This window comes from Ascaphus truei, chromosome 8 (genome assembly GCF_040206685.1).
Source record: "Ascaphus truei isolate aAscTru1 chromosome 8, aAscTru1.hap1, whole genome shotgun sequence".
Lineage (NCBI taxonomy): Eukaryota > Metazoa > Chordata > Amphibia > Anura > Ascaphidae > Ascaphus > Ascaphus truei.
The window spans coordinates 885569-947245 of NC_134490.1; the positions used below are offsets into that span (position 1 = coordinate 885569).

The following is a 61677-nucleotide window of genomic DNA, read 5'->3' on the forward strand; positions in this document are numbered from 1 at the left end:
TAGGAGGACATGTGCAGAGGTACACAATGGACACTGTTGTAAGGTGAAATCATAACAAGGCTTTATTGTGCCTGTCGCTTAAAACACAGCAAATCAATCCACATCAGAGAAATAGTGAGCCAAACAAAACCTGCTCCACTTTGGCATATATGTATCCTTCTATTTCAGCCCCTTTTAACTGGGTGGCCACCCAGGCTATTCATCAGCCCAAGTCATATAGATATATATATATATAGACAACAGTCAATGGAAAATAAAGTCTTCTCTGTTTCCAGGGTTGCTGCCTTTTCTCCGGATTATCAGCATCCAGGTTTAGAAGTCTTATTTGTCAGCTCCAGAGATCTGTGTTCTCTTGGTCAGTCTCTCCTGGGAGACTCAAGAACCTCTGCTCTGTCTCCAAAGTTCAGCTCAGGTGTGAGCAAAGGAGTCTCACTTCCTGTCCCACAAGACAGGCTTTTCTAAGCCATCTAAATCAGGCAGGTGGTGTTAGTTAATTGCCTACCAGCAGTTAACCACCACACTGCTGGATTAGAGGCACATTTGTGAACAGGGATAAATCCCCTGTTACAGTCGTGTTTCATTTAAATGGATAAGATGTCTCACGGCTGGAGTGGTGTATCCCACATGCCATGATCCGGACCAGTTGAATGCGAACCAGGGGTACGCATGATCCCCACAAATACAAAAAGTCCCTTAGAACGTTAGACCGGGACTATAGTGTCTCTGAAGTAGATAGGGAATCAATTCTGGCAGTTTCCCATATTATTCCTTGAGAGCCATTAGTCCGTTCCAGCGGTGACATTATTGCTGTCTTGATGTCGGGTACACATTATGGAGTGTATTACTATTACAAGTCATTCCTTTGTGAACATTGCACAAAATATCCACAAATTTTGATAGCTAATTGTAACATGAAAATCTAATTGTTCTTAATAATGTTATAATTGGGGGTATGTTAGGGAAGTTTGTTTTCTTACTACCCCCTGCAGTAGTCGTTGGCATTGCAACCAGTTTGGTTGACCGTTTTGATCATCCCACAGAGTTCTCTTGGTGTCCATGGGATCAGAAGCATTGGTATACCCCCGTGACTGCCCAAGGGAAGGTGGGCACAGAACCAGCAGTTGGAGACATTTAGCACATCAGCATATGTGTGTTGCCTGTTGATAACTGCTCTTATACTGCTTCCATGGATGTGTTGCCTGGAGATAACTGCTCTTATACTGCTTCCATGGATGTTTTGCCTCTTCTTGACCTGTTAAGAGGATTGGTGGGGCCTTTAGCCACATTTCCCATACACGGGTCATCTCTGGAGACAGTATATGTGATAGCTATGCCCATCCGAGTGTCGGCTGTAAAGGTGGCAAATACGAGCATCCATCGTTCCAAGTCTCAGGGGCGTTGTCTTGGTCGGGGTGGGTGGTCCATGATGGGTTTCAGTCTTTTACTTGTCTTTCCTTGATCGAAGATTGTATCGCGGTTGCACCTGAGGTTCCTCAACTCTTCCTTCGGGGAGGTTCTGGGTGTCTTTATCCGTGACTCCAGGAGGCGACGCCCTCTCAGGTGTTGCAGCTGGTGTAGAAGTACTCTGCAGTGATGTACCGAGTACCCGGAAATTACCCAGTACCCTGCTTACCCGGCGCTTTTCTAGCTACTCGGACATTACCCGTAACCAACAACAGAGAAGTGGAACCGGGAAGGAGCCGGCTGTCCAATAGAAATGCTCCCGCTCCGCTCACATGGTTCCCCGGCTCCCACTGGTATCAGCTGTGCGCTGTATTCCTGCTGCTCCCGCCGGCTGAACATGGACTTCTGCTGCTGTCACCGCCACCAGAACCTCTGCTGCTGTTCCCAGATGTCGCCGCGGTCTTCCTCACCCTGCAGGTAAGTGCCGTCCGTGTAACCGGCTACCCGTTACCCATTTTTTTTTAAAAATAGGACCCGGTACAACACTAGTACTCTGCATTGTCGGGTGAAGATCTCTTACAGTGGGAAGCGTGTATCCAGGTGTCTCAGCCCCAACATTTAACTGCGGTGCTGGTCATGAGTAGGACTTGATATGGACCTCTCCAGCGTGATATCAATGTGTCCTTTCTTTTGTGGACCTACACATGGACCCAACCACCGGGTTGCAGATCATGGCAAGCTTCCTGTGCCGGGTGCGGCAAGGCTGCGAGAACCTGTGAATGAAATGTTTTGTATGTACAAATATGACCCCAGAAGGGTCAAAAAAAAGGTCCTACTAATTGCACTCGGTGAGGAGATGTGGAAAGGGACCATATGAATGCGTGAGATGTCAGTGTTTCTTCCACTATTAGTGGATACAGTCTGGGTAAACTACTGACTCAAAACAACCTCCAAAGGAGAGTCACAATGGACCATAAAATGAAAACAATAACATTTTAATCGCATCAAGAGTTATAACAATAATGGTGAACTATATACAGTGATGTGATATTAAAATCCTCCATGGGGTGGCACCCCAGAGCTGAGTATTGGATCAGGTGTGCCTGTAACAGTATCTAGGATAATCCTGTTAAATCAGATTATCAGAATAATGTTTTGGACATGTAGTCACATGGAAAAGGTGTGGGGTGGGATAACTCTGCTCTGATACAGATAGGATGTATGATTGTAACAAGACACCACTGATTGTGTTCATGTGATGTGTAAGGTATAATCACAGGAGTAATACCACATAGAAAATGAGCACATCAAATCACATAACTAGATCACAGTATAGCCAGTCTATAGAAGGGTCTATCCGCTATGAACCAGGGCAGCACATGAAGCAGGCGTAGGATAAAGGGGAATACCCCACTCTGATATAGGTGGGATATATAGGTGTAATAGGACGCGTATAATAAGGGAGAGGGAAAATACACTCTAGCAACTGTCAATGAGGAATTGGGTGTGGGGCTAATTACGTATATCAACAAAACCTTCTCAGCAAATAAGGGTAGGAAAGAAAGCCCCTAGTGTACCACTCCTAATGCTAACGATGTGATAATTACAATCAAACTTTAATAGTGGCAATAACCATAAAATAATGTTGGACAAATTAAACAAATAACCACACCGGATGTTATACAGTAGACACTCCTACCGAGATGCCGGTGTAAAGGGCGGCTGTGAGGTATTGGCAAGTTAGGAGAAAAGAAGAAGCACACAAAATATGGTGGAATCCAAAGATTACCAAGTGTATTGATGCATCAGAGCTAAAAGTGGTAACGTTTCAGGACACAAAGTCCCTTCCTCAGACCATCTGAGGAAGGGACTTTGTGTCCTGAAACATTACCACTTTTAGCTCTGATGCATCAATACATTTGGTAATCTTTGGATTCCACCATATTTTGCGTGCTTCTTTTCTCCTACCTTGCCAGTATTTTGGATCCAGCTTTGGGATGCCAGGATCAATGGAAGGTGAGCACCAAAAGCAAACACCTTGAGATTTTTTTCCCTAAACAGTGGTGTGCCATCTATAATCTCTTTTGTATGGCCGTGAGGTATTGGTAGGTGAAACAATGTATGATCTCCCCTAAAGTCCAAATACAATGAGTAGACTAAATACCGTAGCAACGTCTGTAGCTGTTTATCAGCTAGCGAATAGCGCTGATAAACTGATGGTGGAGTGTCTATTAGGTAAGGTATGTGCATGTATATATGTATATATACATGGTATATATATATATAAACTCCTTGTGTAGCAGGAGTGATATTGATAAATACAATACCGAAACCTACCATGTGTGAACCCCTAATTAGGCAGAGTTTGTGCCAAATTGACAGTGAGTTTATACAGAGTACAATTGTGTATGTCTCATGCACTGTGCATACTGTACATGTAATAAGCATAAGTAGCAATATTTGTTAGCATTGTAACGTGTTGCTTCACAGTGCAGCTCATGCATGTTGTGCATCATAGTGAGGAAACAAGTATTTGCAGCAACATTTGTTAATATTGCTACTTAGTGCCACTCCCCATAGTGCTGCATGTGCCCTGCTGCATATTGATGGGCAGTAATCGCTGGTTCCAGCTGAGCCCGAGGGTGAGGATAGTATTCACCCTCTGGTAGCCATGTTGTGACAAATACAGAATTGATAAAGGTCACAAGGCTTCTCGCTCAGGGCTGACAGCTAGCAACTAACCTCCCTGTTAGGGATATCTCTTATAGAGCTCATATATAACTTCCCTTGCAATGCTCAGGAGGAGCATGCATAATACTACTTGCTAGATACTCAGTTACTTCCGGGGTCACATGGTATACTAGAACGTAACGGCGTAACGTAACAGCGTAGCGCCCGACGGCCGTTTCGCGTCTGACGCTTTCTCAAGGTGGCAACGCCCCTCAAGGAAAGTGGAGTATATATACCCTGGCGTTGTCATGGTGACGCAAGCGATATGACAGCTGCGCTAGCCGACTGTCTCCTGGTTAGGCGAGAGCTTTGCAGCCGTCACTTAAATAAAGTCAGAGAGCCCCTGGTAATGGCTGGTATGTGCTGAGGATCTGAAAGGTACAAACATCTCTATGGTCATAGGTGTAACGGGTATTCCCCCCCCCCAATCGCAGATTACCCTGTGTGGGTGCAGGAACATACAAGGTTACTCAGGTGTGGTGCGTTACCTGTTGGCTCACAGGAGGGCTGAGCTTCCGCCACGGGGAACCTGGGGCAATTATACTAGGGTACTCACTTACAACGGTGCAGCGCCTCCACCTGCGATGGCTCCCACCAGAGGCGGAGTGGTTCCTCGCAGGACAATCACAACAATCAATACTCATACACAGATATATAATAACTAATACTATTTACTTAGGTTAGAACAGAATATAACACGCCATGACAGGTATCACATAACCGGTGTCCCTCTCACGAGGAGACACTAACTGCGACGTCCAGCAGGACGCTTCCCCAACACCAGGTGATCCCACCCAGTGTCCAAAAAACCCCACCCAATGTCCCGCACTCTTGCAGACAGAGTCAATGGGTGACTGCGCAGTCACTATTAAACTAAGGGCCCGTTGGTGCACTTGTGTAGTAGATAGTACCTGCCGAGCACTCCCGTGCTCGGATCTCCAACTGGCTTCACAAAGGATCCGTCGTGTGAAGGTTCCGTCTGATCCTACACCGGACTCCTTTGTACGCAGACCGCCAGAGCGGTCTCACTCTGGAATAGTCTCTGTGGACCCCAACGTGGGTCCGAACCGCTTCACAGGAACCGCAGCATCCGCTGAGTCCCTAACTAACACTTGGCACTAACGTGACAGGAACCCTAACCTAGGGCCTGTCCCTGTAGTACCACAACTGGGGGTGAGAACCTATCTGGGACCTAAGGGGTTAATAGCCTGCTCCGCTCCCCTAACTGTCCCCGGTCCTACTCTACCCCTGCAACTAGCCTTCGCAGCCCTAACTAACTACGTCTAGTCATCCCAGCACTTGCAGTAGCACGCTGCAACCTACTGGGTGTGTACAGCCAACGTGCTGCACAATACTGTGTCTGCCTGTCAGACCTCACGCACTGACAGCCGTGACCCTGACAAGACAGCACACTAACGCACTAAGGGCAGCGTCCCTATCTTAGGCCTCCCTCAGCACTTACCCACTCTACCTAGTGGGGGGTTGGGGCCTACCTGGGGTGTGGGTACCTATGGGAGTGCAGGAGCTGCTCTCACTCCCCGCACCCTTCCTTCCCTCACAACTCCCTAGCTCCAACTGACACCTATCAGCGCCTACAGCAACGCACTGCGAATAAACACTCAGCCCACTTGTCCCTATCTTCCCTTCTGTTCCCCAGTTCCAACTAAGGTAAGTGACAGGGTCCCTATCCTGAGGGCTGTCCCTGGCAACACTCACTCTACTGGGGGACTCAGGGCTATCTTGGGCCTTGGGGGCTGCTGGCCTAGTACAGGGAGTCCCTGACTCCTGTACCCTACCTCCTTCCCTGGGCTGCTCCGGTCTCTGACTCACTAGTGTCCTCCAGCCCGCCAAATGTATCCATTTCCCCAGGAGCTCCCTAAGCCCTATTGGCTCCCTGGTGTCACAAGGGGCATACAGAGGCTCATGGGATATGTAGTCCCAGCTCAGAGCCTTCCCTGGTAGGCTAGGGGTTCGCGGGCTTTCTCTCTCCTGCCCTGCGCGTGCGCAAGCTTTCCCGGGCTCTGGGGCTCTCCCTACACTGTCCTGATCTCTCCCTGCTCTCGCGCGAGCTATCTGGGGGCCTTTCGCGCTAACGCTACAACTGCGCATGCGCGAGACGGTCCTCAATGGCGGCGCCCTGCTCTGCGGCCGCCGGGACCATAGAGACGCGATCGCGGCCTTAGCAACGGCCCGATCGCGTCCCCGGCAACCGGCCGCAGGCAGGAGAAGCCGCGCTGCTCCCTGCTCCATCCCTATACTCGCGCAGCCACTGCGCATGCGCGAGCGAGGGGGTAATGGTGGCGCCCTCTCCGCCCGGCTCCGAGAGCGCCGGGATCTCCGTGACGCGCGTGCGGCCCTGGCAACCAGCCGCACGCGTCCCCAGCAACTCCCGAGCCGGGACCTGACCGCCCTCACCCCTGCACTCGCCGGACGGAGCCGCCATTGGACGCGGCGGCTCCCGCGATCGGCAGCGAGGTGAGGGGGGCACTGACAGGCTGGGGAGACCTGGCTACATAGGCAAAACATGTTATATAATGCCTGTAATGCTTGGATGAGGGCTGAATAAATAAATACACAGGTAACCCGACAGTGATAGGTGAGCCCCGTGGGGTACGGGGTAAACCTCACTCTCAAAACACATCAAGAGAGGTGCAAATACCAAGAGCAATAGTATGGTGTTACCCAAATGATAATCATAGTACACCTTGGTTCTATACCAGCATATGGTATATACACAGTAAAACCAAGCTATGCATGTAGCTGGATACAGCTGGTATAGACGGTGAGATACCTAGAGGGACAGTGAGCAGTCAGCAGGTAAGAAAATGAACCTCCAATAATTCATGGAAGAAGAAACAAAAACGTCCTGGGAGTTTATAACCTAAGTCATGATAACTGTAAAGCTACTAAGAGCTCATGTAGTATCCTATTCAAATTAACCACCTGCCTGAAGAGACGGCGGACTGGGGATGGTAACTAGAGCCTGGAAGGTAGAGGTGGGTAGTGGTCATGGTGAACAAGCGATATATATGGTGCTGCAATATACCGGGTAGGCACCTTTCTCGATTAGATAAACGGTGAGAAAACAAAGCCCTCATTAATGCCTTGTGGGACAGGGTTCCTAGTGTATAAATCCATATGGATTCGCTCCTAAGGAGGTCATTGTTCCTGATCCTCTCTGGAATATGATCTATTCCTTTGAATCTTAATCCCGAGAGATCACCGTTGTGGTGCAGGTTAACGTGTTTGGCCAGTGGAGTATCTCTGTTATTTTTTATATCTCCGATGTGTTCTAGAACTTCTTCTTCTCCTAATTTGACGGGACGTTTTGCCTATATATATATACACTTTCTATTGCAGGCACAAACTATTTGGTAAATCACGCCTGTTTTTCTACAGCTGGTAAATTTTTTCATCTTTCTGTGAGTCGTGAGTCATCCCAATTTCCAAATGTGTTTGTTACCTGCATGTGCCGGCAGGCCCTACATCCCTGGCATTGGAAGTTCCCATTCTGTCTTCTCTCCAACCATGCAGGTTTCTCATCACGTTCGGAATGACTGCGCACCAAGAGATCTTTTAGATTGGCAGCTCTTCGGCTGATTATTGATGGTTTGGAGTGTAAGACTTGGCTTACGTCATGATCTTCCAGAAGAACATGCCAGTGTCTCCGGAGCCCAGTATGGATAGGCCACCACTGGTCATTAAAGGTGCCTGTTGGTCTGATGAATTTACCAGTTTGTGGAGGTCTTTTTCTGTTTAGGAGAGAAGACCGGGCGGTGTATTGTGCTCTGTGATATGCCTTCTTAATGCATCGTTATCTCTCTCTCTCACAGGGGGATATTTAAAGAATGGGGGGTTCCTTTGAGGCTGACAGCCCGAAATCTGGGTTCTGTCAGCAGACCATTGTGGTTAAACAGGATTTGCAGAAGCAGATTCGCAGAAAATCACCCACGTGATAATTAAATTGAGGGAGGATGCACAGATCTCCTGGAGGGCGGCGATTTGGGGATATATCTCAACAATGAATCATGTAATCGTGTCATGCTTCCCTTTTATTGTTTTGATCATCATTGTTATATTTTTATTTAAATCTGTGTGTTTATTTCTTAGAAACAGGTATCGCCGGTTTCACGGATACAGTATCAAGCACAACTCTTTGATAAAGCGCCTGCAGCGGGAAGCGCGTAAGAGGACCGTCTTTGTGAGACTATGATGCTGCTAGTGATTCCTTCCTGAGAATAAACTCAGCAGTTAGACCTCACCGCTCACCTAGTCAGATATAATGTATATTAGATAATAAAGACCGGTGCATACAGGGAAAGCATGCAGCATAAATACAACCACAAAAGGGTGATAGTCACCCCAGGGTGATAAAAGGGTGATAGTCACCCCAGGGTGATAAAAGGGTGATAGTCACCTCAAAGTTCCCTGTTTGCTGCACCCAGTCAAACCTTGTGTAGTAACATATGACTAGATAGTCCAATAATTATACATAATAGATGGTGAATAGGTACAGATTACCTGTAGTAACCGCTCCCAACATGATGGGACAGCAGGTACTAATAAAAGCCAGCAGATTTGCCAAAAATAATAACGCTTTATTTCAATAATGACAATGTCTACAGAGCCTACAGAAATGGAGAATAAGTAAATCCTTCGTTGAGACCAAGGGGGTTAAGTGTCTTCAGTGTGTAACTCCAGTTACACGCCCTCTGGAGTAACCTCCTGTCCCAATCATCTTTCTTCGGACCCCATGGTATATGCTCAATACCAATGAATTTAAGTGTATCACTATCTCCGTTATGTTCGGATCAATGGGGTGAGATTTCATATGCCTAACTATATTGTATTATATATGAATTGCACCAATCGCTGAGTACATGAGAAGGAGTCACGCATCCAGGTTCCCACCATTGATACCGTTTGGTGACCTGACTATACTAGTTCATTACAGATTTTGTCGATCTCGGATTAGCGAAGTATTCATGATATTGTGACTGTTGATCATACAACTACTATCATAGATATACTTATTACATTTAGCACCCAACCACTTTTTCACTGGGGTTTTTTACCTTTACGCACTGTATATATAGTTCACTGTTATTCCGTCATTGTCATTATTGAAATAAAGCGTTATTATTTTTGGCCAATCTGCTGGCTTTTATTAGTACCTGTTGTCCCATCATGTTGGGAGCGGTTACTACAGGTAATCTGTACCTATTCACCTCCTATTACATATAATTATTGGATTATCTACTCATATGTTACTACACAAGGTTTGACTGGGTGCAGCAAGCAGGGAACTTTGGGGTGACTATCACCCTTTTATCACCCGGGGGTGACTATCACCCTTTTGTGGTTGTATTTGTCCTGAGAATAAACTCACCTGTTTATCAGCACATCCGTCTGGATCCCCATTTTTGTGCGCTTGGAGCGGTGCGTTTCTGCGCGCTTGGAGCGGTGCGTTTCTGCGTGCTTGGAACGGTGCGTTTCTGCGCGCTTGGAGGGGTGCGTTTCTGCGCGCTTGGAGCGGTGCGTTTCTGCGCGCTCGGAGCGGTGCGTTTCTGCGCGCTCGGAGCGGTGCGTTTCTGCGCGCCCGGAGCGGTGCGTTTCTGCGCGCTCGGAGCGGTGCGTTTCTGCGCGCTCGGAGCGGTGCGTTTCTGCGCGCCTGGAGCGGTGCGTTTCTGCACGCTTGGAGCGGTGCGTTTCTGCGCGCTTGGAGCGGTGCGTTTCTGCGCGCTTGGAGCGGTGCGTTTCTGCACGCTTGGAGCGGTGCGTTTCTGCGCGCCCGGAGAGGTGCGTTTCTGGGCGCTTGGAGCGGTGCGTTTCAGCGCGCTTGGAGCGGTGCGTTTCAGCGCGCTTGGAGCGGTGCGTTTCAGCGCGCTTGGAGCGGTGCGTTTCAGCGTGCTTGGAGCGGTGCGTTTCTGCGTGCTTGGAGCGGTGCGTTTCTGCGCGCCCGGAGAGGTGCGTTTCTGTGCGCTTGGAGCGGTGCGTTTCTGTGCGCTTGGAGCGGTGCGTTTCTGCGCGCTCGGAGCGGTGCGTTTCTGCGCGCTCGGAGCGGTGCGTTTCTGCGCGCTCGGAGCGGTGCGTTTCTGCGCGCTCGGAGCGGTGCGTTTCTGCGCGCTCGGAGCGGTGCGTTTCTGCGCGCTCGGAGCGGTGCGTTTCTGCGCGCTTGGAGCGGTGCGTTTCTGCGCGTCCGGAGCGGTGCGTTTCTGCGCGCTTGGAGCGGTGCGTTTCTGCGCGCTTGGAGTGGTGCGTTTCTGCTCTTGGAGCGGTGCGTTTCTGCGCGCTTGGAGCGGTGCGTTTCTGCGCGCTTGGAGCGGTGCGTTTCTGCGCGTCCGGAGCGGTGCGTTTCTGCGCGCTTGGAGCGGTGCGTTTCTGCGCGCTTGGAGTGGTGCGTTTCTGCTCTTGGAGCGGTGCGTTTCTGCTCTTGGAGCGGTGCGTTTCTGCGCGCTTGGAGCGGTGCGTTTCTGCGCGCTTGGAGCGGTGCGTTTCTGCGCGCTTGGAGCGGTGCGTTTCTGCGCGCTTGGAGCGGTGCGTTTCTGCGCGCTTGGAGCGGTGCGTTTCTGCGCGCTTGGAGCGGTGCGTTTCTGCGCGTCCGGAGCGGTGCGTTTCTGCGCGCTTGGAGCGGTGCGTTTCTGCGCGCTTGGAGTGGTGCGTTTCTGCTCTTGGAGCGGTGCGTTTCTGCGCGCTTGGAGCGGTGCGTTTCTGCGCGCTTGGAGCGGTGCGTTTCTGCGCGCTTGGAGCGGTGCGTTTCTGCGCGCTTGGAGCGGTGCGTTTCTGCGCGCTTGTAGCGGTGCGTTTCTGCGCGCTTGGAGCGGTGCGTTTCTGCGCGCTTGGAGCGGTGCGTTTCTGCGCGCTTGGAGCGGTGCGTTTCTGCGCGCTTGGAGTGGTGCGTTTCTGCTCTTGGAGCGGTGCGTTTCTGCGCGCTTGGAGCGGTGCGTTTCTGCGCGCTTGGAGCGGTGCGTTTCTGCGCGCTTGGAGCGGTGCGTTTCTGCGCGCTTGGAGCGGTGCGTTTCTGCGCGTCCGGAGCGGTGCGTTTCTGCGCGCTTGGAGCGGTGCGTTTCTGCGCGCTTGGAGTGGTGCGTTTCTGCTCTTGGAGCGGTGCGTTTCTGCGCGCTTGGAGCGGTGCGTTTCTGCTCTTGGAGCGGTGCGTTTCTGCGCGCTTGGAGCGGTGCGTTTCTGCGCGCTTGGAGCGGTGCGTTTCTGCGCGCTTGGAGCGGTGCGTTTCTGCGCGCTTGGAGCGGTGCGTTTCTGCGCGCTTGGAGCGGTGCGTTTCTGCGCGCTTGGAGCGGTGCGTTTCTGCGCGCTTGGAGCGGTGCGTTTCTGCGCGCTTGGAGCGGTGCGTTTCTGCGCGCTTGGAGCGGTGCGTTTCTGCGCGCTTGGAGCGGTGCGTTTCTGCGCGCTTGGAGCGGTGCGTTTCTGCGCGCTTGGAGCGGTGCGTTTCTGCGCGCTTGGAGCGGTGCGTTTCTGCGCGCTTGGAGCGGTGCGTTTCTGCGCGCTTGGAGCGGTGCGTTTTTGCGCGCTTGGAGCGGTGCGTTTCTGCGCGCTTGGAGCGGTGCGTTTCTGCGCGCTTGGAGCGGTGCGTTTCTGCGCGCTTGGAGCGGTGCGTTTTTGCGCGCCCACGGAGCAGTGAGTTCTCAGCGGCAGTGCTATACAAGCATACACTGTTCTATCTCAATGTGTCTGGTCTAGCAGCGGATATCAGCCATTGTGACTGCGGAGGGGGCAGTGCTTCAGGCTGTCCTGAACTCATACTGGACTGTGTCCCGACCTATGACCCATCTCCCTCCCTCTCTACCCCCAGTACCGTGCTTATCACATAACCCCCATTCTCCCCCGGATTTATTACTGGTCTGAGTTCATTCATTTATTGGACTTTAGGTCACCAGAATAACACTGATTTGTGCTCATTGTGCGCCTGTCCCACATCCCCTCTCACTCCCCATCATTCAGCACATTGATATTTTTATTACATCAATTCTGCTTCAGCTGAGCAGCACTAATTCGGGACTTTTCGATTTACTCAAGCACAACGCAGCACGATGTATAGTAGGACGGGTGATGACCCATCTATTAAGACTTCTTCCTCCAACAGAGAGGTAGAGATAATGTTTCCGGGCAATGTAGGACCCACCGATGGGCCACACCAAGACGTGAGTGTCAGCTTAAAGCACTTTGGCCAAAGAATTGACCTAAATGACCGTTGCTTATGAGAAGATACACAGATACGTGTGTAACTATATAAGGGGTCGCGTTGGCTGTAGCACGGGGGGGAATTCTGTCTGTTGTTGTATTTATTTCGCTGTGGGAATTGTTGTATTTATTTCGCTGTGGGAATTGTTGTATTTATTTCGCTGTGGGAATTGTTGTATTTATTTCGCTGTGGGAATTGTTGTATTTATTTCGCTGTGGGAATTGTTGTATTTATTTCGCTGTGGGAATTGTTGTATTTATTTCGCTGTGGGAATTGTTGTATTTATTTCGCTGTGGGAATGGGTATAACTATTGTTGTTGTTTTTCTTTCATTTCTCCGTCCGTGGAGCGGGCCAAATAAGAAAGTGATTGTGTGAGAGAGTTACGGGCCCCGCGCTCTCCCCCGGCAATCACTTTCATTGTGGTGGGGAAGAGCGCAGGGCGTCTGTAACCGCGGGGCTCGGTGCAGTGGCCCCGCCTACATCGCCACCACACCGACCCTGCGAAGGAAGACTCTCAGACATGATATAACTGCTAGAAAGAAGAGGAATCCCCGTATTCCCGTTATCCCACAGGAACGCAGGAGAGAGAGAATATATGAGAAACTGGAGGAATGCGCAGAATGAGGTGACAATGACATAGAGATAAGGTTTATTTACAAGTATATATGTCGGTGCTTTAGGAGAGATTCTTTGTATAGCACAAGGTGCTGCACGAAGGTGACACTGCACTATTTATCCTAATTGTATCCGTGCTATTAAACTAAATATATTTGGGAAATGTCTTCTTGTCCGACGTCTTCTTCTCTTCCTTCACATATAAATTCAGGGACAGTACAAGGAGCTTTCAAAAGAACTATTCATCGCACGGGTAGTACAAAGGACTCGGGGGCATCCCTTAAGGTTGGAGGAAAGGAGATTTCACCAGCAACAAAGGAAAGGGTTCTTTACCGTAAGGGCAGTTACAGTGTGGGATTCATTACCCATGGAGACTGTGATGGCAGATACAATAGATTTGTTCAGAAAAAGGTTGGACATCTTTTTAGATGGGAAAGGTATACAGGGATATACCAAATAAGTATACATGGGAAGGATGTTGATCCAGGGTTTAATCCGATTGCCAATTCTTGGAGTCAGGAAGGAATTTATTTTCCCCTTATGAGATATCACTAGATGATATGTCACTGGGGTTTTTTATTTGCCTTCCTCTGGATCAATAAGTAAGTATAGATATAGGATAAAGTATCTGCTGCCTAAATGAAACATAGGTTGAACTTGATGGACGTACGTCTTTTTTCAACCTCATCTACTATGTAACTATACAATGTAACTATTTAACTCAGTGACACACCTGGTTTGGATGGGCCTGGAACAGGCCAGAACTTGCGAACTATGAAATCAGTTCTGAAACATGTAGACTTGCACGTGTAGGGGTGGCACAGCACATGTGAGATCTGCTATCGTGTTGCTGGCTCCTTCGGAATCCATCATTTGTATGGCACCTACTGGTGCAGGGTCCGGTGTGTGTTGGTACCAGAACCAGAACAGATTGTCTTCATATCCAGGAAATCAGGATTCCAATGGCAGGAGCCAACAGGTCTGGGCCGATCCTAAAACGTAGCAGGAGAGACTGTCTGTGATACACAGGACTGGGTCAGGGAAGGTGATATAGAGGAATGGCAGGTAAACAGGCAGAACAAAGTACTGAAGGGTGAGGCAGGAATGGGTCAGAAACACAATGAGGTCAGGGCAGGGTGCAGGCAGGAATGGGTCAGAACATTCAGTGCTCAGGGCAGGCTGCAGTCGGGAATGGGTCAGAACATTCAGGGCAGGGTGCAGGCAGGAATGGGTCAGAACATTCAGGGCAGGGTGCAGGCAGGAATGAGTCAGAACATTCAGTGCTCAGGGCAGGCTGCAGTCAGGAATGGGTCAGAAAATTCAATGGTCAGGGCAGGCTGCAGTCAGGAATGGGTCAGAACATTCAATGGTCAGGGCAGGCTGCAGTCAAGAATGGGTCAGGAACATGCCCAATCTGGACACAGAGAGACATCTGAAGGACAGGAACATACTGGAACTTTCTGGAAGAACCACGATGATCCAGACAATGATACCAGCCGGGACCCGGCAGCAGGCGACAGACAGGGACTCCAGGAATCTGGGTCAGGGCAGAAAGAATAAATGCCAGGATCCAGGCTATGTAAAGGAACATCAGGCATGCCAGGAAATCGGGACTGGTCAGTAAATCAGGACTGGTCAGTAAATCAGGACCTGAGAGATGTGAACTGTGAGCGTCCGCACTCAGACACAGCACCGCTGGCTGTTTGCTAAACCGCGTACCTGCTTCTCTGTACCTCTGAGCTGTACAGGGTTAACTCACCTGTCTGCTGCTGCTGCACCTGTTCGCTGTCAGACTCTCGGACACACCCCTGAGCTTTCTTTAAAAGCGGCTTTTTCTGCTCCCTTGTTACCAGATCATCTCGCTCACCTGTCCTGCTCCAGCCTCGCTGCCTGTGTGTCTCTGTCCGCAGCCTGCCCTGACCTCTGATGGTGCACCTGCACCCCTGTCCGCAGCCTGCCCTGACCTCTGCTGGTGTGGCTGCACTCCTGTCCGCAGCCTGCCCTGACCTCTGCTGGTGCACCTGCACTCCTGTCCGCAGCCTGCCCTGACCTCTGCTGGTGCACCTGCACCCCTGTCCGCAGCCTGCCCTGACCTCTGCTGGTGCACCTGCACCCCTGTCCGCAGCCTGCCCTGACCCCTGCTCGTGTGGCTGCACCCCTGTCCGCATCCTCCTTGACCCCTGCTGGTGTTACCTAACCCTTACACCGGAGCGGTGCCTAACAGAGGAGATCCGGTCACCCAGATCTCTTTTGACCCTAACAGTTTTATTTGTTCATATCACGCAAGTCAGACAAAAGGTTTTATCCGTGTAGCCCAGGAAGTAACGTAACGAGCTGCACATTCCAGTAACGGTTAGAAGAACGTCCCCCGGAGAAGACTCGTTGGGGGGCTGAGGAGGTGAGCCCTGTTTGGGTGAATGGATAGGATGCAGGTTGTGGGCAGAGTGGGGTGTGGGATCAGGGGACAGAGTGGGGTGTGGGATCAGGGGACAGAGTGGGGTGTGGGATCAGGGGACAGAGTGGGGTGTGGGATCAGGGGGCAGAGTGGGGTGTGGGATCAGGGGACAGAGTGGGGTGTGGGATAAGGGGGCAGAGTGGGGTGTGGGATCAAGGGACAGAGTGGGGTGTGGGATCAGGGGACAGAGTGGGGTGTGGGATCAGGGGACAGAGTGGGGTGTGGGATCAGGGGACAGAGTGGGGTGTGGGATCAGGGGACAGAGTGGGGTGTGGGATCAGGGGACAGAGTGGGGTGTGGGATCAAGGGACAGAGTGGGGTGTGGGATCAGGGGACAGAGTGGGGTGTGGGATCAGGGGACAGAGTGGGGTGTGGGATCAGGGGACAGAGTGGGGTGTGGGATCAGGGGGCAGAGTGGGGTGTGGGATCAGGGGACAGAGTGTGGTGTGGGATCAGGGGACAGAGTGGGGTGTGGGATCAGGGGACAGAGTGGGGTGTGGGACCAGGGGACAGAGTGGGGTGTGGGATCAGGGGACAGAGTGGGGTGTGGGATCAGGGAGCAAACACAAGACCTCAGTTACACTGTAATAATGAGATTCACTGTAATAATGAGATGCTGTAATAATGAGAGAGATACTGTAATAATGAGAGAGACTGTAATAATGAGAGAGACACTGTAATAATGAGAGAGACACTGTAATAATGAGAGAGACACTGTAATAATGAGAGAGACACTGTGATAATGAGGGAGATACTGTAATAATGAGAGACGCTGTAATAATGAGAGAGACGCTGTGATAATGAGAGAGACACTGTAATAATGAGAGACACGCTGCAATAATGAGACACGCTGTAATAATGAGACGCTGTAATAATGAGAGAGACACTATAATAATGAGAGACACTGTAATAATGAGAGATACTGTAATAATGAGAGAGATACTGTAATAATGAGAGAGATACTGTAATAATGAGAGAGACTGTAATAATGAGAGAGACACTGTAATAATGAGAGACACTGTAATAATGAGAGAGACACTGTAATAATGAGAGAGACTGTAATAATGAGAGACACTGTAATACTGAGAGAGACTGTAATAATGAGAGACACTGTAATAATGAGAGATACTGTAATAATGAGAGAGATACTGTAATAATGAGAGAGATATTGTAATAATGAGAGAGACTGTAATAATGAGAGAGACACTGTAATAATGATAGACACACTGTAATAATGAGAGACGCTGTAATAATGAGGGAGATACTGTAATAATGATAGAGACGCTGTAATAATGAGAGATACTGTAATAATGAGAGATACTGTAATAATGAGAGAGACTGTAATAATGAGAGAGACACTGTAATAATGAGAGAGACTGTAATAATGAGAGAGATATTGTAATAATGAGATATACTGTAATAATGAGAGAGATATTGTAATAATGAGAGAGATACTGTAATAATGACAGACACTGTAATAATGAGAGAGACACTGTAATAATGAGAGAGACTGTAATAATGAGAGACACTGTAATAATGAGAGAGACTGTAATAATGAGAGACACTGTAATAATGAGAGAGACTGTAATAATGAGAGACACTGTAATAATGAGAGATACTGTAATAATGAGAGAGATACTGTAATAATGAGAGAGAGACTGTAATAATGAGAAAGACACTGTAATAATGAGAGACACACTGTAATAATGAGAGAGACACTGTAATAATGAGAGAGACACTGTAATAATGAGAGAGACACTGTAATAATGAGAGAGACATTGTAATAATGAGAGACACTGTAATAATGAGAGAGACACTGTAATAATGAGAGACACTGTAATAATGAGAGACAATGTAATAATGAGAGAGACACTGTAATATTGAGAGAGACGCTGTAATAATGAGAGAGATGCTGTAATAATGAGAGAGACACTGTAATAATGAAAGCGACACTGTAATAATGAGAGAGATACTGTAATAATGAGAGAGACACTGTAATAATGAGAGAGACACTGTAATAATGAGAGAGACTGTAATAATGAGAGACACTGTAATAATGAGAGAGATACTGTAATAATGAGAGAGATACTGTAATAATGAGAGAGACTGTAATAATGAGAGAGACACTGTAATAATGAGAGACACTGTAATAATGAGAGAGACACTGTAATAATGAGAGAGACTGTAATAATGAGAGACACTGTAATACTGAGAGAGACTGTAATAATGAGAGAGACTGTAATAATGAGAGATACTGTAATAATGAGAGAGATACTGTAATAATGAGAGAGATATTGTAATAATGAGAGAGACTGTAATAATGAGAGAGACACTGTAATAATGATAGACACACTGTAATAATGAGAGACGCTGTAATAATGAGGGAGATACTGTAATAATGATAGAGACGCTGTAATAATGAGAGATACTGTAATAATGAGAGATACTGTAATAATGAGAGAGACTGTAATAATGAGAGAGACACTGTAATAATGAGAGAGACTGTAATAATGAGAGAGATATTGTAATAATGAGATATACTGTAATAATGAGAGAGATATTGTAATAATGAGAGAGATACTGTAATAATGACAGACACTGTAATAATGAGAGAGACACTGTAATAATGAGAGAGACACTGTAATAATGAGAGAGACTGTAATAATGAGAGACACTGTAATAATGAGAGAGACTGTAATAATGAGAGACACTGTAATAATGAGAGACACTGTAATAATGAGAGATACTGTAATAATGAGAGAGATACTGTAATAATGAGAGAGAGACTGTAATAATGAGAAAGACACTGTAATAATGAGAGACACACTCTAATAATGAGAGAGACACTGTAATAATGAGAGAGACACTGTAATAATGAGAGACACTGTAATAATGAGAGACAATGTAATAATGAGAGAGACACTGTAATATTGAGAGAGACGCTGTAATAATGAGAGAGATGCTGTAATAATGAGAGAGACACTGTAATAATGAAAGCGACACTGTAATAATGAGAGAGACACTGTAATAATGAGAGAGATACTGTAATAATGAGAGAGACACTGTAATAATGAGAGAGACACTGTAATAATGAGAGAGACACTGTAATAATGAGAGAGACTGTAATAATGAGAGACACTGTAATAATGAGAGAGAAACTGTAATAATGAGAGATACTGTAATAATGAGAGAGATACTGTAATAATGAGAGAGATACTGTAATAATGAGAGAGACTGTAATAATGAGAGAGACACTGTAATAATGAGAGACACACTGTAATAATGAGAGAGACACTGTAATAATGAGAGAGACACTGTAATAATGAGAGACACTGTAATAATGAGAGAGACACTGTAATAATGAGAGACACTGTAATAATGAGAGAGACACTGTAATATTGAGAGAGACGCTGTAATAATGAGAGAGATGCTGTAATAATGAAAGCGACACTGTAATAATGAGAGAGATACTGTAATAATGAGAGACGCTGTAATAATGAGGGAGATACAGTAATAATGAGAGAGAGACTGTAGTAATGAGAGAGACGCTGTAATAATGAGACAGACGCTGTAATAATGAGAGATACTGTAATAATGAGAGATACTGTAATAATGAGAGAGACACTGTAATAATGAGAGAGACACTGTAATAATGAGGGAGATACTGTAATAATGAGAGAGATACTGTAATAATGAGAGAGATACTGTAATAATGAGAGATACTGTAATAATGAGAGAGACGGTGTAATAATGAGAGAAACTGTAATAATGAGAGAGACGCTGTAATAATGAGAGAGACGCTGTAATAATGAGAGAGACACTGTAATAGTGAGAGAGACATTGTAATAATGAGAGATACTGTAATAATGAGAGATAATGTGATAATGAGAGACGCTGTAATAATGAGGGAGATACTGTAATAATGATAGAGACGCTGTAATAATGAGTGATACTGTAATAATGAGAGAGATGCTGTAATAATGAGAGATACTGTAATAATGAGAGACACGCTGTAATAATGAGAGAGACACTGTAATAATTAGAGAGACACTGTAATAATGAGAGAGACACTGTAATAATGAGAGAGACTGTAATAATGAGAGAGAGACTGTAATAATGAGAGATACTGTAATAATGAGAGACACGCTGTAATAATGAGAGACACGCTGTAATAATGAGAGACACGCTGTAATAATGAGAGAGAGGCTGTAATAATGAGAGATACTGTAATAATGAGAGACACACTGTAATAATGAGAGAGACACTGTAATAATGAGAAAGAGACTGTAATAATGAGAGAGACACTGTAATAATGAGAGAGACTGTAATAATGAGAGAGAGACTGTAATAATGAGAGATACTGTAATAATGAGAGACACGCTGTAATAATGAGAGACACGCTGTAATAATGAGAGACACGCTGTAATAATGAGAGAGAGGCTGTAATAATGAGAGATACTGTAATAATGAGAGACACACTGTAATAATGAGAGACACACTGTAATAATGAGAGACACACTGTAATAATGAGAGACACGCTGTAATAATGAGAGACACGCTGTAATAATGAGAGAGAGGCTGTAATAATGAGAGATACTGTAATAATGAGAGACACACTGTAATAATGAGAGAGACACTGTAATAATTAGAGAGACACTGTAATAATGAGAGAGACACTGTAATAATGAGAGAGACTGTAATAATGAGAGAGAGACTGTAATAATGAGAGATACTGTAATAATGAGAGACACGCTGTAATAATGAGAGACACGCTGTAATAATGAGAGACACGCTGTAATAATGAGAGAGAGGCTGTAATAATGAGAGATACTGTAATAATGAGAGACACACTGTAATAATGAGAGACACACTGTAATAATGAGAGACACACTGTAATAATGAGAGAGATAAGAATGAGGGAGATAAGAATAATGAGAGAGATACTGTATGCAGATAGTTTGAGCCCCGTCTGTAATGTGAGGATCACTAAATATGTTGAAGGTAAAAGATTTAAATCTGTAACTTGTTTGGATGATTTTGATGCCCGGAAAAGAATCGGGGAAGGAGTAAGATAGATGCGACATTATACAGAGAGTAACGGGCAGAGTAATATCCTGGGATCTCGGCACAGAACAATGTCATGTCTTTACTGTCACGTAATCCAACAATGACGTCGTTATTGTGACACAAATATTCTGTTTATCCAAAAAGGCGGGAAAGCCGAACCCAGAGATATGTGGGAGAGAAGGAAACGACATAGAGCAGTATAGCAATGGGTTGGGTGTTCACCCAGCATGTACTTCCTCAATGATTCTAATTCTAATGATATAATAGTATAGTATAGTATAATCATTGAGGAAGTACATGCTGTGTGATCACCCAATGTATAGATCTGTACTGCTCTATGCAGTTTCCTCCTCTCCCACATATCTCTGGGTACGGCTCCCCCCTGTATTGTAGCATAGTCACCTGGATGAGATATTTGAAACATATCTCTACTTAAGGGTCTGAGTGGAGGAGTATACCTTTGTATTATTGTCTCTGATACATCTATTATGTTTACTTGTTTATGCACAGTTATTGTGGGGTGTTATTCCCGGTCACAGCATCACATTTTGACACACAATGATCACATAGGGATTTATTGACTATTTAGAATATTATTATTTTCACTATTTATTTGCACAATTAGAATAGACAGCCACTTGGGTTTCTTTTTGTCCTTCACTCACTCTTTCTTTCTCTCTCTTTTTGTTTCTCTGTTTCACTCTCTCTTTCTTTCTCTCTCTTTTTGTTTCTCTGTTTCACTCTCTCTTTCTTTCTCTCTCTTTTTGTTTCTCTGTTTCACTCTCTCTTTCTTTCTCTCTCTTTTTGTTCTCTCTCTCTCTCTCTCTCTCTCTCTCTCTCTCTCTCTCTCTCTCTCTCTCTCTCTCGCATCTCTCTCTCACTCGCATCTCTCTCTCTCGCATCTCTCTCTCTCGCATCTCTCTCATCTCTCTCTCTCTCTCTGGCATGTCTCACTCTCTCTCGCATCTCTCTCTCTCTCTCTCTCGCATCTCTCTCTCTCTCTCATCTCTCTCTCTCGCATGTCTCACTCTCTCTCGCATCTCTCTCTCTCATCTCTCTCTCTCTCTCTCTCTCTCTCTCTCTCTCTCTCTCTCTCTCTCTCTCTCTCTCTCTCTCTCTCTCTCTCTCTCCCAGTAAGTTCCCAGAATGGCCTTACCAGTGAATGCAGTCAGCGGACCCTTCTATTTGGTTCCTCAGTGTAACGTGCTCCCCGCTTCCCCCCAGGCTGGGCAAACACCGGCCTTTTACCAGACATTTCTGAAGGGGCAACCGAAAGCTCTGGGGGTGAGTTCTGGATGTGAGAAGCCTGGGAACTGGAGAGATTGGGGGCATTGAGTAAAATGGGGGAACGGCTGGGGACTGAAGGTGAGAAGGGGCTGGGAAGGGGCTGTACTAACAGGAAATGCTTATTCGGATTGTCAATATCTCCAACGAATACACATGGACACACCCACAGCAATTGTTAGTCAAATATTGTTTATTGGGGTACGTAGCATTGGTTATATGCAGCTTACAGCAGTCAGGATACCACACACGGTTGACCAGGGGAACGCCTTCATCCTCACAGTGACAGGTAGAGATGTTTCTCTGTGATCGCGGTGTCCCCAGCACAGAAATCTTTACCATCAATTCTGTCCAGGTTGAGGTTCAGCTATTTCTGTGTGCGGGGTAAGCGTATATACTGTAACTATGGAAACAGACTCAGGAAACGGGGGCTCCACCTGGGCGATTAGAACTCACAACAAGCCGACGCCTAACGAAAACAGACTGTACTATATTAGGCACTGGGAAGCGGACTTAGGGGAGACGTTAGAGGACGAGGAATGGGACAGAATTATCCAAGCAGCAGTAAAAAGCTCAATCTGCACCACATTAAAGGAGAACGCATATAAAGTCCTTATGCGGTGGTATTACACCCCAACTCGCTTAGCTAAATTCGTTAGAGGCTACTCCCCGCTCTGTCCTAAACAGTGTGGGGAGGTGGCAGATCTGCGACACATGCTGTGGTCTTGCGCAAGAGTGGCCCCTATTTGGGAAGAAATTAGAGACTGGATACAGCGGATTCTCGGTTTGGAGATCCCCCTGGACCCGTGGGTGTTCCTGTTGGGCAGACGGGTCCAGGGTCTGTCAAATGCAGCGCATAAATTAATCGCGCATTTTGCTACAGCCACGAGGTGCGAGATCGCAGCATTATGGAAGCAGCAAGATATCCCAATTATCTCTAAGATCAGAAACAGGATTTGGCACGTCTGCCGGATGGAACAATTAACAAGTTTGGTTAATGACTCTGGCACAAATTACCTAAACGTCTGGGCACCTTGGCTGGCCCAGTTAGACATCCCAGGGGTGGATGCCGCCACGATTCTTCATTGATAAGATTAAATGCGTTCTCCTTTGAAGGTCAGAAATATGACACGACACAGCGACGAACTGGTAGAGGACAGCCCCACAGGTAGAGGTTCGGAAAGCAGACACAAAGGCAGGCCTTGCCCCAGAGGGACATCCCATTTAGTATCTGCCATGACTTGGAAAGCACAGCAACGAACAAAGAAACTCGCCGCCTCAGACCCCGTCGCCTTCTCTCTTCCTCCTCCCGCCCTCCCCCCCCGGTTCCCTTGTCTGATCCGTCTTGTCTGTAGTGTCACCTGTTGGTTGTTGTTGGCGGTTAAAAAGCTTTTATGTTTTTTGTTTCTGTAATTGGAAGTGACACAATGGGCTTTGAAATAATGTCTGTACATATAACTCCAATAAAAAATTTAAGTTGGTGTAACAGGGGACTTATCCCTGTTCAGTAATGTGCCTTTACTCTAGCAGTGTGGTGGTTAACTGCTGGTAGTTAATTACTAAACACCACCTGCCTGATTTAGATTGCTTACAAAAGCCTGTCTGTTGAAACAGGAAGTGACTCCTTTGCTCATTTGTGAGCTGAACTTTGGAGACAGAGCAGAGGTTCTTGAGTCTCCCAGGGGAGACTGACCAAGAGAACACAGATCTCTGGAGCTGACAATTAAGACTTCTAAACCTGGATGCTGGCATTTTCTGTGCACACACGGGTGTAGTTCCAGGAGAGCAGAGAAGCTTACTCTACAGCAGCTAACAGATAAGACTTTCATTATTAAGAGACTTCTTATATATGCTTTTTCATGCTATGTGTTTGGGGGCTGGGAGACCTGCTTAACTTAGGGAGATGTGAATTAATTGCAGTGTTTCACTAGAAATACTCTCAAGTGAATATAAGCTTTGTTCCCCCCCCCCCCCCCTGTGTTTGGATGGATTTCCTGATGAAAAGGAAAAGGCACAATAAAGCCTTATTATAATTTCACCTTATAAAAGCCTCCAATTGTGTACCTCTGTGAACGTCCGTCTACATATGGTGTCCGAAGTGAGATGAGAGGTGTCTTTGAAGTTAAAAAGGACCAGAGATTTTTCCGTGAAATTTTTTGTGATGCTTTTTGCCTACAAACAAGTCTGAGCAACTTAGAAAAAAAACCTCATGCAGCAGAGATCAGAGTTAAAGGGATACACACCACTGAAACTTACACTGCACTTACAAAAAACACAGATGGACTCTTTGCCCCAATCCTAAGAGGAGAGAGACTGCTGAAACAGCTAAAACTTATTTGCCTATCACAAAGTGTAATATGGTCATTGAAATAGGGGTTTTGCCTTCCAGCCATAGTCAGGGTTCAAGAAGTGAGTCAGCCCTTAAAAAGGGATAGGTGTTTGTTGTTTTCAAAAAGTTTCGCTGAAGCAGTGAATACAGATGGTGACCCACGAGTGGTACTGATTTTTCAAATAAAGGTTGCCACACCGCATAGGGCTACCAGCTGTCAATGGAGTATATGCAGAAAAGTGTGAAAATTGATACAAGACTGTGCTGAAGCAGGGGAACTTTTAGCAAACAAATGCTGAGTGTAAAATTGCCCTATAGGGGAAAAAGGTATTTGAAAGCCAATTACTTGTGTTGAGTCACCCTGCCGGGAATGAAAGAAATAGTCCACTGCAAAGAATGTTTTTTTTCTGCAAGTAAAAAAAAAGTCTGCCTATATATATCTTGGGAGAAAAACAGACACCCGAAGTGTGAAGTGTGAATGCCATAATACCCAAAGATGAGACTGAAAATTTCTGAACTCAGACAGAAAACCAAATTCTGTTGCTGAAGCGGAGGGATTGTACCTAGCAAGTAAATGGTGTAAGGCAAATAGACGTTTTTTTCCTAGCAACTGCACATCTTGTATACCTGATAAGAGAAAATGCATGCACAGTACTGCTGATATTGTAAAACTTATCCAAGAAAGAAAAATTCTACAGAGATGCCTGTGAGAGCTACAAACTCTACACGCAGGATATGCCCACCTGTAGGACTACCAAAATTAGGGGTTCTAGCAAATACAGTGGCAACAGCTGCAATAGCACCTCCTGAGGTCAGGAAGAAAATTACACCTGATAGCCTAAAAATGGAGGACAAGAGGCAGCGTTCCTGTAATGAACCCTACCCCACGGAAGAGTGGCCCTTCCAGTCCAATAAAGAGGAAGACATCTCTTACGGGGAATCCGAACCGAGTCACACCCACAAAACACCCCAAGTATGGTGGGGGTGCCTGAACTCGGCACGAACAGAAAAGACCGCTCCCTTTGATGACGAATATGATCAGCAGGAGACAGAGCAGGAGCAGTGGATCACCGAATATTTCCGTCAGCTATTACAGTTGCAAGAAAAGCCGGGTGGATCCAGTGATGCTGCTAAAACTTCAAATGAAGATGGAGACCCCGGTATCCCTGAAGGGACGGTGTCATCCAAATCAAAAAGGAAGAAAAAGAAAAGCGGTTCTTCACTTACCGTGGAAGTAACAGACACGTCCGCAGATCCTGTGGAGAAAAAGGGGGACCGAGTTGCCCCTGCAGCCTAGAAAAAATGGTGAATTCGTCCCACGGTTAACCGAATATCCAGAGGGCCCAAGGCAGAAGTCGGGTACCCCAAAGAAGTGTCTGTCCGGTGCCAGCAGTGAGGAACCCTCAACCAACCATCCGAGGGAAGTGGAGCCAGACCCAGTGAGTGACGATCCCTTGACCAGCCCTGAAGATGCCCTGGAAAATGCCAGGCATGACTGTGATATGCTCTGTGAACAATTGAAACAAAAGGAAGATGGTTACACAGAGCTACAGAAAAATAACGTGAAGCTACAGGAATATGTGCTCGCAATGTACTTTTTAGCCAGGACAGAATTGGACGATCTCAAGACTGAGCTAGATACTGCAAATGCTACTATTTCCGCCATGGATGAAAAGCAGAGCCAATCTGATAAAATGATGACTCAGCTGAAGCGGAAGTATGAGGAGGCACTAAAGCAGATGACAGTCTTTCAGCAAGAGGTTCACACTCTTCGCATAGAGCTGAATGCCTCACAACAGGAGGTCAACAGTGTCCGGACAGAGGTGGACGTATCTCAGAAAGAGGTTCAGACACTCAGCAGAGCACTGGATGCCTCACATCATGAGACCAACAGCTGCCGCACAGACCTGGAAGTTTCCAGAAAGGAACTACACAGTCTCACTGAGGAGCTGGACATTTCTAAGGAAACTATGGTCAATCTTGATACAGATCTCAAAGTCTCTCAGAAGGAGCTTCAGACCCTCAACCTAGAGAAGGAAGTCTCACGCCTGGAGATTGTCATTCTCAAAGCAAATGTACGTAAATGGAAGGAGGACTGCAAAGAAGCCCTGAAGAATACAGAGACTGGAAAAGGAGAAAATTCAAGATTAAAAAGAGAAAACTTAAAACTGAAAGAAGAAAATTTTCAGTTGACAGAAGAAGTCAAGGAAAAGTTTGTCGCAGAGCACCGACTGCAGAACCAACTGCAAGGTCTGCGTACACACCTCCGGTATGCTGAGGAGAAGCAGCAAACGCTACAGGAAGAAAAGCTGCAGGCTGCTAAAGAGGTACAAGCACTGCAGGAACGTCTGAAAACCCAGTACATCCCCACAGAGCAGTATGAGGAGCTAAAGGCCACGCTGCATGTCTTCAGAGCATCTTAGAAAAAACAAGAGGGTTCGGGAGTGATCACAGAACCACACTAATTGAGTAAAGTGATCAAGTGTATAATTGTGGTAATTAAAGATGTGGGTGCAAACTGTGAACTGAAAAGTGAATCAGAAAAAGGGGGGGGGGAAGGGGAACACAAATTGGATGTGCCCCCTAAAAGAATTCACTAAACTGCACTCCTACATAGTATAAAATTTAACTTTTAATAAATTTACTTAAAACATATATTACCAAAACGTTGTGTACTGTGAATTAAAAATAAATTAAATTGACAATACCGAGCATCCCTGTCAGTGAATGTGTGATTATACAATCCCAATTTAGCGAGTCAATATTATTGGGATTAGGAGGACAGAGGATGCTGTAAGTCAGGGTGTTAACCCCTCTGGAGCAACTATGAGACCAGGAGGTAAGTATATGAAAATATATCCTACTCAGTGAGCAATTAAATAGTTGGAAATCCAGCAGTCCTGCTCAAGTATATATCAACAAGCACTTAAAGTGATAATAAATGATATATAACCATACATATGCTTAGGTGGTAACACTGACACATGCTCTATTAGTAGAAAGTAGTTCACAGCATAGTGGAGCTGGCACTCACAGTATCATTAACAGTGAGTTACCCAGCAAGAGACTCTAAGTGAGCATATGTCATATGAAGCAGGAAGGCAAACTCACTGACTGTTGGTAAAAATACCCAGCTAGTAGGGTCTACATAGATAGAACCAGGAGACTAAAGAACACTACATTAAAACAGCTCCAAGTAGGAGACTGACACAACTGCGCGTCCAACGCGCGTTTCCCTCCAGCAAAGGAGCTTCTTCAGGGGCAAATTTACTGGGGGAGAGAGGACTGAGACCTTTTATACCCCTGCAGTACCTTGATTACAGAATTGATGATTCACAGCTGTTGCGCATGCGCAGTGCGCCGGTGCCTAAACTGCCACATAAAACTACACAAAAAGCTACAAAAAACAGTCCAAATGAATAGCTACACATTCAGCTTTCAAGATGTCATATTAGTGTAGTTAAACGGTCGTTTTTATGGCTTTTAAGACTCACCAGCATTATCGGCGTATAGAGACTGGACTGCGCATGTGCGTGGACTTGGAGAATCCAGCTAATGCTTCCCGATCATGTTGTGCATGCGCGGACACTTAGAGAATAGTTGCCATGTCTTGATCAATGTAATGGGCATGCGCTGGGTCTTAGAAACTATTATACATTGCCCATCCAACTGCGCATGCGTGCGAACTTAGAGATTCATTGCTATAAGTGTCCGATCGCATTGCGCATGCGTGGGGAGTTAGAAATTATTGCTAGTATTGCCCAACCGCATCGCGCACGCGTGAACACTTAGAAATGTTATGGTTAGTCTATTCGAACTCAGTGAGCATGCGCTGGGACTTATACACTATTGCATAGTTGCCCATTCAAATACGCATGCGTGAGGGCTTAGAGATTTTTGCTGTAAGCGTCCCATCGCATTGCGCATGCGTACGGAGTTATGGATAATTGCAAATTACCGATTCACCAACCTCACTACGCATGCGTGGAAACATACAAATTCATTGCTATTAGGGTCGGTGCGTATTGCGCGTGCCTTAGGACTTAGAAAATAACATTGATGTTGTCTGTCCATATCGCGCATGCGCAGGCACTTAGAAATAATTTTCTTTTCTTGGTGTCCGATATTATTGCGCATGTAAAGTGACACTACAATTATATAGTGCCAACAGATATCAGGTACTGTATATAACAAGGGTAGGGGAGGGTCTACAAGACCTTTGTGACACATTATTATAGAGAGTCATTGCACATATAAGATTATATACAATCCCCCAAAATTATATACTACACAATGTGGCATAGTGTAATGTAGTGATAAGAAGGATAATAAAGCATTTTAAAAACATGTGACTGTATATATGCGTGTATTTATTGTCTACGCTAATTTAATTCTGCACATATACTCATCATACACAACACCTAAACCCACTGCTGGGTTTTAGAGCTCTGGTATTATAGTCACTGATATAAATAATAATCCTGTAATATCTTCCGATACCAAATGCTGGAAACCAACACCATGGACATAGAAAATGGCATGGCTGCTCATGAGAGTAACGCACAAGTAAACTGTATGTACACATCAAAATGGAACAGAAAAATGCGGTGGTCCGACCAAAGAACCCTCTCGGGTCAAATAAAGGGTGTGAAGGTAAACCCCTCGTTGAGTCTATTCGGGCTCCTGGTTTTTAGTTTATAAATCCATTCTGCTTCGATACGAAGCAAGGATTGGTCAATATTGCCCCCTCTCATGGGACATTTCAACTGATAAATGCCCATGAACTTGATTACATTAGTATCGCCGTTATGATATTGTGTGACATGTCTGGCAACAGATGTTTCCGCAGAGTGCTTAATGGAGTTTATGTGTTCGAGAACACGTCTGCGTAGTTGTCTTGTCGTTTTTCCAACGTATCTCTTACCACAATTACATGTGATAAGGTAGATAACGTTGGGAGTCCGACAGTTGATAAAACTGTCCACACAGAATTGAGATGTATTATCATGATTAGCGAATACTTTGCCAACGTCGATATGTCTGCACGCTTTGCACCCTTGGCAGCGGTACATGCCCTACACAGGATCGAAGAATTCACTGCTCAATCTAAAGAACTTCGATCCAGGTTCCTCAATCGTGGCTACAACATCAAAACATTGAACAAGGCTTACCATCGGGCACTGCATAGCGATAGGTGTTCCCTCTTGTCCAGTAATAAGGCAAAATCAAAGGACAAAATAATCAGAGTCATTGGCACCTTTAACAAAAGATGGTGGGCTATCAAAAAGATTTTTGCTAGACACTGGCACCTCCTTCAGGCAGATGATGACTTGGTGAAGGTCATAGGCTCTAGACCCACTATTACCAGCAGACGGTCTTAGAACCTACGGGACTCACTAGTAAATAGTAATTTTCAGCGTCCTAGGACCACCACTTGGTTGAGCCCTGTGAAGGGCATGTACCGCTGCCAAGGGTGCAAAGCGTGCAGACATATCGACGTTGGCAAAGTATTCGCTAATCATGATAATACATCTCAATTCTGTGTGGACAGTTTTATCAACTGTCGGACTCCCAACGTTATCTACCTTATCACATGTAATTGTGGTAAGAGATACGTTGGAAAAACGACAAGACAACTACGCAGACGTGTTCTCGAACACATAAACTCCATTAAGCACTCTGCGGAAACATCTGTTGCCAGACATGTCACACAATATCATAACGGCGATACTAATGTCATCAAGTTCATGGGCATTTATCAGTTGAAATGTCCCATGAGAGGGGGCAATATTGACCAATCCTTGCTTCGTATCGAAGCAGAATGGATTTATAAACTAAAAACCAGGAGCCCGAATGGACTCAATGAGGGGTTTACCTTCACACCCTTTATTTGACCCGAGAGGGTTCTTTGGTCGGACCACCGCATTTTTCTGTTCCATTTTGATGTGTACATACAGTTTACTTGTGCGTTACTCTCATGAGCAGCCATGCCTTTTTCTATGTCCATGGTGTTGGTTTCCAGCATTTGGTATTGGAAGATATTACAGGATTATTATTTATATCAGTGACTATAATACCAGAGCTCTAAAACCCAGCAGTGGGTTTAGGTGTTGTGTACGATGAGTATATGTGCAGAATTAAATTAGCGTAGACAATAAATACACGCATATATACAGTCACATGTTTTTAAAATGCTTTATTATCCTTCTTATCACTACATTACACTATGACACATTGTGTAGTATATAATTTTGGGGGATTGTATATAATCTTATATGTGCAATTACTCTCTATAATAATGTGTCACAAAGGTCTTGTAGACCCTCCCCTACCCTTGTTATATACAGTACCTGATATCTGTTGGCACTATATAATTGTAGTGTCACTTTACATGCGCAATAATATCGGACACCAAGAAAAGAAAATTATTTCTAAGGGCCTGCGCATGCGCGATATGGACAGACAACATCGACGTTATTTTCTAAGTCCTAACGCACGCGCAATACGCACCGACCCTAATAGCAATGAATTTCTATGTTTCCACGCATGCGTAGTGAGGTTGGTGAATCGGTAATTTGCAATTATCCCTAACTCCGTACGCATGCGCAATGCGATGAGACACTTACAGCAAAAATCTCTAAGCCCTCACGCATGCGTATTTGAATGGGCAACTATGCAATAGTGTCTAAGTCCCAGCGCATGCTCACTGAGTTCGAATAGACTAACCATAAAATTTCGAAGTGTTCGCGCGTGCGCGATGCGGTTTGGCAATACTGGCAATAATTTCTAACTCCCCACGCATGCGCAATGCGATTGGACACTTATAGCAATGAATCTCTAAGTCCGCACGCATGCGCAGTTGGATGGGCAATGCATAATAGTTTCTAAGACCCAGCGCAAGCCCATTACATTGATCGAGACATGGCAACTATTCTCTAAGTGTCCGCGCATGCGCAACATGATCGGGAAGCATTGGCTGGATTCTCCAAGTCCACGCGCATGCGCAGTCCAGTCTCTATACGCCGATAATGCTGGTGAGTCTTAAAAGCCATAAAAACGACCGTTTAACTACACTAATATGACATCTTGAGAGCTGAATGTGTAGCTATTCATTTGGACTGTTTTTTGTAGCTTTTTGTGTAGTTTTATGTGGCAGTTTGGGCACCGGCGCACTGCGCATGCGCAACAGCTGTGAATCATCAATTCTGTAATCAAGGTACTGCAGGGGTATAAAAGGTCTCAGTCCTCTCTCCCCCAGTAAATTTTCCCCTGAAGAAGCTCCTTTGCTGGAGGGAAACGCGCGTTGGACGCGCAGTTGTGTCAGTCTCCTACTTGGAGCTGTTTTAATGTAGTGCTCTTAAGTCTCCTGGTTCTATCTATGTAGACCCTACTAGCTGGGTATTTTTACCAACAGTCAGTGAGTTTGCCTTCCTGCTTCATATGACATATGCTCACTTAGAGTCTCTTGCTGGGTAACTCACTGTTAATGATACTGTGAGTGCCAGCTCCACTATGCTGTGAACTACTTTCTACTAATAGAGCATGTGTCAGTGTTACCACCTAAGCATATGTATGGTTATATATCATTTATTATCACTTTAAGTGCTTGTTGGTATATACTTGAGCAGGACTGCTGGATTTCCAACTATCTAATTGCTCACTGAGTAGGATATATTTTCATATACTTGCCTTCTGGTCTCATAGTTGCTCCAGAGGGGTTAACACCCTGACTTACAGCATCCTCTGTCCTCCTAATCCCAATAATATTGACTCGCTAAATTGGGATTGTATAATCACACATTCACTGACAGGGATGCTCGGTATTGTCAATTTAATTTATTTTTAATTCACAGTACACAACGTTTTGGTAATATATGTTTTAAGTAAATTTATTAAAAGTTAAATTTTATACTATGTAGGAGTGCAGTTTAGTGAATTATTTTAGGGGGCACATCCAATTTGTGTTCCCTTTTTCCCCCCCCCCCCTTCTTCAGAGCATCGTTGGAAGCGGAGCTTCGATACCAGGTGACTCTGTATGAGAGGGAGCGTGAGAAGGCTCAGAAACTGGAGCAAGAGTTGGAAAGACAGAGAGACTGTTCCATTCTCTTGAGTCAGTACACCAAGGAGAAAACAGACGCAGCGGCAACCTTGACGACAAAAATTACAGAGCTCCAGAATATGAAGGCGACTCTGATACAGACTCAGAGAAAGCAAAGTGCGCAGATAAATTCCCTGAGAAGAGACTTGCAAGACGCACTCAAACAGGTTGAGACTCTGCAGACCAGTAACTTACAGATTCTTCCAATTCGGAAAAGGTATTGGCTCTGCCCAAGCACCTGTATTCCACAGTAACTAATGCCCGTGAGGACAAGGGTACAGTGAGAGTTGGGGACTCCACGCAACTTCAAAACAAAATTACGAAGTTTGAGCCACCAAAGAAAGCACTAGCAAAACCTACAGCTGCCCAACAGGCAACAAACAGAGGTAGGAGTGCAGAATCAAAGCCAGAAGAATCCTTAGCTGAAGAAGCTAAACTGGCGACTCTGTGGTGTGGAGAAGCTGCAGAAAGACCGCTTCAAGAGCAGAAAACTCTAGGGGCTAGTCCTAACTGCTCTACAACTGTTGCCATACACTTTGTGTACAAAAAGAGGAGTGCCCGACGCAACAGAAATCTCAAGACCGCGCACGCGATAAAAAGACTTTACGTGGATAAAGTCCTCCTCGAGCAACTGAGAAGTGCCGATCTCAAGCACCTTCGGGAGGAGACAAAAATAAACTGGAGAAAGGGCTCCAATCCCAGCGGGACAGAGGGTTCTCTTCCTCCATCCACTCTCATTCATGTCACAGAAAGATCTCGAATGAGAGTGGAAGGATGGGCTTTGGCCGTGGTAAGCCCGAGCTTCCCACAAACAGGAGAGGTATATAACTGGGGACTTATCCCTGTTCAGTAATGTGCCTTTAATCTAGCAGTGTGGTGGTTAACTGCTGGTAGTTAATTACTAAACACCACCTGCCTGATTTAGATTGCTTTGTTCGCCCCCCCCTGTGTTTGGATGGATTTCCTGATGAAAAGGAAAAGGCACAATAAAGCCTTATTATAATTTCACCTTATAAAAGCCTCCAATTGTGTACCTCTGTGAACGTCCGTCTACAGTTGGAGAAAAAAACTCACAACAAGCTATTTCCTGGAACTTAGACTATTACAGTAACAGTAAGTATTATTAGAGTAACAGTAAGTATTATTACAGAAACAGTAAGCATTATAACAGTAGTAGTAAGCATTATTACAGTAACAGTATTATTACAGTAACAGTGAGCATTATTACAGTAACAGTAAGCATTATTACAGTAATAGCAAGCAGTATTACAGTAACAGTAAGTAATATTTCAGTAACAGTGAGCATTATTACAGTAACAGTTAGTATTATTACAGTAACAGTAAGCATTATTACAGTAACAGTAAGTATTATTACAGTAACGGTAAGTATTATTAGAGTAACAGTAAACATTTACTAAGAAACTAAACTTAACCCATTACACGCCCAGGCCATCGGAAACAAGACAGACTCCATTCTCCATACAGGGGCAGAAGAGTGGGGAGGTGTGACGGAGCAGGTCCCATTGCATAAAGCTGGGGACTGACATTAATCCCTCTCTGTTTTATTCCCAGACTGTTCAGATTTCTCTGGCGCTCTTACACATTGGCGTGGGAGTTATTTTAATCTTCTCCAATGGATCCACCGGAGTGTTCAGCGGGATCCCCTTCTGGGGGCCTGTGTTTGTGAGTACAGAGCCTGGCGCTACCCCTCACATGACATGTGACCTTGTGCGGAGCCCCTGTCACAGCTCTGCTGCTGTCTCTGTGTGACCTCGCGCGGAGCCCCTGTCACTGCTCTGCTGCTGACTGTGTGTGACCTCGCGCGGAGCCCCTGTCACTGCTCTGCTGCTGACTCTGTGTGTGACCTCGCGCGGAGCCCCTGTCACTGCTCTGCTGCTGTCTCTGTGTGTGACCTCGCGCACAGCCCCTGTCACTGCTCTGCTGCTGACTCTGTGTGTGACCTCGCGCGGAGCCCCTGTCTCTGCTCTGCTGCTGACTGTGTGTGACCTCGCGCGGAGCCCCTGTCACTGCTCTGCTGCTATCTGTGTGTGACCTCACGCAGAGCCCCTGTCACTGCTCTGCTGCTGTCTGTGTGTGACCTCGTGCGGAGCCCCTGTCTCTGCTCTGCTGCTGACTGTGTGTGACCTAACGCAGAGCCCCTGTCACTGCTCTGCTGCTGTCTGTGTGTGACCTCGTGCGGAGCCCCTGTGACTGCTCTGCTGCTGACTCTGTGTGTGACCTCGCGTGGAGCCCCTGTCACTGCTCTGCTTCTGACTCTGTGTGACCTCGTGCGGAGCTCCTGTCACTGCTCTGCTGCTGACTGTGTGACCTCGTGTGGAGCCCCTGTCACTGCTCTGCTGCTGTCTGTGTGTGACCTCATGCGGAGCCCCTGTCACTGCTCTGCTGCTGACTGTGTGACCTCACGCGGAGCCCCTGTCACTGCTCTGCTGCTGTCTGTGTGTGACCTCGCGCAGAGCCCCTGTCACTGCTCTGCTGCTGACTGTGTGACCTCGCGCGGAGCCCCTGTCACTGCTCTGCTGCTGTCTGTGTGTGACCTCGCGCAGAGCCCCTGTCACTGCTCTGCTGCTGACTGTGTGACCTCGCGCGGAGCCCCTGTCACTGCTCTGCTGCTGACTCTGTGTGTGACCTCGCGTGGAGCCCCTGTCACTGCTCTGCTGCTGACTCTGTGTGACCTCGTGCGGAGCCCCTGTCACTGCTCTGCTGCTGTCTGTGTGTGACCTTGCGCACAGCCCCTGTCACTGCTCTGCTGCTGACTCTGTGTGTGACCTCGCGCAGAGCCCCTGTCACTGCTTTGCTGCTGTCTCTGTGTGTGACCTCACGCAGAGCCCCTGTCACTGCTCTGCTGCTGACTGTGTGTGACCTTGCGCGGAGCCCCTGTCACTGCTCTGCTGCTGTCTGTGTGTGTGTGACCTCACGCAGAGCCCCTGTCACTGCTCTGCTGCTGTCTCTGTGTGAACTCGCGCGGAGCCCCTGTCACTGCTCTGCTGCTGACTCTGTGTGACCTCGTGCGGAGCCCCTGTCACTGCTCTGCTGCTGACTCTGTGTGTGACCTCGCGCGGAGCCCCTGTCACTGCTCTGCTGCTGTCTCTGTGTGTGACCTCGCGCGGAGCCCCTGTCACTGCTCTGCTGCTGACTCTGTGTGACCTCGTGCGGAGCCCCTGTCACTGCTCTGCTGCTGACTGTGTGTGACTTCGCGCGGAGCCCCTGTCACTGCTCTGCTGCTGACTGTGTGTGACCTCGCGCGGAGCCCCTGTCACTGCTCTGCTGCTGACTGTGTGACCTCACGCGGAGCCCCTGTCACTGCTCTGCTGCTGTCTCTGTGTGTGACCTCGCGCGGAGCCCCTGTCACTGCTCTGCTGCTGTCTCTGTGTGTGACCTCGCGTGGAGTCCCTGTCACTGCTCTGCTGCTGTCTCTGTGTGTGACCTCGCGTGGAGTCCCTGTCACTGCTCTGCTGCTGACTCTGTGTGACCTCGTGCGGAGCCCATGTCACTGCTCTGCTGCTGACTGTGTGTGACCTCGCGCACAGCCCCTGTCACTGCTCTGCTGCTGACTGTGTGTGTGACCTAGCACGGAGCCCCTGTCACTGCTCTGCTGCTGTCTGTGTGTGACCTTGCGCGGGGCCCCTGTCACTGCTCTGCTGCTGACTCTGTGTGTGACCTCGCGCACAGCCCCTGTCACTGCTCTGCTGCTGACTCTGTGTGTGACCTCGCGCGGAGCCCCTGTCACTGCTTTGCTGCTGTCTCTGTGTGTGACCTCGTGCGGAGCCCCTGTCACTGCTCTGCTGCTGTCTGTGTATGACCTCGCGCGGAGCCCCTGTCACTGCTCTGCTGCTGTCTCTGTATGTGACCTCGCGCGGAGCCCCTGTCACTGCTCTGCTGCTGACTCTGTGTGACCTCGTGCGGAGCCCCTGTCACTGCTCTGCTGCTGACTCTGTGTGACCTCGTGCGGAGCCCCTGTCACTGCTCTGCTGCTGACTCTGTGTGACCTCGTGCGGAGCCCCTGTCACTGCTCTGCTGCTGACTCTGTGTGACCTCGTGCGGAGCCCCTGTCACTGCTCTGCTGCTTACTCTGTGTGACCTCGCGCACAGCCCCTGTCACTGCTCTGCTGCTGACTGTGTGTGACCTCGCGCGGAGCCCCTGTCACTGCTCTGCTGCTTACTCTGTGTGATCTCGCGCACAGTCCCTGTCACTGCTCTGCTGCTGACTGTGTGTGACCTCGCGCGGAGCCCCTGTCACTGCTCTGCTGCTTACTCTGTGTGATCTCGCGCGGAGCCCCTGTCACTGCTCTGCTGCTTACTCTGTGTGATCTCGCGCGGAGCCCCTGTCACTGCTCTGCTGCTGACTGTGTGTGACCGTGCGACAAGCCCCTGTCACTGCTCTGCTGCTTACTCTGTGTGATCTCGCGCGGAGCCCCTGTCACTGCTCTGCTGCTTACTCTGTGTGATCTCGCGCACAGTCCCTGTCACTGCTCTCCTGCTGACTGTGTGTGACCTAGCACGGAGCCCCTGTCACTGCTCTGCTGCTTACTCTGTGTGATCTCGCGCGGAGCCCCTGTCACTGCTCTGCTGCTTACTCTGTGTGATCTCGCGCACAGTCCCTGTCACTGCTCTGCTGCTGACTGTGTGTGACCTCGCGCGGAGCCCCTGTCACTGTTCTGCTGCTTACTCTGTGTGATCTCGCGCACAGCCCCTGTCACTGCTCTGCTGCTTACTCTGTGTGATCTCGCGGGGAGCCCCTGTCACTGCTCTGCTGCTGACTCTGTGTGTGCGATCTTGAGTAAGGACCGAGCGAGGTCCAAAACGTTGCTCTGGATACATTGGTTTGCCTCATTGAATAAATCTATTTTTGCTTCTTTAGGGAGAGTGCTGCGGACTTCTTTCACTATATACAGTATACAGTCACGTGAAAAAGAAAGTACACCCTCTTTTAATTCCATGGTTTTACATATCAGGACATAATAACAATAATCTGTTCCTTAGCAGGTCTTAAAATTAGGTAAATACAACCTCAGATGAACAACAATACATGACATATTACACTGTGTGTGTGTGTGTGTGTGTGTGTGTGTGTGTTTATGTGTGTGTGTGTGTGTGTGTACACATGACATATTACACCGTGTGATGATTTATTTAACAAAAATTAAGCCAAAATGGAGAAGGCATGTGTGAAAAACTAAGTACACCCTTACTGCTTCCATAGGAATTAAGATGCTAAGTAACAGACAGGTGCTGCTAATCAAATGCCCTTGATTAATTGATCATCAGCAAGTGTGACCACCTCTATTAAAGGCTAAGTTTTAGCAGTTTGCTGGTCTGGAGCATTCAGGTGTGTTAACACAATGCCAAGGAGGAAAGACATCAGCAATGATCTTAGAGAAGCAATCGTTGCTGCCCATCAATCTGGGACGGGTTATAAGGCCATTTCCAAACAATTTCCATCATTCTACAGTGAAAAAGATTATTCAAAAGTGGAAAACATTCAAGACAGTTGCCAATCTTCCCAGGAGTGGACGTCCCAGCAAATTCACCCCAAGGTCAGACCGTGCAATGCTCTGAGAAATTGCAAAAAACCCAAGAGTTACATCTCAGACTCTACAGGCCTCAGTTAGCATGTTAAATGTTAAAGTTCATGACAGTAAAATTAGAAAAAGACTGAACACGTCTGGTTTGTTTGGAAGGGTTGCCAGGAGAAAGCCTCTACTCTCTAAAAAGAACATGGCAGCACGGCTTAGGTTTGCAAAGTTGCATCTGAACAAACCACAAGACTTTTGGAACAATGTCCTTTGGACAGACGAGACCAAAGTGGAGATGTTTGGCCATAATGAACAGTGCCACGTTTGGCGAAAACCAAACACAGCATATCAGCACAAACACCTCATACCAATTGTGAAGCACGGAAGTGGAGGGGTGATGATTTGGGCTTGTTTTGCAGCCACAGGACCTGGGAACCTTGCAGTCATTGAGTCGACCATGAACTCCTCTGTATAACAAAGTATTCTAGAGTCAAATGTGAGGCCATCTGTCCGACAGCTAAAGCTTGGCCGAAATCGGGTGATGCAACAGGACAATGATCCCAAGCACACCAGCAAATCTACAACAGAATGGCTGAAAAAGAAAAGAATCAAGGTGTTGCAATGGCCCAGTCAAAGTCCAGACCTCAACCCGATTGAAATGCTGTGGCGGGACGTTAAGAGAGCTGTGCATAAACAAATGCCCACAAACCTCAATGAACTGAAGCAGCGTTGTAAAGAAGAGTGGGCCAAAATTCCTCCACAACGATGTGAGAGGCTGATAAAGTCATACAGAAAACGATTACTTCCAGTTATTGCTGCTAAAGGTGGTTCTACAAGCTATTGAATCATAAGGTGTACTTAGTTTTTCACACATGGCTTCTCCATTTTGGCTTTATTTTAGTTAAATAAATCATGACACGGTGTAATATGTCATGTGTCGTTGTTCATCTGAGGTTATATACAGCAAGGCTCCACTACAACGGGCGGTTCCGTTCTGGGGAACCCCCATAAAGCGAAAATTGCCGTAAAGTGTAACGTCGATTTTCGTTAGGTGCGCATGCGCAGACCGGCAATGCGCCGTTCTGCGCATGTGCGACAGAAGGAAACCCCTACATTCCGCGCATGCGCAACTCCGAGCCGGCCCGTTCTGCGCATGCGCTGACAATGCGGTGACATGGCGGCACCGCCATATCGGCGGATCGCCAAAAAGCGGAGCGCCAAAAAGCAGAGTGCCGAGAAGCGGGGCCCTGTTGTATGTATGTGTGTGTGTGTGTGTATATATATATATATATGTGTGTGTGTGTGTGTGTATGTGTGTATGTATATATACTCATTTATTCTGCACTATCGCGACTGGACTAACATGGCTATTTTCTGCTTTTTATATATATATATATACACACATACACACACACACACACACATATATATATATATATCTATCGGGGGTGAGTAGAACAAACAGCGTTACCCGGTGTGTGGTGCGTTACCTGTTGGCTCACAGGAGGGCTGAGCTTCCGCTAAGGGAAACCTGGGGCAATTATAAGATTCTAGGAGTAACCACGTACTCGGTACAGCGCCTCCACCTGCGATGGCTCCCACCAGAGGGGGAGTGGTTCCTCGCAGGACAATACCAATAACCACGTACAACTGATTGTATAATAACTAATACCTTTACTAACGTGCATAGAAGACATGTAACATCAACATATAGCAACAGGTGTCCCTCGCTAAGGGCAACCTGAATACGGCATCTCGCAGGACGCTAACGCTTACTTGCACCACAGCGGGCGCCCACACTTTATGCGTCACGGCGGACGCTGACACTCTATGCGTCACGGCGGACGCTAACACTCTATGCGTCACGGCGGACGCTAACACCTTCACAGAGTGATCCCCCCCGTGTCCAGTAAACCCACCCCAATGTCTCGCACCCCCAAGTCATATACAAGTGTGTGTGTGTGACTGCGCAGCCACTATGTCTGGTGATAGTCCTTGTTGGTGCACTTTATAACGATACCTGCCATGGCTCCAGCCACGGGTGCTGCTATACCACTGGGGTTGGGTCGCCGGGAGATCCTCCTATGCGTGGGGTGAATTCCGGCGTGGATAATATCACCGCAGCTTCACACCGTCTGTACCTTGGCGAGGTACAGCAGGCCGCCGTCACTATTTGCCTGACCTCCGTGAAGCTAATCCAGCTCTCTTTAATGCGTGGGCTTGAGCCCAAGCCTCGTGGCGGGAAACGCAGCAGCCGCTGTGTCCCTAACTAGCAAACAACTAATGGGGCAGGTTCCCTAACCTAGGGCCTGTCCCTACAGCACCACAAGCTATCAGAGGGACTCAGTACCTATCTGGGGCCCAGGGGGGGGGGTTGCTGGCCTAGTGCAGGGAGTCACTGACTCCTGCACCCTACCTCCTTCCCCTAGCTGCTCCGATCACCAACTAACGTGCTGCCAGCCCACGAAATGTATCTAAATCTCCCTTGCAGGGAGATTCTTCAGCCCTATTGGCTCCCTGGCGTCACGTGGAGCGCTGCTGGGGCTCATGGGACTTGTAGTCCCCTTACAGAGCCCTCCTCTCATTGGAGGCATTTTCACGCGCTTGTACTGCGCATGCGCAATCTAACCAGGGCCTCCCGTCGCATCGGCATTCTGCGCATGCGCGAAGAACTGTCATGGCGGCGCCCTGCTTAGCTAGCCGCCGGAACCCTAACGACGCGACCGCGGCCTTAGCAACTGCCCGATCGCGTCCCCAACAACCAGCTGCATACCGGAGGATACGCACTGCCCCTGCTCCGGCCCCCACCCTTGGAAGCAGCCGTCGGGTCCGTCGCTGGCTTCGGCGGCACCCGCGGCCACGCTGCTGAAAGGGATGGGGGTCTCTAGGACCTGATGGAGCTCCAGGCTACACTCTCCCCCTGGTGAAGTCCCCAACGACCTCGCTTGGGAACAACGCAATTAGACGGTCTATTACTTTAAGCAGTCTTTCTTCATGCTCCTCCAGACTTCTCCCGAAGACAATGATGTCGTCCAGGTATACAAGACACTCCCGGGGGCTCAGGTCCCCGATTGTCTTCTCCATCAGTCGCTGGAAGGTAGCAGGGGCCCCACATATACCTTGGGGCATGCATGTGAATTGGTAGAACCCAAGGGGGCAGACGAAGGCTGTCTTCTCTTGATCCTCTGCATTCATAGGAACCTGATAGTATCCAGATCGTAGATCGAGCACGCTGAAACATTGGCTTCCATTCAGAGCATTCAGGATCTCTTCAATGCGTGGTAGGGTATACTGATCCGGTATCGTACGATTGTTCAGAGTTCGATAGTCTACACACAGTCGCACAGATCCGTTCTTTTTCCGCACCACCACTATGGGTGAAGCGTAGGGCCCTCGAGATTCCGTCAAAATCCCAGTGGTTTCCATTTCTTGTATGGCGTTCCTCCCAGAGTCATAAAGTGTCACTTAATCAGGATGTTTCTGAGTAGCAGATCCTGTTACTCACCCTGGCTATTTCACACCTTGGGACCAAACTCCAGACTTTGCATCCCCAGAAATGAGTGGCCCCTTTTTACTTAGCAGTGCTACCAAGCTGCTTACTGAGCATGCTCAGAGATACCTGGGCTGGCTGTACGACTTGCCCATGTGACCTGGCAGGTTCTGATAGGAGGAAGATAATTCCTTGCCAATGGGATGAGGCTAATGTAACACTTCACAGGCCCTTGTCCTTAAAAAGGCCTGTAACCCTCATTCCTGTGTTGTTCCTGGTGTTATTCCTGTGTTGTTGCTGTTGCTGTTACCTGATTTCTTCAAGCGGATAAGACCTAAGTACAGCGGCTACGATTCCAGAACGCAAGGGGTTAAAAACATCGCAACAAGGAAACTTGCCCTGCTTCAGGATTTCGTTAGCCCTAGGGATTCAGAAAATCCCCAGAGAACCAGAAAAGACTTTGCACATTCACAGAAGGATTGGACTGGCTATTTATTTGGCAATTTGCAAAAGGACTACGTTTTAAAGGACAATCTTCTGGTGCTTGGGCACCTTTCTGGACATTATCCTCTGTTTCTCTACCTGTGAGAGTGTAATTACACTTCTCTGAGTGTAATTATTAAGTTTATATATATATATATATGGGGTGTCTCTTGCCGGTGTTCAGTTGGAGTATTTCCAGTTGCACCCTTACAACTCCCTCGATGGGGTAGTCTTCATTACTTAAGTTTATTCTGCAGTTGTCGTGTGTTTGCCTATCAAGGGAATAAATCTCAGTTTATTTTGCTCAACCTGTTCTGCTCAATCAGGACCCACGAAATATAAATGTGTTATTAAGCGCGTCTCCCGTGACAGGCGTTTAAAACACATCCACACCGGGGGAAGGACCAGCACAGATAACATTCCAAGAGACACTGTTTATAATTATACCTTTTGCTTTCTTCATTCATTGTAACATCGCCGGAAGAAGAGATCAGTGTATCTCGAAAGCTCGCACAAATAAAAGCATTTCGTTAGCCACAGAACGGTATCATCTATTTATTTTTTGATTATATATATATATATCTATATATATATATATATATATATATATATATATATATATATATATATATATATATAGATATATATACATGTAGATGTATCAGTACCATTTTAGCCGAGCTTCAATAATCAAAAAATTGCTTCCCTGCAGAAATATTGGTAAGGATTGCGGCCTTCCATGCTGTATGATGTTCTTCCTGCATCCCCTTATTGGATCAGTGTAGCTGTTGTTCACTCCACAGGGGGTGGAAAGAGACACACCTACTTTAAGGAGAGTACCAGTCTATATACCATGGGGTTGGGCTTGTAACCCTGCCGCATAACAGGGCAGGTCTGATACTGACAGGTGTCACATCTGCATATGTCACCCAGCCAGTACACTCTCCCAGGCTGAAACTCTGGTTGTTGCTAGGCCCGCCCTTGGATACACTACTGCATCCAAGGCTGCAATAGCAACTAGGCCTACAGATGAATTAACTCTTCCAGTGCCTGTCCCTAGCAGGACTTATACTGTTAGGGACCAGAGGATAAAAGGTAGCGGCCGGAGGCTACGAGGTTTATATATATAGAAGAAAGTGCGGGTATAATATGGAAGTGATCCACCCCACAGATTCATAGTCACTAAGTCTGGTGGATAGGAAATCCATACCGGACTTTACAATGGGTCTGGTTTCCCTCACCTGCTCTCCTAATTGAGGAACAGGAATAAATTGCAGATAGTTTGGCTCCTTCATTCTCTCTTAGAGCCTGGAGGCTGGGAGGACGCTGTTCCCCAGGATCCAGTTTGGGGTAGACGGCCCCCTCATGTGTTGCAGCACCTGAGGATCTATTGGGACGCTGTCCCCATCTGACAGTTAAGAATTCAATGTTATATCTGTGTGTTTATTTAAAGTTGGTAACTGGCTTACCCAGCCAACATTGCAGAGAGGGATATGCATGTGAGAGACTCCTGACAGGAGTAGGTGTTATTTTTATGATTTCTTTTGGTTCTTAAAGTGACGGTGTTTGAAATGTTTATTGTCACTAATGGAAAAATAAACCCTAGAAGACTGTATGTGTGTGTGTGTGTATGTGTGTGTGTAATTTCTGAGTGTACAATGTGTGTACAACATGCATGTACTCTTATCACATTTTTATTGTGAATGTGTGTGAGTAACACGTTTGTAATGTGTGTATAGCGTTTGTAATGTGCATGTGTGTATGTCACGTGTGTAGTGTGTGAGTAACACGTATGTAATGCGTGTGTTCTGCTCCCTGCAGTACATTATCTCAGGATCGCTGTCGGTCGCTGCTGAAAATAACCAGTCCCGCTGCCTGGTGAGTTCTCTGCACAAAGCTCTGATCCTGAAAGTTCTGTGTTACAATCTTCAACCTGCAGGTCTCTGTGTGTCATAGGGACCTGCATAGCATCGCTCTATTAACCCCTGATATACCGTTCTGCAGAGCATCACTCTATTAACCCTTAGTATATAGTTCTGAAGAGCATCACTATTAACCCGTACTATATAGTAAAACAAAAAGAACGATTCCTGCGCTCCTACCAATTAGGCTAAAATAAAATAGTGATCTCATGAATAAGGGTTATTTAGTTAAACCCTTTGGCCAAGGCGTTATAAGCCTGCAAGTCACGTAAAGGCGTAACCGAATTTTGCAGGTACCTACACTGAATATATGTAATTATTGTCCCATGGACTAGTGAAAAATGTGAGAAAGCCCTGCAGGGGTTAAATAAAGCATATGTGTTTGTGAATAGTGCAATTTAAAGCTGCCCAAAGCCAGTTTCATAGTTACCTTACTATAGAGGCAAACTGGGTGAACAAATTCCTTGGTGTGAATATAATAAAACTTACACATATTTCTTTCCATACAGCCTTATACATTCACCTGCTCTTCAATAGAGGGTGATGTGCAGACTGACACTGGGGTGTATTATACCTGCACTCATTGAAAATAGGGGTTCTGTAACTGCTATGTAACTATGTAAAGCAGATTAGCCAATAAACCTACCCCTATGACGTTTCAGTGACACTATATTAAAATGCCCTTATGGAGTATGCAGCAAGGAAAAGGTTTGGCCTACTATATAGTCCCGCAGAGCATCACTCGATTTGTCCCTACTGTATAATCCTGCAGAGCATCGCTCTATTAACCTCTACTATATAGTCCCGCAGAGCATCACTCGATTTGCCCCTACTATATAATCCTGCAGAGCATCGCTCTATTAACCTCTACTATATAGTCCTGCAGAGCATTGCTCTATCAACCCCTTCCTTAGACGTCCTGCAGAGCGTTTCTCCGCTGATCTTTCCCCGCTTCTCTCCTCTCTGTGCAGGTTAGAGGAAGCCTGGCCATGAATATTATCAGCTCCGTCGTATCTGTAATTGCAATTATTGTCTTCTGCGTCGATATTCCAGTTTCTAGTTTTTATTACTGCGATTCCTCCTTATATGCGTGCTACATGTTAAAGGTAAGTGTCACATCTAACACGCTCCCTAAATTGCGACACGCTCCCTAAATTGCGACACGCTCCCTAAATTGCGACACGCTCCCTAAATTGCGACACGCCCCCTAAATTGCGACACGCCCCCTAAATTGCAACATGCCCCCTAAATTGCGACACACTCCCTAAATTGCGACACACTCCCTAAATTGCGACACGCCCCCTAAATTGCGTCACGCCCCCTAAATTGCGACACGTCCCCTAAATTGCGACACGCCCCCTAAATTGTGACACGCCCTCTAAATTGCGACACGCTCCCTAAATGGCGACATGCCCCCTAATGTGCGACAAGCCCCCTAAATTGCGACACGCCCCCTAAATTGCGTCACGCCCCCTAAATTGCGACACGTCCCCTAAATTGCGACACGCTCCCTAAATTGCGACACGCCCCCTAAATTGCGACACGTCCCCTAAATTGCGACACGCCCCCTAAATTGCGACAAGCCCCCTAAATTGCGACACGCCCCCTAAATTGCGACACGCTCCCTAAATGGCGACACGCCCCCTAATGTGCGACACGCCCCCTAATGTGCGACACGCCCCCTAATGTGCGACACGCCCCCTATCTAATGTGTGACACAGAGCAGGGAGGGGAGACACGGATGTGGGAGGGGAGACACGGACGGAGACATGGAGCAGTGAGGGGAGACAGAGCAGGGAGGGGAGACGTGGAAGGAGACACAGAGCAGGGAGTGGAGACACGGAGCTGGGAGGGGAGACAAGGAGCTATTAGGCTGCGATTATACCCCAAAACGCCTATGTGTCTCCCGTAGCGACACCTTGCAGCGCAAAAACAAGTGTTAGGCTTCGGACATGGTGCAGGGAGCGGCGCTGACCCGTGCTGAGGCGCGCGCATGCTTATCAGTGAGCCCCTGAAGCCGCAATGAGAGCAGCTTTAGCAGGGGCTCGCGCACGCTTCCGCACGCTTGCGGAAGCGTGTGTTTTACCAAATCTTTCGTTTCGGCGCTCACGGGAGCGCAGGGCCGGTCACGTGAGCGGTTCGCCCAATGACGGCGAACTAGCTCCGTGACGTCACTGGCCCGCCCCCCAGACACGCCCACGGACGGCGCACGCTCTAAGGCCAGGGAAAGCACCGCTTTCCCTCAGCCTCAGCGCGCCTCGCACGGCTTCAGTGTCTATGGGCTCAGCCTTATAGATACCTGAAAACTGCTTATACCAAATTCACCTGTCTCCCCGCTCGCTGCTGCAAAGCAGAAGACAGTTCAGGAGATGTGCAAATTTGTTTTCAATCAGCAACAGCCACGTCACATGACACAGCCGACCAATCAAAGTGAAGTTCAGTGCACCAACCATGTTCCTCAAAAATCTAACCAATGAAAAATCTGAGCATGTCTCCCCTGCAGTCGCTTGCTAAATCTCTTGTGTATTCTGGACCCGGGCTCACTTGTGGCGGGTGAGGAGATCCATGTAGCTTAACTTGTCCCCTTTTTAAAACACACAAAGTCCTTCTACTTTAACTTTATTGCGTGGGGTTGGCAGAAATATAAAAGCACTTCATGTAGTTTGTGGTAGGAAATGTCTCTTGTGAGGAGAAGAATCCTATTGACAGGTGTCAGGGGAAATGCTTCTCTGAGGGGAAGGTAAAAAGGAATCCCTTTCTAGCGGAGCTGTGGAAGAGGTGTCTACTCACTGTGTCTGCTGATGAAAAAATAACTCACACTTTCCTTTCCAGATAGGAACAAGCCAAGGGGCATAACAATATACAGAGAAGGGCAGGGGGAGAGGGCTCAGCTAATCTCAACTATGAGCATTGGGAGGTTGCCAGGGCAACTGACTAATGACACGTGGAAAAAGTAATATTGTAACATTTATGTTGCAATATACACAGGAGCCCTGGCTGCTTGGAACACGGAAAACATGCAACGTTCCCTGGGGAGAGCTGGCAGTGTGAGGGCAGAAAAAATATACAGAAAATATACAATCCTCTTCCAGGACATTGTGCGTGTGCGCATGTAGCTCTGCAGCGTCGCTGCGTATGAAGCTGCAGGAGAGCGCTGCTGCACTGTTGGTATAATCACAGCCTGAGTGAGCCACGGCGCAGTGAGGGAGAGACACGGTGCAGGGATGGGAGACACGGAGCAGAGAGGGGAGACACGAAGAAGGGAGGGAGAGATACGGTGCAGGGAGGGGAGACACGTGCAGGGAGGGGAGACACGGAGCAATTAGGGAGACATGGAGCAGGGAGGGGAGATATGGAGCAGGGAGGGGAGACACGGAGCAATTAGGGAGACATGGAGCAGGGAGGGGAGACACGGAGCAGGGAGGGGAGACACGAAGAAGGGAGGGAGAGACACGGTGCAGGGAGGGGAGACACGGTGCAGGGAGGGGAAACATGGAGCAATTAGGGAGACATGGAGCAGGGAGGGGAGACACGGAGCAGGGAGGGGAGACACAGAGCAGGGAGGGGAGACACGGAGCATTAGGGGGACATGGAGCAGGGAGGGGAGATACGGAGCAATTAGGGAGACAAGGAGCAGGGACGGGAGACATGGAGCAGAGAGGGGAGACATGGAGCAGAGAGGGGAGACATGGAGCAGAGAGTGGAGACACGGAGCAGGGAGGGGAGACACGGAGCGGGGAGGGGAGACATGGAGCAGAGAGGGAAAACATGGAGCAGAGAGGTGAGACATGGAGCAGGGAGGGGAGAAATGGAGCAGGGAGGGGAGACATAGAGCAGGGAGGGAGACACGGAGCAGGGAGGGGAGACATGGAGCAGGGAGGGGAGACACGGAGCAGGAAGGGGAGACACGAAGAAGGGAGGGAGAGACACGGTGCAGGGAGGGGAGACACGGTGCAGGGAGGGGAAACATGGAGCAATTAGGGAGACATGGAGCAGGGAGGGGAGACATGGAGCAGGGAGGGGAGACACGGAGCAATTAGGGGGACATGGAGCAGGGAGGGGAGATACGGAGCAGGGAGGGGAGACACGGAGCAATTAGGGAGACACGGAGCAGGGAGACACGGAGCAGGGAGGGGAGACATGGAGCAGAGAGGGGAGACATGGAGCAGAGAGGGGAGACACGGAGCAGGGAGGGGAGACACGGAGCGGGGAGGGGAGACATGGAGCAGAGAGGGGAAACATGGAGCAGAGAGGTGAGACATGGAGCAGGGAGGGGAGAAATGGAGCAGGGAGGGGAGAAATGGAGCAGGGAGGGGAGACATGGAGCAGAGAGGGGAGACACGGAGCAGCGAGGGGAGACACAGAGCAGGGAGGGTAGACACAGAGCAGGGAGGGAGACATGGAGCAGGGAGGGGAGACACGGAGCAGGGAGGGGAGACACGGAGCAGGGAGGGGAGACACGGGGCAGGGAGGGGAGACACGGAGCAGGGAGGGAGACATGGAGCAGGGAGGGGAGACATGGAGCAAGGAGGGGAGACACTGATCACAGGGAGGGGAGACACTGATCACAGGAAGGGGAGGCAGGGAGGAGAGACACGGAGCAGGGAGGGGAGACACGGAGCAGGGAGGGGATACACGGCGACCCCCAAGGGGTCATGACCCACAGTTTGTGCACCACAGGACTAAGCGATACACATAAATACTAACGCACACAGTGTCCGCTTACACACAGATACATTTGTATAAACCCCTAGAAGTGAATACACACAATACACTTAGTTACAGAATGATGGATACTGTGTTGTGCTGTAGTTGTGACGTTGTGGTTGTGTTATGTTCCCAGAATGTCTATGTGACCGCGATCACCTTCCTGATAATTGCCTCCGTCCTGCAGTTCTGCGTGTCCGTTTCTCTCTCTATCTTCGGATGCCGCTCCCTGACTGACCAATCTGTCACCCGTCCCCAGGTAAGAGGCAGGTGGGCACTGCGGGAGGAGGGTTTCCCCCTGCCTATGTCAGTGCCTGAGTACAGGGTCACATGATGTCATCTGTGTATTGTGTGCTGTCTCCTTTTGTCCAGTTAATGTTGGAATTTCTCTCCTTCCAAAAAAACACAAAACACGAGATCAGCGCACATTCGCAATAACTGAAACCACAATGTCACAAAAGTGGCTGACCAGGCAACTTGGAATCACAATTTCCAGGCAGGTTAATAAACATTAGTTTATTTCTCTGGAGCCAACGATAAGCAGCACACACAGGAACGCAGCAATAACCACACAAAACGGCCATGCGCTGAACTCCGAGCTCCACCCCGCCGGGTGCTGCCAACGATGGACTCCGAGCTCGCTGGGTGCCGGGTGCTGCCAACGATGGACTCCTAGCTCGCTTGGTGCTGCCATCTCTGGACTCCTAGCTCGCTGGGTGCTAGTCGCTGCCAATGCTGGGCTACTTGTTTGCTGGGTACCGGCACTGCCAACGCTGGACTCTTAGCTCACTGGGTTCCGGGCCCTGCCAACGCTGAACTCCTAGCTTGCTGGGTGTCGGGCTTTGCCAACGCTGGACTCCTAGTTCGCTGGGTTTTGGGTGCTGCCAACGCTGTACTCCTAACTGAATGCTGCCAGTGCTGGACTTCAAGCTTGCTGGGTGCTGGGCGCTGCCAACACTGGACTCCTAATATGCTGGGCTCTGCCAAGAATGAACTCTTGGCTCAGTGGGTGCCAGGTGCTGCCAAAGCTGTACTCCTAGCTCGCTGGGTGCCAATGCCAGCTTAACCTGGATGTCACCTCAAAAAATCTATGAACGATGGCCATTTCCCCAGTTATAAAAGGGGACCGCTCCGGGACTTTACATGCTAAAGTTAGTCTCTCGAAACAGAGACCAACCTGAAACACCTGGATACAGAGCGGCCAACAGAATGTTGGGGGCCCAAGACAAACGTGAAGAATGGGGCCCCTGCAACTGTTACCACATAACCACATTCGGTCAACTTTGCCCCTCATGTCTCTGTGTGCCCCCCTCGTGTCTTTCTCTCTCACACCATTTCTCATTCCATCTTTTCCCCACCTGTGTAAGTAGAAATCCGCAGTGCCTTGTCTCTCCTCTTCCCACCAAGCATCTCTCTCTCCTACCCTCCACCCAGAATGTCTCTCTCTCCTCTCCCCACAGCATGTCTATTTCTCTCCTCTCCACCCATCAGATCTCTCTTGTCTCCTCCCTCATGTCTCTCTTTTCTCCCCCTCATGTCTTTCTCTTTTCTCCTCCTCATTTCTCTCTTTTCTCCCCCTCATGTTTCTCTCTTTTCTCACCCTCATGTCTGTCTCTCTTTTCTCCCCTTCATATCATTCTCTTTTCTCATCCTCATGTCTCTCTCTCTCTTTTCTCTTCCTCATTTCTCTCTCTCTCGTTTCTCTCTCGTTTCTCTCTCGTTTCTCACTCTCTTTTCTCTCTCTTTTCTCTCTCTCTCTCTTTCTCTCTCTTTTCTCTCTTTCTCTTTTCTCTCTCTCTCTCTTTTCTCTCTCTCTCTCTTTTTTCTCTCTCTCTTTTCTCTCTCTCTCTCTCTCTCTCTCTCTCTCTCTCTCTCTCTCTCTCTCTCTCTCTCTCTCTCTCTCTCTCTCTCTCTCTCTCTCTCTCTCTCTCTCTCTTTTCTCTCTCTCTTTCTCTCTTTTTTCCTCTTTCACTTTTTTTTCTCTATTTCTCTTTTTTTTCTCTCTTTCTTTTTTCTCTCTCTTTCTCTTTTTTCTCTCTCTCTTTCTCTTTTTTCTCTCTCTCTTTCTCTTTTTTCTCTCTCTTTCTTTCTCTTTTCTTTCTCTCTCTCTTTCTCTTTTTTCTCTCTCTCTTTCAAATCAATCAAACCAAATCAGCTTTATTGGCATGACGAAAGAACATTTCAGTATTGCCAAAGCGTGAATAATAGGGGGTGGGGACAATAATTACACGAATACTAGGGGGTAGGGTATAATGATTGCAGGGTATATGGGTAACAGTTTCGCACAGGGGTGTGGGGGTTAGTAGACGTCTCTCAGCTTGTGGCAGGTGCTGATATAGTGTGCAGCCAGTTCTGTGGGGGTTTCATCTTCTCCCAGGAGGATCGCTATTTTTTGGTTCTCCTCTATATTATTGAAGTTCTGGATAACAGCAGTGAGTTTCTCTAGATGGGCACTCCTCACTTCAGAGTATTGTGTGCAATGCAACAGGAAGTGCGTTTCATCTTCTACCTCTCCTAGCTCACATCTTTCTCTCTTTCTCTCTTTCTCTCTTTCTCTCTCTCCCTATTGGCCCTTTGCATAGCACATGGCTCACACGGTGGTTAGCCCAGACTCATTGTATACCTGGTACTGAACCATTGTAACTATCCCAGGCCCACAATGCGTCCCACAGATAAACCCAACACCATGTGACACACAGAGACAGAGCCATAACCACAGGTTATACGTTACCAGAGGTGTCCAAAGCTCGAAGAAACGGCGTAACACAATAGTGAAATATGCAATGATGTTGCTTGTATATGGGATAATAGATTCAGCGTACAGGGAGTCCTCGCTTATCTGCCGGAATACGTCCCACAAACCGCCATCGGTTAATGGACCATCGGATTATGGGTCCATGTTAAGCCATGGTGGTGAGCGTCGGATAATGCGTCCTGCCGCATCCTGACTGTGTGCCTCACTCTGGTACTACAGGGCAGTGTCCCTATCTATAGGCCTGTCCCTAAAGCAACCACAAGCTGAGGGGAGTGGGGACCTAACTGTGGTCTATGGGGGTCTCTGGCATACTGCAGTGGGTCACTGACTCCCTCCACACACACACATCCTACACTTCTGCTGTCCCAGCTACAACTGACTCAAACTGCCTTAACTACAATTCAGCTACTTGCTAGTTCGCGCCATTTGACTTCTGCCCTAGAGGCTCATGGGACATGTAGTCCCTGCAGAGCCTTTACCTTGCGCGACATTCTACACATGCGCAACATTTGTAATGGCCGCCGCACTAGAGGAAATGGGGGCGCCCCGAGCAACTGCTCCCGTTGGAGACCCGGCGAGGCGCTCGCCACTCCGGCAGCCCCCAGCACCCGCGCTACCTGCAACGCTCCCACTCGCAGCGGAGACGAGCGGAGGTGAGGGGGACTAAGGGAAGCCCAAGGGGAACCTGGGCCACAATGGGAACCTGGGCCCAAGGGGAACCTGGGCCACAAGGGGAACCTGGGCCACAAGGGGAACCTGGGCCACATTAGGATCATGGGAGGTTTAAGGTATTCATTTTATCCAGAAGGTACTTTCCAAAATACACACCCACCTGCTGTCACACTGTTATATTGTGTTACATTGTGTCATACAGAGCTCCAGGGTGTTACTTTGTGTTAGAAAACGCAAGGGATGAGGGAGTGTGTACTAGATTTGACCAATGGTGTTCTGCAGCAGCTTCAGATGATGAACTGCCTGGTAACCAAGCTAGAGCTGGTGGGGAAGAAAAACGGGAAGGAGACAAGATAGGGTTAACTTGCTTCGGCAGGAGACACTCCTGACGAAGCAAGTTAACCCTATCTTGCGAAACGCGTTGAGTGTAAGAGGAGGAGGAGGCAATCCGTTCCCGGTTGATCGTGACGCCAGACGCCAACTCCAGTCAAGCTGCACGGGAACCCCAGCGGCCGCTTGTGGGGACCGTCAGAGACTGCCAGAGACGGAGGAGACGCACACCGGACAGCATTGGCTGTAAAGATACCCTTATGTGCCCTGAGTAGCAGTACAGAGTGTGAGTACGCCCTCAGAGGGGCTTTTTTATGTGTCATTTATTAAAGGTGTTTTATATTACTACACCATCAGCCCCTTCTTTGTCTCCTTCCCCCCCCCTGTTCCCGTTTTTCTTCCCCACCAGCTCTAGCTTGGCTACCAGGCAGTTCATCATCTGAAGCTGCTGCAGAACACCATTGGTCAAATCTAGGACACACTCCCTCATCCCTTGCCTTTTCTGTTCTCTAGAGGATTGTGGCTTTTTCCTCTTAAGGTTGAGTGGTCCTTTGATTATATATATTTTACTGTTGTTACCTTATTTATATTGCATATTTTCCCTTTCCTGCATTTGCTTGTTATATTTTTTCACCCCTGGGTGGCGCTGTGGCACTGTATTAAGGAAGCGCCGGGCAGTTTATTTCTGTTTCCTGTTACTTTGTGTTACACTGTGCTCCATGATGTTACACTGTGTTACATTGTGTTACCTTGTGGCATTGTCTCCCCTGCAGGTGGCTGCGTGCTCCATGATGTTACACTGTGTTACATTGTGTTACCTTGTGGCATTGTCTACCCTGCAAGTGGCTGCGTACTCCATGATGTTACACTGTGTTACATTGTGTTACCTTGTGGCATTGTCTCCCCTGCAGGTGCTGCGTACTCCATGATGTTACACTGTGTTACATTGTGTTACCTTGTGGCATTGTCTCCCCTGCAGGTGGCTGCGTACTCCATGATGTTACACTGTGTTACATTGTGTTACCTTGTGGCATTGTCTCCCCTGCAGGTGGCTGCGTACTCCATGATGTTACACTGTGTTACATTGTGTTACCTTGTGGCATTGTCTCCCCTGCAGGTGGCTGCGTACTCCATGATGTTACACTGTGTTACATTGTGTTACCTTGTGGCATTGTCTCCCCTGCAGGTGGCTGCGTGCTCCATGATGTTACACTATGTTATATTACTTTATGCCATACTGTGTTGCATTGTGTCACACCGTTATCCATGATGTGATACTGTGTTGTATTGTGTCATGCTGCACTCTATAATGTTAAATTGTGTTACATTGTATTACTTTGTCATACTGTGTCACATTGTGTCATTGTCTTCCCTACAGATGTTTGTGATGCAGAACGATCAATGGAACCCACTTGTCCAATCCGATCTCCCCCCCAATGAAAACCCCAGCGATGTCTCTGTGCTCCTCAAAACGAACACCTCCATACTCTAGATGCGCTCCTCAGCATCTCACTGACACCGCGTCTCCTTACCTTACTGCACCTGCGGCTTCCTGATACTGAGTACTGTAACTCAACCCTCCGGACACCAGCCCAAGTTCCAGCATCTCACTGACACCGCGTCTCCTTACCTTACTGCGCCTGCTGCTTCCTGATACTGAGTACTGTAACTCAACCCTCCGGACACCAGCCCAAGTTCCAGCATCTCACTGACACCGCGTCTCCTTACCTTACTGCGCCTGCTGCTTCCTGATACTGAGTACTGTAACTCAACCCTCCGGACACCAGCCCAAGTTCCAGCATCTCACTGACACCGCGACTCCTTACCTTACTGCGCCTGCGGCTTCCTGATACTGAGTACTGTAACTCAACCCTCCGGACACCAGCCCAAGTTCCAGCATCTCACTGACACCGCGTCTCCTTACCTTACTGCGCCTGCGGCTTCCTGATACTGAGTACTGTAACTCAACCCTCCGGACACCAGCCCAAGTTCCAGCATCTCACTGACACCGCGTCTCCTTACCTTACTGCGCCTGCTGATTCCTGATACTGAGTACTGTAACTCAACCCTCCGGACACCAGCCCAAGTTCCAGCATCTCACTGACACCGCGTCTCCATACCTTACTGCGCCTGCGGCTTCCTGATACTGAGTACTGTAACTCAACCCTCCGGACACCAGCCCAAGTTCCAGCATCTCACTGACACAGCATCTCCTTACCTTACTGCGCCTGCGGCTTCCTGATACTGAGTACTGTAACTCAACCCTCCGGACACCAGCCCAAGTTCCAGCATCTCACTGACACCGCGTCTCCATACCTTACTGCGCCTGCGGCTTCCTGATACTGAGTACTGTAACTCAACCCTCCCTACACCAGCCCAAGTTCCAGCATCTCACTGACACCGCGTCTCCTTACCTTACTGCGCCTGCGGCTTCCTGATACTGAGTACTGTAACTCAACCCTCCGGACACCAGCCCAAGTTCCAGCATCTCACTGACACCGCGTCTCCTTACCTTACTGCGCCTGCTGCTTCCTGATACTGAGTACTGTAACTCAACCCTCCGGACACCAGCCCAAGTTCCAGCATCTCACTGACACCGCGTCTCCTTACCTTACTGCGCCTACTGCTTCCTGATACTGAGTACTGTAACTCAACCCTCCGGACACCAGCCCAAGTTCCAGCATCTCACTGACACCGCGACTCCTTACCTTACTGCGCCTGCGGCTTCCTGATACTGAGTACTGTAACTCAACCCTCCGGACACCAGCCCAAGTTCCAGCATCTCACTGACACCGCGTCTCCTTACCTTACTGCGCCTGCTGCTTCCTGATACTGAGTACTGTAACTCAACCCTCCGGACACCAGCCCAAGTTCCAGCATCTCACTGACACCGCGTCTCCTTACCTTACTGCGCCTGCGGCTTCCTGATACTGAGTACTGTAACTCAACCCTCCGGACACCAGCCCAAGTTCCAGCATCTCACTGACACCGCGTCTCCTTACCTTACTGCGCCTGCTGATTCCTGATACTGAGTACTGTAACTCAACCCTCCGGACACCAGCCCAAGTTCCAGCATCTCACTGACACCGCGTCTCCATACCTTACTGCGCCTGCGGCTTCCTGATACTGAGTACTGTAACTCAACCCTCCGGACACCAGCCCAAGTTCCAGCATCTCACTGACACAGCATCTCCTTACCTTACTGCGCCTGCGGCTTCCTGATACTGAGTACTGTAACTCAACCCTCCGGACAACAGCCCAAGTTCCAGCATCTCACTGACACCGCGTCTCCATACCTTACTGCGCCTGCGGCTTCCTGATACTGAGTACTGTAACTCAACCCTCCCTACACCAGCCCAAGTTCCAGCATCTCACTGACACCGCGTCTCCTTACCTTACTGCGCCTGCGGCTTCCTGATACTGAGTACTGTAACTCAACCCTCCGGACACCAGCCCAAGTTCCAGCATCTCACTGACACCGCGTCTCCTTACCTTACTGCACCTGCTGCTTCCTGATACTGAGTACTGTAACTCAACCCTCCGGACACCAGCCCAAGTTCCAGCATCTCACTGACACCGCGTCTCCTTACCTTACTGCGCCTGCTGCTTCCTGATACTGAGTACTGTAACTCAACCCCCCGGACACCAGCCCAAGTTCCAGCATCTCACTGACACCGCGTCTCCTTACCTTACTGCGCCTGCTGCTTCCTGATACTGAGTACTGTAACTCAACCCTCCGGACACCAGCCCAAGTTCCAGCATCTCACTGACACCGCGTCTCCTTACCTTACTGCGCCTGCTGCTTCCTGATACTGAGTACTGTAACTCAACCCTCCGGACACCAGCCCAAGTTCCAGCATCTCACTGACACCGCGTCTCCTTACCTTACTGCGCCTGCTGCTTCCTGATACTGAGTACTGTAACTCAACCCTCCGGACACCAGCCCAAGTTCCAGCATCTCACTGACACCGCGTCTCCTTACCTTACTGCGCCTGCGGCTTCCTGATACTGAGTACTGTAACTCAACCCTCCGGACACCAGCCCAAGTTCCAGCATCTCACTGACACCGCGTCTCCTTACCTTACTGCGCCTGCTGCTTCCTGATACTGAGTACTGTAACTCAACCCTCCGGACACCAGCCCAAGTTCCAGCATCTCACTGACACCGCGTCTCCTTACCTTACTGCGCCTGCTGATTCCTGATACTGAGTACTGTAACTCAACCCTCCGGACACCAGCCCAAGTTCCAGCATCTCACTGACACCGCGTCTCCATACCTTACTGCGCCTGCGGCTTCCTGATACTGAGTACTGTAACTCAACCCTCCGGACACCAGCCCAAGTTCCAGCATCTCACTGACACCGCATCTCCTTACCTTACTGCGCCTGCGGCTTCCTGATACTGAGTACTGTAACTCAACCCTCCGGACACCAGCCCAAGTTCCAGCATCTCACTGACACCGCGTCTCCATACCTTACTGCGCCTGCGGCTTCCTGATACTGAGTACTGTAACTCAACCCTCCCTACACCAGCCCAAGTTCCAGCATCTCACTGACACCGCGTCTCCTTACCTTACTGCGCCTGCGGCTTCCTGATACTGAGTACTGTAACTCAACCCTCCGTGCACCAGCCCAAGTTCCAGCATCTCACTGACACCGCGTCTCCTTACCTTACTGTGCCTGCTGCTTCCTGATACTGAGTACTGTAACTCAACCCTCCGGACACCAGCCCAAGTTCCAGCATCTCACTGACACCGCGTCTCCTTACCTTACTGCGCCTGCGGCTTCCTGATACTGAGTACTGTAACTCAACCCTCCGGACACCAGCCCAAGTTCCAGCATCTCACTGACACCGCGTCTCCTTACCTTACTGCGCCTGCTGCTTCCTGATACTGAGTACTGTAACTCAACCCTCCGGACACCAGCCCAAGTTCCAGCATCTCACTGACACCGCGTCTCCTTACCTTACTGCGCCTGCGGCTTCCTGATACTGAGTACTGTAACTCAACCCTCCGGACACCAGCCCAATTTCCAGCATCTCACTGACACCGCGTCTCCTTACCTTACTGCGCCTGCGGCTTCCTGATACTGAGTACTGTAACTCAACCCTCCGTACACCAGCCCAAGTTCCAGCATCTCACTGACACTGCGTCTCCTTACCTTACTGCGCCTGCTGCTTCCTGATACTGAGTACTGTAACTCAACCCTCCGGACACCAGCCCAAGTTCCAGCATCTCACTGACACCGCGTCTCCTTACCTTACTGCGCCTGCTGCTTCCTGATACTGAGTACTGTAACTCAACCCTCCGGACACCAGCCCAAGTTCCAGCACCACACTGACACCGCGTCTCCTTACCTTACTGCGCCTGCTGCTTCCTGATACTGAGTACTGTAACTCAACCCTCCGTACACCAGCCCAAGTTCCAGCATCTCACTGACACTGCGTCTCCTTACCTTACTGCGCCTGCTGCTTCCTGATACTGAGTACTGTAACTCAACCCTCCGGACACCAGCCCAAGTTCCAGCATCTCACTGACACCGCGTCTCCTTACCTTACTGCGCCTGCTGCTTCCTGATACTGAGTACTGTAACTCAACCCTCCGGACACCAGCCCAAGTTCCAGCATCACACTGACACCGCGTCTCCTTACTTTACTGCGCCTGCTGCTTCCTGATACTGAGTACTGTAACTCAACCCTCCGGACACCAGCCCAAGTTCCAGCATCTCACTGACACCGCGTCTCCTTACCTTACTGCGCCTGCGGCTTCCTGATACTGAGTACTGTAACTCAACCCTCCGGACACCAGCCCAAGTTCCAGCATCTCACTGATTTTCCGTTTAGATGCATATTTTGATTCATTTCCCCACATTTTCGGTTTAACCCTTTGCGGTCTGTGATTCTCTGCGATATGTCTCTGGCAGCACAGGGGTTAATTCCCACTACTTGCTGCACACTGGATCAGTATCTCCCAGGTACCCGAGTGTGTTAATGTGAGTGATGTTATCTGGTAATATCCAAGAGTTATAAAATCCTCTCGGAGACGCGAGCTTATTGTACAAAGAACGCCATATTCTTTACTATTAGAGGCGAACATAACCTCAAATAATTAGATATTTGTACAACCTGTAAGTATGTGTAACCTGACCAAAATCATAGTGTAGAAATGAATAAACCACCATGTCCCGTACAGTACGGCACATTTGTGAGCAGGTGACTTCAATATGTGACATGGGTTAATACACACAGCTAACCAGCTGATCCAATCTTTATTAGCGTACGGTCCCTCAAATGAATAATATCTCCCCTAAATCCATCACAATATCTTTACTTCGCTGTCACCACCGAAGAGTTATCAAAAATATAATTAGCAGCGTCTTTGGTCCCTATTTACTAAATAGAAGATGCCCTTATCGTAGGCTGAAAAAAAATCCAACCAACATTTTATTACAAGAGCTGAGAGGACTACGTGACATGGGGAAAATATTATATGTTTTGGATTCAAAAGAATGGAACTTTCCGTATTGCCCATATCCCATAGTACCTATCTTTCACCATCTCCCAAAGATCCACAAGTCACTCACAAGTTCCCCCGGGATGTCCCATCATGTCAAGAATTGGATCTTTGGGAGATGGGCTATCATGCTATATCGATGGTACCTTCAACCCCTGGTTCAATCGTTAACGTCTTATTTGAAAGACACCAATGATTTACTTTCGGAGATACAAGGGGTCAAATGGAAAACTAGTTACCGATGGGTCACCATGGATGTTACATCTTTATATACGGTTGTGACAGGGTGAATTCGGTATATCTGGGAGACCTTTGTATAGGTCTGCGGTACAGCAGTGACCGGGTTAATCACAGCTTTGAAAAGGCTGGGTTAATTCACCAGGTCCCAGCTGCCTCCTTTGGGACTTGAAGAACACAGACTCTAGACTTGTTCAGGGTTCTTCTTCCTGACGGTGCCAGAGAGAAACGCGCTGAGGCTCTGAGGGGAGGAAGCCTGAGGTCTGTTTCTATTGGAACTCCTGCTCTTCTGTAACATGGACGTGAGAAACTCCTTGCTGGGAAAAGGGAGAAGCCCTTGTCAAGGACTTATGTTTTTATTAACCCTTTATGCTGAAGAAAAGCTCAGTTATTTTTGTTCCCTGTTTTGTTTGCTGGCTGAAATAAAAATCCTATACTCAGAACACCTACGTGTCGGTGCATTGTCCCTGCAACGGTAATCTTAATATATAAAATCGAAATGTTAGTGCTATCTGCGGTGAATCTGATTGGTCCTCAGCTTCTGGCCAATCAGATTGGTGGGTCTGACGTCACCCAACTGCCACTGTCTTCCCCCTTGGCCACACACACACACACACACACACGCACACACGCACACACGCACACACGCACACACGCACACACGCACACACGCACACACGCACACACACACACACACACACACACACCACCTCCCTCCCCGGCGCTCACTCACCTCCCCGACGCTCCAACTCACCTCCCTCCAATGCGCGCCGACTCCCCTCCCTCCCTGGTGCTCCAACTCACCTCCCTCCCCGGCGCTCCAACTCACCTCCCTCCCCGGTGCTCCAACTCACTTCCCTCCTCGGCGCTCCAACTCACCTCCCTCCCCGGCGCTCCAACTCACCTCCCTCCCCGGCGCTCCAACTCACCTCCCTCCCCGGCGCTCCAACTCACCTCCCTCCCCGGCGCAGGAACAGGCAGTGGCCAGGCAGGCTGCAGCTGCCATGCGGCGCCGAGTGCCTAAGATGCCGGCGCCTGGAAGTACCCCCTTCCTCCCTCGCGGCGCCGAGTGCCTAAGATAGCGGGGGCCGGAAGTAGAGGTAGGTGTGTGTGTGTCGCTCTCCCACTTCCCCCCACCCCAGAGCATGCTCTCTATGGCTCAACATCCCCGAGGAGCAGGAGGAGGGGGAGGAATCCATGCTTTTGATGCCCCCCCTGCCTTTGACGCCCCCCCCTGCCTTTGACGCCCCCCCGCCTTTGATGCCCCCCCCTGCCTTTGACCCCCCCCTGCCTTTGACGCCCCCCCCACCTTTGACGCCCCCCTTCTTTAACCCCCCCCTGCCTTTGACGCCCCCCCTGCCTTTGACCCCCCCTGCCTTTGACCCCCCCTGCCTTTGATGCCCCCCCCTGCCTTTGACGCCCCCCTGCCTTTGATGCCCCCCCTGCCTTTGACGCCCCCCCTGCCTTTGACGCCCCCCCTGCCTTTGATGCCCCCCCTGCCTTTGACGCCCCCCCTGCCTTTGATGCCCCCCCTGCCTTTGATGCCCACCCTGCCTTTGACACCCCCCCTGCCTTTGATGCCCCCCCCTGCCTTTGACGGCCCCCCCCGCCTTTGACACCCCCCCTGCCTTTGACGCCCCCCCCTGCCTTTGACGCCCCCCTGCCTTTGATGCTGCCCCCTGCCTTTGACGCCGCCCCCTGCCTTTCACGCCGCCCCCCTGCCTTTCACGCCACCGCCCCCTGCCTTTCCCGCCACCGCCCCCTGCCTTTCACGCACCCCACCCTGCCTTTCACGCCCCCCTGCCTTTCATGCCCCCCCCTCCCTGCCTTTCCACGCCACCCCCCCCCTCCCTGCCTTTCACGCCCCCCCCATCCCTACCTCCGGGCAACGCCGGGTATATCAGCTAGTAATAAATAAAACATGAGCAGGGCATCAGTGTAACAAAAAACTTAAAGCGCAACAAATATAGTGATAAAGTCACGCTGCTGCCTGAGCACCGGCGGTTTCCCCAAACCGCAGATTAACAACCTAAACCAGAAAGTGCTCGTGGCGCAAAGTGACAAAAAGTGAACAGTTAAATGTGCAAATAAGAGAAGGTGACAGAGGTCACTAAAGTCCCCTATTAGTTGCACTCACGGCGACGACAAATAACATAACTATAAGATATAAATATCCTCAGTATGGACTCAGGGTCCCGGATGAAAATAAGCTAATAGCTAAAGGATATAATATCCACAGATAGACAAATGTCTCAGACAAATTACCATAATCCCTAAGGACCGTGTATCCACAGGAGGTCTAATGGCCTAAGGTATAGCAGTGGCATCCACTATTAAAATACTTAAAATAAAAAAACTTTAATACATCATATATAACACCGAAAATCAAGTGACACAAAAAATTGTTTAAAATAAAACAATGGTGATGTAAAAAAAACCCTGTTGGGGAGCGGGTGGGAGGGGGGTAGCAGCCAATATAGTGAGGAATACCAAATCAATAGTAGTAGGTATAATACATAAACTAATGGTATCCCTAGTGCTGCTACCAAAGCTGTATATGCTCTGTGGGTAGGTCAGGGAAAAAACACTTCCACTGTATGGAGCCTAAGTAACTGGGTATGGGGTCATCATAACACAAGATGCAGCTATATGTGTATAGGATGATGCACCTAAGGAGAGTACATATGAGTATAATCCTCAATCAAAAAAAACTCCTTGAGTACCCACGATTGTAAAGGCAAAGAAAGGTAATAAAACCGTGCTTCTGGCCCAAGTGTATATTCCCCGACCAAGAGGAACCCCAACAGATGCTGCTCCGCTCCACGAGTGTTCCAGACGCCCACAAGTTACGTCA

The 61677-nt window shown here is 48.5% G+C and overlaps 1 protein-coding gene across 1 annotated transcript; it reads left to right on the forward strand.

The window, feature by feature from the left end:
• The first annotated feature begins 14323 nt into the window (after positions 1 to 14323).
• On the forward strand, positions 14324 to 59261 carry LOC142501027 (membrane-spanning 4-domains subfamily A member 15-like). Its single transcript, XM_075610270.1, has 7 exons — positions 14324 to 15348; positions 21607 to 21756; positions 33756 to 33866; positions 43512 to 43568; positions 44584 to 44718; positions 48456 to 48578; positions 53455 to 59261. Exons 2-7 carry the CDS (start codon positions 21619 to 21621, stop codon positions 53566 to 53568), a joined length of 678 nt encoding a protein of 225 aa, XP_075466385.1. The 5' UTR covers positions 14324 to 15348; positions 21607 to 21618; the 3' UTR covers positions 53569 to 59261.
• Positions 59262 to 61677: the final 2416 nt, after the last annotated feature.

Coding starts and splice junctions, on each gene's coding strand:
- LOC142501027 (XM_075610270.1), top strand. CDS start 21,619: ATGGCCTTACCAGTGAATGCAGTCAGCGGACCCTTCTATTTGGTTCCT. Junction 43,569..44,583: donor ATAACCAGTCCCGCTGCCTG/GTGAGTTCTCTG, acceptor CTCTCTGTGCAG/GTTAGAGGAAGCCTGGCCAT. Junction 48,579..53,454: donor AATCTGTCACCCGTCCCCAG/GTAAGAGGCAGG, acceptor TCTTCCCTACAG/ATGTTTGTGATGCAGAACGA.